General features: G+C 37.6%; 2 long non-coding RNA genes across 2 annotated transcripts; one reads left to right on the forward strand and one right to left on the reverse strand.

The window, feature by feature from the left end:
* Positions 1-17,793: 17,793 nt before the first annotated feature.
* Positions 17,794-44,282, forward strand: LOC129049186 (uncharacterized). The gene is made up of 3 exons (XR_008512037.2): positions 17,794-18,086; positions 30,097-30,186; positions 44,024-44,282. It is a non-coding gene; the product is annotated as an uncharacterized LOC129049186 (long non-coding RNA).
* On the reverse strand, positions 31,268-57,229 carry LOC129049187 (uncharacterized). The gene is made up of 3 exons (XR_008512038.1): positions 57,089-57,229; positions 41,171-41,300; positions 31,268-31,579 (listed from the first exon to the last, which is right to left on the reverse strand). It is a non-coding gene; the product is annotated as an uncharacterized LOC129049187 (long non-coding RNA).
* Positions 57,230-72,089: the final 14,860 nt, after the last annotated feature.

The following is a 72,089-nucleotide window of genomic DNA, read 5'->3' on the forward strand; positions in this document are numbered from 1 at the left end:
TTTCAAGGGGATATTACAAAGACTTTGAAGAGTTTCTAAATATCACAAAAACCTAAATTTGAATCTCTGCCCTATATTAGCTGAGCAAACTTGTAACAAGTTCAAAATGTATCTTTTTGCTTCCTAATTTTTACCATGAAATGAGATAACATATAAGGTTCTTTACACGACTAGCACTCTAATATTAATTTATCCTTCAGTAAATCTAAAAAAAAATTTGAAGAATTTATAAGCTCTATTCAAATGTAAGAGATTGCCATTATTATTTACAGCCTATGCTTAATGCTTAGAAATTAATACCAGCACAAAATGATGTTCTTAACCAAGTGTATTAGTCCACTCTCAAATTGCTATAAATAACTACCAGAGACTAGGTAGCTTATAAAGATAAGAAGTTTAAAGGATTCATGGTTCCACAGGTTTTACAGGAAGCATGACCAGGGAGGCCTCAGGAAATTTCCAATCATGGCAGAAGGCAAAGGGGAAGCAGGCACATCTTTACATGGCGACAGGAGAGAGATAATGAAGAAGGAGGTGCTACAGAATTGTAAACAACCAGATTTCATAAGAACTTACTCACTATCACAAGAGCAGCAAGGAGGAAGTCCACCCCTATGATATATTCATCTCCCACCAGGCTCTTCCACCAACACTAGGGTTTACAATTCGATATCAGACTTGAACAGGGACACAAACCCAAATCAAGTATTACATAATTTTATGGCTAGGAATACAGTTTCAATATCTATCACTAAGCTTAGTTATCTGTTTTTTTAATGAGATGTTCTATGTTAATTACAACAGTCATGAGTAATTCCACATTAGTTTACATATCAGAAAATATAAAAATTTCACACTTTGCAATTCTCAACAAGAAATCAGCCTCAGAAAACATAAATGTCAGAATTATGTGCTCCCTTTGTAACAAGCTTTTTTAAAATTTTACTTTAATAAATGATTATCTTAAAAATAGACATGTGAATATAACTCTAATTGTAAATTGCAACATACCTTCCTATGGACCACGGTTAGTGTTTGATCTTTAGAGATGACTTGCATAAGATCCTTACTGTGCTTTTTGATTGGACCTTATGTAGAGAGAGATATTCTTGATATTCCTAAATACTTTTATTTTAATGTACAGAATATGTAGAATTATGCTGGGTTATAGCCAAATACGTCAATGAGTTAGTAGCATCCAGGAAAACCTCAAGATTCCATTATTTTTATATAATTTTGATTCATCCTAGGGCTTATTGCTCCTAGATGTTCCAGCTCCATTCTTCTCCCCTCTAGCCATTGTATCCCACAAGAGCTCTAAAAAGCTTTCCCTCGCTAGGAGCAAATAGAAACTGCAAGGTGTAAGGACTTAGTAATATTTAATAAATGGTTCTTTTCTCCTAAAAGAATTGAAAGAAAAATCTTGGAGAAGGAAAAACTTTCACAGTAAATGTTGACCACATTCTAAAGCAGTTTGTGACAGCAACTGAAGTACACACCTAACTCTCCACTTGCAGGAGTTCCTGATTATCAACTCTTCAATATATGAGAGAGTACCCTAAGTGCGTCATGTGTTTGCTTCCGATTTTATTAAAAAAAAAATGTCGGGGAGGTTGTTGGATGTGACTCAGTGAGTGGCCAGAATGGAACGCTACTCAAATCTCTGTTGCATACCTATGAGCAAGTTTCTCTGCTAGATGCTATAAACAAAAAAAACCAAACAACAACAAAAAAAACCATAAAAGTGAGTAAGACAAGGACCCTATTCTCAGGGAAAGATAGACCTTATCACAGTTAACTCTTGCACCAAGTACAAAGTGGTACTCCGTAAGTGTTCTTTTAATGAGTGCATTGCTGCCACAGTTCTAATAGGAATATTAACAGCACACCAAGGGAACATAAGAGGAGTGGGACACTCATACTGGAAAATCAGGGAGGATGAAGCATTTGGACTGAGCCTTGGAGAACGAATAAAATCTTAACGGAAAGATATAGTGGAGGGAAGATGTCCATGGCAGGGATGTTGGAGGCACTGTGTCCAAACATGATGGTAGGCTAGTACTGCTGCTTCACTTCACAAGTTCCATGTTTCTTTCATCCACTAAAAAAAATAAAAATCTAAACAAGTTGTTGTTAAAACTAATGATAATTTGTCTGCTGATTTGACCAAGCCTCTCTGAGTTCCACTTTCTCATTTGTAAACTAAGAATCCTACTCACATCATGAAAGGGTGTCTGAGCATTAAATGAGATACTACACTATGACAGAGTCTGGCACCTATGAAGCTCCCGGTTTGCCGTAATAGTAACAATTTCAGAAATAGCAGCTGTAGATTGCTTAAAAAATCCAATTTGCTTCCAAAAAAATAACTGTAGGAATGTCTGAATGTAATCAAAGCAACTATTTTTTTCTGAATACAGCTTAGCTGTACTCCCATGGTACATTTTTTTAGCTCTTCTGGATTTTCTGTCAAGTTGAAGGGAAGCGTAGTGTTTAGTTTTGTGCCCTCAAAGTCTTAAATACATGTTCTGACTTAGATCAGCTGACACACATCTTAAAGATTAAAACATGTCTTCATGAGTCATGTAACATGAAGATGACTTTATGTGCTATTAACCCATATTGGAATGTTTATCCATGGTGTTACATTCCAGAAAACTTTATAACATGTGAATAGCTTTCGGCTACAAATATTTATGTTACATGTTATAGAATGGCTTATTTTTTTAATATATTTTTATATAAACTCATAAAGTATCTAGACTTCAGACTTGGCTGGAGTGTTAAAGTGTAAAATATAAAGCTCCAAAAGGCAAAATTAGATTGCCAAGGCATCCCCTGATTCATTGTTTAGGATAAAATAGCACTTTCGTTATTAAATGCTTGCAAACATAAGCCACATATCAATTGTTTCAAATGCACTAAAGTAAATAGAACAAAATGGATTGTTTTGAAAACTATCACACTTATCTGTCAATCAAAAGAGTGTTTAGATTTCAGCCTAGAAATTGGAAAATATAAATAAAACATACTAGCTAAGACTGGGACATTAAGATTTTAAAAAATATTAGTAGATGACCATAAGAAAAAAAATTTTTTCTTATTAAAAATACTCTGGGTTTTCTGAAAGAAACTGAAATTCAGTTGGGCATTCTCTGATGTGCAAAATAAGAAAAGGGCGCATATTTTCCTATCTTTTGGAATAATTTTTTGTCATTTGGGGATGACATCACAGACACATTTGCATATTTAAGTGTCTGAAATTATTGTTGTCCCCATGAGTGAGAACAATGGTGCTTACCAAGGTAAGCATTGCCCTGGAGGCTTTGGCCAAGGGACAGGAGATTACAAAACAAAATACTGGGTGAGTCATAATAAATGAAAGGAAAAGATTATGTTTTTCTGAAAAATCCTTTTATTATAAAAACAAAAGGAAAAATCTTAAAGTTGGGACTACCTCAGAAAAGAAAAGCATATAAGTTAAAATTTGGCTTTTAAAACAAGATTGGTTTGGATAACCAATCTTGGTGTGTGCTCGTAAAGTCCACGAGCACACACAAATATTTCTGTGCATTAATATAAAAGCAATCCCTCTTTACTTACCATAATGACTAGTAGAATTTCTTTCTTTTTCTGAATTACTTTACAACTAAAGATGAGGAAAGTGTGGCTCCTCTCCATCGCTGTTGCTGTTCATATTGAGTAACTCTGGAAGGATTACAGAATTATGATACTATCAATTAAATTTTAATAGCAAATGTCACCCTTATAGCATTTTACAAAGCGGTTGCCTCTATATTATATCATTTAGTCTCAGATATTCTGTGGAATAGTTTGGGTGGGTTCCTAATTTACAAATGAGAGACTAGCCATTGGAAAGTGATTTATCCAGGGTCACATGTGGTATAGCTGGTAGCTGAATTCAGGACTCTGTCCGCAGATTCATCTTCATCTGAGTTTCCAGTGAGTTTCCATACAAAGTATAAATTCCCTCCCCTCATATATACAACACAACTTTTGAAGGTTTGTAAAAACTATTTAGAATATATGGATTATAATTAAAAATTCCTTTTCCTTTTCAGCAAAAAGTCATTTTCCCTTTTCACATTTATTCAACTTCCAGGGTACCCCGAGAATTGTTGTCCAAGGTGGTTCTCTGTGGGATATTTATGGAGAAGTAGTCTAATCAAACACCTAATTTTATATCTTCAGTCTGTTATCACTGAAATATCAAATAGTAAGACTGATATAAAGCCCCATATTGAAGTCAGGAGAGCAGATGCTCTAAAGCTGTTTTGTAAGCTACAGTAGCCACTAATCATGTGTGATTAAATTCAAATTCATTTTAATACATTAAGTGAAATAAAAATGGCAGTTCCTCAGTCACACTAACCACATTTCAAGGGTTCTATAGCCACAAGGGGCTAGTGACTATTGTCCTCTATGAAGCTGACTTCTGGGGTGATTAACATCAGAGGGGTGTGTGTGTGTGTGTGTGTGTGTCTGTGTGTGCATGTGGGTAATAAACTATGATTTTGTTCTCCCAAACAAAACTAGGAAAATCAGCGAGTCACAAATAAACATGGGCTATTTATGTGGCTTCTGTTGATATGGGAAGAAACACTAATCCCCCTGGGACTATCAGACAACCCTAAGATCATTTCAGTGATACACTGTTTTATTAACAGCTCTGTGTGATGGGGAGAGGGCTGAAGAGTGCATCTGTAGTTTCTGGGGATTTGTGGACAGGGAGATCTAATGAGAGGACTTAGCATTTGGAGATAGGGTAGCTGGGGGAAGGATAAGGAAAAGAGATCTCTCCCATGAGAGAAGCCCATGCAAGAAGTCAGCAGGGCCCAGGAAGCACCCAGGAAGTATGTCCCATCAGCTTCACCTCGGGATTTTCTTTAAGGAACCAGATGGCTGCCTTGGCTGGGAGAGTGGAAATAGAGGAAAAGATGAAAAACCTCAGGAGAAAGAACGGAATATTGTTCTTACCAAGCCATCTACTGCAGATGGCCAGGCATTCCTGAACTGTGAAAGTAGGTTAATCTGAAGAGGCAGTGGTTTAGGGGGCCAGGACACACTCAGCCAGAATCCTCCATCTGCTACTTCCCAAACCTCTCTAGCTTTGGTCGCATTTAACTTTTATGAGCCTCAATGCCAAACTGCACTCATTCTGCTGAAGGCTAACCATGTGACAGCCAGGGTGCTTAGGTTGGGTAACAAAGATGATTACATAAAATAACAAAGAACTCACACAAATACATAATTACATGTAATTCTGTGAATGCAGCGATCGACATACACACAAGGAAAGTATACGCCTGGTCGGGGTTGGGGGCGTGGGGCTTGCAAAGCAGGAAAAAGACTCTGGTGGAGAAAGTGATACCTGGGCTCAATCATTAAGGATGAGGAGCAGTTGAGAAAGGAATAAATAGTTAATGGAGAAAAGAAAGGAAAAATAAAAAAAATGGAGAAAAACATATACATGTCTATATCTATAGATATCTGTATCTATGCCTATAGAAAAAGATATACATATCTATATAGATATCTGTATCTTTACCTATAGAAAAACATATACATATCTATATCTATAGATATCTATATCTATACCTGTAGAAAAAGATATACATATCTATATAGATATCTATATCTTCACCTATAGAAAAACATATAGGTATCTATATCTATACCTACAGAAAAACATATACATATCTGTATCTATAGATATAGATATATACACACAGATTTATTTTTTTTAAAAAAAAAACAGATCCTTTCTCAGTATAAAAGGAGAAAGACATATGTAAATCAGGAAATGCCTAAACAGGTAAAGAGTTAAAAGGGGTAGAGAAAAGTTATTGATTGAAAAGTAAAGAAAAATAAGAAGAAAGGCTAGAGACCACTCCAAATAAATCCTTTTCCATGAAGAATATCCTTTCTTTCTTTATGTGCTGTTGTTGCCTTTGCTGTTTATGTGCATTTGCACACACAATTTAGCAGCAGTGTTCATACAAACTTTCTCTCCTTTGTGGTCAAACAGGTTGCATCAGTGAGTACAGATAACAGACATACTTGGCAAGTAAACTTCCTCAGGGACCAGAGCCTCAGGGATCACAGCAGCAACCAACACTCCACCACATAGGTGCCTTTCAGTGGCTTGCCTATTGGATGACCTTCTGCCAGAGCTGGAAACCCTTCTTCCATTGCTTTGACATTGAAAACTGGACAGAGTTTGGCTTCTGTCTAGCGCGGTTAATCCATATTATTGAGAAAGAAGCTGTTACTGAATTTAAACACTAATCAAAACCTACACACCCATCACCCACCACTTTCTGATTCTAGATGTCTCATGAGGCTCCAGTTGTTGTTGATGTCTAGGCATCTTTTCTTTGGAATCCCAGTGTCCCAGAGTGCTATTTAGAGAAGAGCAACCTACTGCGTAGACCCTAGAGAGGATACCTTGTGAGTCATGAGCCCATTCGCCTTAGGAACTGTCTTTCCAGAAGCATGAACCAGAGAAGGTGCTCTCATGGAGAGCTGCACTTGTTTTTTTAACAACAAAAAAACTGAGATGGGGATGGTTAATGGGTAAAAAAAAAAAAGAAAAAGAAAAAGAATAAATGTCAGCTACTATTTGATAGCACAATAGGGTGACTCTAGTCAATAATAACTTAATTGTAAATTTTAAAATAACTTAAAAGAGTGTAATTGGATTGTTTGTAACTCAAAGGATAAATGCTTGAGGGGATGGATGCCCCATTCTCCATGATGTGCTTATCTCACATTGCATGCCTGTATCAAAGCAGCTCATGTACCCCCATAAATATATACACCTACTAAGTACCCACAAAATTAAAAAAAATTAATACTGAAAAATATTAATTTGTTTTAGTGACACCATTCACTATTGGCATCTTAGATGCTTCAACAACACTTAAGTTAAGGCTCCCTAAGTCTGTTACCAGGTTTGTGGATTAAAAAGAAGATATTCGACCGGGTGTGGTGGCTTACGCCTGTAATCCCAGCACTTTGGGAGGCCAAGGGTAGCGGATCACGAGGTCAGGAGTTTGAGACCAGCCTGGCCAGCATGGTGAAACCCTGTCTCTACTAAAAACACAAAAAATTAGCCGGGCATGGTGGTGCACACCTGTAATCCCAGCTACTCAGGAAGCTGAGGCAGAATTGCTTGAACCCAGGAGGCAGAGGTTGCAGTGAGCTGAGACAGCACGACTGCACTCCAGCCTGGGTGACAGAACGAGACTCCATCTCAAAAAAAAAAAAAAAAAAAAAGGAAGATATTCATATTCTCCATGGGATGGTTGGTGGTTAAAGAGTTGTAGAGAGAGAAGGCCTATATTTGTCATCACAACTGTTTTCTCTCCACTCCACCACCACTGCCACCCAGAAAAAGTTGGGACACATCAACATTATATACACATTTTGGGGGGTAGGGGTGTGGGACATGGACCTGTAGGAGATGTCAGCAAACTTTTACCTTTGGGCCAAATCTAGCCTGTCACCTGTTTTTATAAATAAAGTTTTATTGCAACACAGCCATATTAATTTGTTTACATATGATCTATGGCTGCCATCTTGCTGGCCTTGAACACTTGCAACAGAAACTATGTGTCCCACAAAGCCTAGAATATTTGTTATCTGGCCGTTTACAGAAAAAGTTTGATTTGATCAAAGGTAAAGCAGAGACAGACACAGGAACTGATTTACTCAATATTTATCATCTTTTAAGTCATTTGACAAATATTTGTGAAGTACTTATGGGTGCTAGGCTCTGAGGATACAGAAGGAAATAAATCCAATAGAGTCCTTTGCCTCAAAGAACTAAAAACTTTTTCTAGTTTCACTGCAATTGTTCCTGCTCAACTATTTTCCTCCACGGTTATTATAAGGTACAGACAAATATTGTAACACAGTAATAGCCACAGGATAGGATATAATTCAGGATTTTCAGATAAAATATAAGACATTCAATTAAATTCAGCATATATGAACTAAATGTAAATAGCAACTATGAATGGAGCCAAATACAGTAAAATTATTCTCTCCCCGATTGATGCATCAAGAGAGGGACAAAAAGAAGTGTTCAATGGACTTAGAGTGTTTTTTATTTTGTTGTCACAAAACATAGGATAGGAATGATACAGGCAATGGATGTTAAGTATCAGGACAAGACTATCCCTATTATGAGATATATGTGTCAAGCTATTAAAAATGATCCTGGCTGGTCACAGTGGCTCACACCTGTAATCCCAGCACTTTGGGAGGCTGAGGCAGGTGGATTGCTTGAGCCCAGGAGTTCAAGACCAGCCTGGGCCACATGGTGAAACCCCATCTCTACAAAAAATACAAAAATTAGCTGGGCATGGTGGTGTGCAGCTGTAGTCCCAGCTACTGGGGAGGCTGAAGTGGTAGGATCACTTCAGCCCTGGAGGCAGAGGTTGTAGTGAGCCAAGACTGTGCTACTGCATTCCAGCCTGGGCGACAGAGTGAGCCCCTGTCTCAAAAAACAAACAAACAAACAAACACCTAATAAACATTCAATTCTTTTTTTACTAACAATTTTTAAAGGGAGGTATGAAAAAAAGAGAGGGAAAGCTAGAAGTAGAAGGGATAAAAAGAGAATCTATACCTAGTGCACACAGGAAAAATCCAAGGTGAATAATTCATGGGTGTTGAGAAATGTGAGGAGTATTCCTGTGTACAAATATGCATCTCATGCTAAAAATGCCTGGCTTAACACATCCAGGTGCTTAGTCTTGTGATTATAAGAAAAGAGAATGGGAGAAAGAAAATTCAGTAGCAGCTGAACTTGTCTCTTGTGTGTAAAATCTGCATCCAGAGCATTCACATAAGCAGAATAGAAACCCTTTTAACAAGTCCTGCACAGCCAATCCCCAGAGACAGAGAGGCATGTGAAAGGAGACATGGCATTTGCTGTCTAAATAGATGAAAGCATTAGTCCTGCTCATCAAACTAAATGCTTGTGTTTACAGCATCAATAGATGTTTAACTCACACAGACACTATATAAAACAAAACACAGAGAAAGAGTTTGTTGTCAGAGTTTTCTTTAAAAAAAATCAAGCATGGACTATATTAGCTAAATCTTAAGCAGTCTCTAAATTTCAAACATAAAAAGTGGCTTGTTTCCAGGTCACCCATAAAAAGGTTTTCATCAGATCTTCAGTTTGTCACAGCAGCGACTGCAGATTTCTCTTCCCAAGCATTTCCCAAAAAGAATTTTCTGATTTGTCACACACGTTCCCATTCATTGGTCCAGTGCCCTGGCAGAACCAGAGATTCTAAGCTTGTCAGGAAAAGGGTTTCATAATTCATCATGCATACTACTCTGTTGGCTCCAAGAGCAGTGGCCTGATCCAAGTGCATGCTCTTGGACACTCATGGTTAACTAAAGGACCAGATTTTTGATAAACTAATGTAGGACAAAGGAAAAGAGCCAGATAACACAGGCCCTGTAGCTGAGATGAAAGAGAGAGAAAGAGAGAGAAAGGGAGTGAGGCTACTAAAGGATGAGGCTATAGTGAGTGGAGGATGCTCCCTTTGATGGGTGTCCCATGAAAGAAATGTGTGATTGCACTGGTTGAGAGAGATTGCTCCTTGCAGCTAGGGAAAATTTTGCCAGAAGAGTGATGACAGGCTTGGCACAGGTAGAGAGGGGGAGGACAGGATAAGGGCAAAAGGAGAGCCTGGTGAGAGAGCAAATGTGCTAGAACAGATCATTTTGGAAAACATGGTGCCAGCCAGCCAGCACAGGAAGTTCATGTTGAGGGCCATCCTCAATGTAGGGCATCCATCTACCTTGGTGTTGACAAAGCTGGGGGCAGGTGATAAAGAGTGATGGATATGGGTGCATGGGATCCACATCATTCGAATGTTCTTTGAAAGTGCCAATTTGTCTACAGAGGTAAAATATTCTGAAAAGTTTCCCGTTTCTATTGTGTTCATAATGATTTCAGCAGTAAGCCACCTGAATTCAAAATTAAGATTTACTTTGCTTGAAATGTTTCACCTTAGAAAGATGGAGCAGAATCATAAGAAAGGAATATGTTTAACCATTGTTGTTAAATTTAAGTATTCAGTCAGCCTTCTTCTCCTGCTGAATATTCAAATTGGAGAACAACAGAGGACAAAGAGAAAAATAAATGCATTTTTGATTAGAAAATGCAAATTAATGCCTGCATTCCACCTAAGTCCCTCCAATACATCCTTTTAGTTTTTTTTATTACCATCTGACTAGAAACCTTATGTAATTTTTGTATTGTTGATAGGTAAGTGGGAGTCTCTTTGTAAGTTTACTTATTTTTAAAATTGTACTGCTAATTAAAGCAATGTGAATTAAAGCTACAAAATAAGAATTTTCCTATCAAAATGGTGAAGATCCAAAATACTGATCATTCCTCAGGTTGGAATAATTGTGACAAAACAGAAACTTCATATAGTCTTGCTGCCCTTATAAATTGATATTACAGGTTAGAGGGCAATTTGGAAATGTATCTACACTTTAAATCCTTTTATCCCAAGCATTTCATATCATTAGATCTACTGTATGGAGATACCTGTGCAATTGATCAAATATATAAGAACAAGGATGCTCATTACTGAATATTTCACAGGGGCAAAGAACTGGAAATGATTAAAATATTCACCAGCAGAGAACTGGCTTACTAAGTTATGGTACATATTTTTCAACAAAAATGCTAAACACTCCTTAAAGGTTTGAGCTACATTTACATGGTGTGGCATATATCACATATCGTTTCAATACATTAGATGGGAGAAAAAAAAGAATCATCATTATAATGTGATGATGCTAATCTTATTTTAAATAATATATCAATGGATAGAATCCATGAATATTCGATAGGATTGTTTAAACAAAGGAAACATCTAGAAGAAGTCACAATAAAATATAAGCCCTGCCTACTTCTAAAAAGTGGCAGGTTGAGTTCGGCAAAAATTGAAGCCTTTTGTTTTATTTTGTTTTTCTTCCTACTACACTGTGTTTCTTCCTTTGATTTTATATTCCTGTGTTCTTTCCTAATTCAAAAACTATCATTGTATTTACTGAGAAATTTTAGTTCACATTTTTTTTCCCAGAAATCCTAAGATTTGCACACTTCTCTGGCCAAGTGTCATCATATCTGAAAAGCTTACCATTCAGTACTGGTTTTCCCACTTTGTTTCAGTGATTGTCACTCCAGGCTCCTAAAAGTCTTTGGAATATGTGGCACATTCTCAAATCAGCTCTCCCATTCCTGATCCTTTTCTCCACCATAGGCACCTCTACTTTTGTCCAAAGATAAGCTTTCAGGGGCTCTCACACAGAAAGCAGGGTGAAATTTCAACTCTCACTTCCAAACTCTCACCAGGACAAAACTCTACAAATATCTCAAATAATAAAGGCTGATGATCTATCATCGTATAAGAAAAAAATTTTGAATCTTAAAATAGTAGAGCTAGAAGGCTGACATTATCTAATTGGGTAGTTCTCAACCTTCACAGCACAAATAAATCATCTCAGGAGCTTTGCAAGCAGAGATACTCAGACTGTCCCCAGATTAACTAACACCAAGTTTATTTTGGATGCACAGCAATGACTGAAAACCTTGTCTAAGCCCTTATCAAAAAGATAAGAACACAAGTGTCAGAGTGGGTGAACGACTTGACAAAGGTCATTCATGTGCACGTTGGAATATGTGCTATTCACAAGATCTTAATTGCTGATTTAGGCTGCATGGTAATGAATAACCCAGGCAGTGGAATTAAACATAAACTTGATTTAAACTTGTTATTAAAGCATAGACTTGATATTAACATCAGAAAGTCAGAAGGGATTTTTTATATTCTAAGACAAATTTTGCCTGAAAAGTAATCTTACTGATGACACTTTTCCATGTTAGTCCAATATTAGAAAAATAGAACTCATGCTGCCTTGATGGTAAGTAGTTTCTCAGAACATTGTGTCTAGAAGACTTTAATTGCTTACATCATAACTCATCAGCCCATCAAACACATCAATAAGAAGCTCAATGGCAGATTTAAATGTCTTAAAAGAATATAACAACTATATTATCTCTGGATAGAGCTCAGCATAAATTAGAACAGAAAAGTAATTTTCAAAATCATCTCCTTGTGTTTAAACCTAGGCAACCATTTAAAATGTGTCAAATTCTCATAGGAATTAATATACAAAGCTTAAGTTTTAAATTGTTCTGCAAATAAATCCCAGTGCATGTCTAATTATTATGAACATTTCTAAAAAGCCATTTTTTATCTCAGATATTATATTTGCATCTCAACCTGTTAGTCAATGAAGAATTTGAATTCACTTCAAGTTTTCACGATAAAGGTAAAGTTAACTCTCCCATCCACAGGCACTCGCACACCTTTAAATATGGTTTGGCTCTCTGTCCCCAAATCTCATCTCGAATTGTAATCCCCGCGTGTCAGGAGAGGGCCTGGTAGGACAGGGATTGGATCATGGGGACAGTTTCCCCCCTGCTGTGCTCATGACAGTAGTAAGTTCTCACAGGAGCTGATGGTTTTAAAAGTGTTTGGTCATTCCCCTTTTGCTGTCTCTCTCTCCTGCCATCATGTAAGAGATGCTTTGCTTCCCCTTCATTTTCCGCCATGATTCCAAGTTTCTTGAGGCCCCTTCAGCCATGGGGAACTGGGATTCAGTTAAACCTCTTTTGTTTATAAATTACCCAGTCTCAGATAGTATCTTTATAGAAGTGTGAAAATGGATTAATACAGATAATTTGTACTGGGAGTGAGGCATTGCTATAAAGAATCTGAAAATGTGGAAATGATTTTGGAGCTGGGTAACAGGCAGAGGTTGGAATATTTTGGAGGGCTCAGAAGAAGACAGGGAGAAGCGGAAAAGTTTGAGACTTCCTAGAGACTTGTTGAATAGTTTTGACCAAAATGCTGATAGTGATATGGACAATGAAGTCCAGGCTGTTATGGTCTCAGATGGAGATGAGAAACTTACTGGGAACTGGAGTAAAGGTCACTCACGCTATGCTTTAGCAAAGATACTGGTGGCATTTTGCCCCTGCCCTGGAGATCTGTAAAACTTTGAACTCAAGAGATGATTTAGGGTATCGTATCTGGTGGAAGAAATTTCTAAGCGTCAAAGAATTCAAAAGGTGACCTAGCTTATTCTGAAAGTGTTCAGTTATATGCGTTCACAAAAAGGCAGTTTGAAACTGGAACTTGTTTAAAAGGGAGACAGAGCATAAGGGTTTGGAAAATTTGCAGCCTGACCATGTGGTAGAAATGAAAAACTCATTTTCTGGGGAGAAATTCAAGCTGGCTGCAAAAATTTGCCTAAGTAATGAGGAGCCAAATGTTAATAGCCAAGACAATGGGGAAATGTGGGGCTGGTGCCCCCATACAGAGTCCCCACTGGGGCATTGCCTTGAGAATCTGTGAGAGGAGGGCTGCCATCCTCCAGATCCCAGAGTGGTAGATCCACTGACAGCTTCCACCATGCACTTGGAAAAGCCACAGACATACAATGCCAGCTCGTGAAAGCAGCTGTGGGCTGTACCCTGCAAAGCCACAGAAGTGGAGCTGCCCAAGGCCTTGGGAGCCCACCCCTTGCATCAGCATATCCTGAATGGGAGACATGGAGTCACAGGAAATGTGGGAGTTTTAAGATTAAATGCCTGCCCTGCTCGGTTTGGGACTTGCATTAGACCTGTAGCCCCTTTGTTTTGACCAATCTCTCCCATTTGTAACAGGAACATTTACCCGATGCCTGCACCTTCACTGTATCTTGGAAGTAACTAACTTTTTTATTATTTTATAGGCTCATTGGTGGAAGAAACTTGCCTTGTCTCAGGTGAGACTTTGAACTTGGACTTTTGAGTTAATGCTGGAATGAGTTGACTTGGGGGGATTGTTGGAAAGACAAGATTGGTTTTGAAATGTGAGAAGGATGTGAGATTTGAAAGGGGCCAGGGGTGGAATAATATGGTCTGGCTCTTTGTCCCCACCCAAATCTCATCTCAAATTGTAATCCCCCATGCATCAGGGTTGGGACCTGGTGGGTGGTGATTGGATCATGGGGATGGTTTCCCTCATGCTATTCTCATGATAGTGAGTGAGTTCTCACGAGAACTGATTATTTTAAAAGTGTTTGGCAGTTCCCCCTTTGCGCTGTCTCTCCTGCTGTCATGTAAGACATGCTGCCTTGCTTCCCCTTCGCCTTCCACCATGATTCGAAGTTTCCTGAGGTCTCTCCAGCCATGCAGAACTGTGAGTCAATTAAACCCCTTTTGTTAATAAATTACCCAGTCCCAGGTAGTATCTTTATAGCAGTGTGAAATGAACTAATACAGCACAGAAACCATAGTTGCTCAGCTTTCCCTTTAAGAGAGTTTGGGAGCCAGAGGCTGCTATTGACTCTTTTCAGACAAAATTCTAAAATTTTCCTTGCAGTAGTTCCAGCTTCAATATCTTAGATAACTGCTTCATGAAGCCTGTGTCAAAACATACTCCCAATGGACTACTGAGAGAATTGTGGAATAAAATTGTAGCATTCTAGGGTTAGCACTCTAACTCTTTCTCTTTGAAGCATATTCCATCAAACATATCCTAACACAAACACGTTTCAATGTAAGACAAAGGGCAATAATAAACATACCTTAAGCAATAAGTGCTTATAGTTTCACCCTCTGTGAATGGGAAGACTTTAGTCACTACTCTGTGAGAATCCATTATATGCTGTTGTTTTGTTTTAAAAATGCATTGTTTTTTGTTTATTATTGTTTGTTTCAGTTTATTGTTTTCCCACGAGACAATAGTTAATTTTAAAATGAGCTTTTATTCATGTCTTTGAGGCAGCCTCATTAAATCTTTTAGGACATTTAATTTTCCACCTTTTATTTTCCTTTTAATAATATGACAAATCTGTGGATTTTGCCTGAGCTAGACAATGTGGCATTTATTTATTTATTCAGAAGCATTTTCAGGGACCACTTGAAAAAGTTTGTTTCTAAAATTCTTAATAATGTTATCCTAATCCATCATGTTACTTGCTATTTGCATAGTCATTTCATTGGATAGTTTATGATAAATGGAAGGGAAAGTATTTTCTTACAGTGCCATTTTTCACAAGACTCACTTTCTGATGAGAACATGAGAAGCAGTTTCTTCCTGAGACCCACTTTAGTTTGTCCCAACCTTCTGAAGACACATGGGGCTGCCCTGACAGTTTGCTGATTTTGTACAGTGACCACTATCCCTGTCTGCTCTAGTCTTTTTTCACTTTGACTCTGTGAAGACGGTCTTCTGGAAAGAATGGACATTTCAGTCTGGTCAGCCAAGAAAACAAGCTGCTCAAGTTTCTGTCACACTCAAAGCTTCTATGAGTCATTGAATTTGCACTTCTTTTGTCACCTCTACCCAAGTCCCTTATGATCTTAACAGGACATGTCCAAACTTGCCAGAGCATATTCATCAATTATCTAAAGAATTCCATTGTTATGGTCTGAATAACGTTCCTCAAAATTTGTATGTCAAAGTCCTGATCCCCAGTACCTCAGAATGTGACTGTATTTGGAGATAAGACCTTTAAAGGGATAATTAAGGTAAAATGGGGTCATATGTGCACACCCTAGTTCAATATGACTGGTGTCTTTACAAGAAGAGAAGATGAAGACAAAGACATGCACAGAGGGAAGACCACGTGAAGACACTGGGAAAAGATGCTGTGTTAGTCCATTTCCTATTGCTATGACAGAATACCACAGACTGGGAAATTTATTTAAAAGAGAGAGAGAGAGATTTATTTGGCTCACAATTCTAGAGACTGGGAAGTCCAACAGCATGATGACAATATCTGCTTGGCATCTGGTGAAGGCCTTCTTACTGTGTCATCACATACTGGAAAGGCAAAAGGTGTCACATGATGGGAGAGGGTAAGAGAGAGTGAGACAGAGAGAAAGAGAGAATCATATTCCCACAATAATGGCATTGACTTAATCACCTCTTAAAGGACCCACCTCTCAACACTGTTACAATAGCAATTAAATTTTAGCATGAGTTTTGAAAAGAATATTTAAACCATAGCAGCCAGCCATCTATGAGCCAAAAATAGAGACCTCAGAAAGAATCAACCCTGACAACACCTTAATCTTGGACTTCTAGCCTCCAGAGCTATGAGAAAATTAATTTCTGTTTTTTAACAAAAATTCTGTTGTTTAAACCACCCAGTCTGTGGTAATTGGCTACGGCAGCTCTTGAAAATTAATACAGTTATTTCTCTCTAATTCAACTTTGAACACCTATGAGAGGCTGAGGTAAACTGGCAAAAGGTAAGACTGGCGAGAAAGTCTTGAGTAAGATTATGTATGATCTTCAAGGTATTGGAAGGAATTATAATTTTATTCTAAATGAGATGAAAGAAGGCTATGGAATTCAATAGCAAGGATAAAACCCTTTGAGAAGGTAAGATTTGAGCGGTTTAAATAGAGAAGTAACGATGTAAGTCACACAGTGGATTAAAAACTGGATAGGCTTTAGTAAGAACATGGACTCAGGGAGTAGAGGTGATTAAAGTACCTATGCCTTTTTTCTAACAATAACCCATGTAACTCTGGCTTGTATTTAATATGAAGAATTAAATACAAGTTTAGTGCCTTGATCTAATATTTTTTTCATCTTCAGTGGAAAAAGAACCAGCAGGTTCCTAATGAATTACTTAGACCTATTACTAACTACTCAAAGAAAAAAAAATGTAATTTTTCCATATCTTGTATTTAGGATAATCTAAAAATATGTTTTCCCTGGTGACTGATATTTATGGACTTGCATCATTATACTATATGGAGATAGAAAGTTAGAAAATAAATAGCATTCAGAAGATTTTTTTTACTTTGCCATAACGCATTAGTTATCATTAGCCTTATATCCCTAGTCATTGGTATTTCACAAGTTAACATTAAAAAATACTCTTTGTGCTACCCTGTGAATTTTCTTTCTCACATAAAAATTCTGCAGTGATTATATAAAACCTTAAGTCGGTCATAATCATGTTCAGAGATTATCATTTGCTTGCCAGTGCAATCTTGGAAGATAGCATTATACTTCTTAAATAGGAACTTTTGTTTCAGCTCACCTAGCTAAGAGTAGTCATAATACAATTGGGACTTCACTTGAAAATGTACAGTAATAGCCAGAATTGAGTTGCCAAGTTTTCCTGGGATGTTGTCAGAAACATTAAATGTTTACCATTGTTTTGCTATTTGGTTGGTTGTGATTTAGACTTCTAATTAAAATTTAGTGAGAGAAGGTATGAAAAATAGCACAATTCCTGGTACTTGGTGGACATTCAAAAAATGTATACTGAATGAGTTATTAAATGAGTTAATGAATGTATCCTAGTTAGAGTAGAAAAGTAGCTGGTTATCAAAAGGAAACTGAAACCATGTCCTAGAAAGTTGTCAGGAACTCAAGCCATACCTTTGCTTTACCTTTATTTCTACTTCATTTTTCTCCCTCTCTACTAATTGGCTTTCTTTGCTACTGTGTTCCCATGGATGTCTCATTTCTTCTGAGTTTAAATCTGTGTAATATGCTAATGTGTTATTACTCACCCACCCCTCAGAGACTGCCTTTTGTTCTCAGTTTCAAACCCCTGGAATCATCTGATTGGTTTGCTTAAAGTAAAGGTCCACGCTGGTCCAATTGGTTTTCACAAAGAGGACAGATTTGCACATGACAAATGTGGCTCATGAACAAATTCTCTATGTGTCCCCATGAATGAAAGGCCAGTTGTAGAAAAAGAAAATCGTATATTTGGCAGATACCTAAAAGTTGTCGCCTGATGACTGTGAGGGAGAGGAGAAGCAGTAAACTTTTACTGGAAAATGAATAAATAAAAGGACATCAGGACAAGATACAAAGGAAAGATGAGAAGATGATGACTTTGAATCAGAATTGCAGAGAGATTTGAAGTCAACAATCAGAGAAGAATCATCCATAATGTAGTGGGTAATCTCTCTACTTTTGGTCTCAAGTGGACATTGAGTAAGTATTACCAGATACATATATGTTTCAGATGTGTAGATTTATAGTATATACTTACATCAGGATTAGGCAGTATGAGATTCAATCTATGAATATTTTCCCACTTCTGTTACTTCTTCTACATTTATAAATCAACAGTAGCACAAAAATTCATTTCATAATACATTATTTTGATATTCTTTCATCATTTGAATGAAAAGTAGCTTATATTTAAAAGGGAGAGAACAAAAAAACCAACTAACCTTGAGTTTCTGCTGAAGTAGCTGAGGATCCAAGATGTTCTAGGCTGCAAGCTGAAGTTTGAAAAAAATTCAGCCTGCTGACTTTTATCCTCTCTTTTGGACAAGATGACTGTGGGCAATTTGGGCCTCTGGCTATGAAATATGAACCTGTCTATCCGCGTTATTAATGGATACTTGATGGGATGAGCTAACAATGACTTTGGTTTCTTTGAAAAAAGGAAATTTCTTGAGATAGGAAAAGCCAAATAAACAGAAATATGGTACCAACAACTAACATTTATAGACCGCTTATGACGTGCTAAGCGTTGTATTAAGTACTTTAAATGGTTTATTTAATTTTATACTTACAATCAATCTATGGCATGCATACTATCATTACCCCTATTTTATAGATGAGAAAATCAAGGCTTAAAGAAGCTAAGTAACTACTCAAGCTCATATTAGCTAGAAATAGAGTGGAACTGAAATTTTACCCTATATACTTTAGAACCATCATTTTCCTATAGACCTTAACGTATTATATTTTGCTGCATCCTTCATGTTGAGAATGAAATTCCGGGCCAATCAACAAGTCATGAAAGTAAGCCCTCCTCTCTCGGGGTTAAAATATAATTGAACTCATCTACAGCTATACCATCCTGAAAGCACCTAATCTCACCTGAAATATAACTGAATTCATTAAACATGAGATGAAAATATCTGGGCAGTTGAGACAGGTGAAAAGATTTTACATGTATTTATACCCTAGTTAATTTAATACATAAACTTCTAAATATTACTTGTATGTCAGCTGTTTCAAATTGTTCTGAGCCCAAAAGTTGGACTTTCTTATTCATAGATAGGAAAAGAAGGAATGGGGATAAGTGGATAGAAGGATTATGCCAAGGCTATAATTAATTTTTTGCAGGAAACACCAAGGAGCTACTCCATAAGAGGGAAAGAGTGTTCTACCTTTCAAATTACTTTCTTTTGAAGTACATTGTAAGCCCAGATGGAAGTTTAGTTATAACCCTATGATATGGTTTGGCTGTGTCCCCACCCAAATCTCATTTTGAATTGTAGCACCCATAATTCCCACATGTCATGAGAGGAACCGGTTGAAAGGTAGTTGAATTATGGGGTTGGTTACCCCCATGCTGTTCTCATTATTGTGAGTGAGTTCTCACAAGATCTGATGGTTTTACAAGGGGCTTCCCCCTTTGCTCAGCACTTCTCCTTCCTGCCACCATGTGAACAAGGAAACATTTGCTTCTGCTTTCAATGTGATTGTAAGTTTCCTGATGCCTCCACAGCCATGTGGAACGGTGAGTCAATTAAACCTCTTTTTTTAACAAATTACCCAGTCTCAGGTATGCCTTTATTAGCAGTGTGAGATCAAACCAATACACCCCCAAATATCTATAGCAAAATTGAACTCCAGGCATGACCCCCACCCATGGTGAAATCATATTACCACTTTTCTTTTGCTTCATTTTGGGTAGAAATGGGCACATTTGTCCTTAGTATATTATATAAAAGTGGATATGGATACATAAAAATATGGATATATCGAAAAGATTCTAAACAAGAAAGGAATTTGTGCCTATTATTTTTTCCTAAGTGAGATAGGCAGATGTCCTAGGGTGAGATCTTGGTGACCTTAATTGTCATATCTGGCTTAAAACAACAGTTATAATTTATTATTTTCATCTATTATTATGAGAAGAAAATATTAACATATTGGTGTTTCAGGAATTTCAGGCTTATTTGTTTATTTTTCCAAAGATATTCATAGCACTTTCCCACTACATACTTCTAGATTTGCTCCTAGAATGTGGATGGAAATAAAGGGAAGTTGGAAACCTTCTTTCAGGAACCCACTGAATATAGGACAAGAAAAACAGGCTCAAAGAATTTGTCATGAGAAAGAGAAAATGGTTTTCTTACTTCATACAACATTAGCAGTTAAATCTAAAATCCTGAACTACAAATTATTTCAATTTTACCACAGAAGTCTTCATTAAGAACACTCTATTTTAAATTTACAAGAAAACAACAACAACAACAAAACATTAACAAGTGGACAAAGGGCATGAACAGATACTTTTCAAAAGAAGACATTTAGGCAGCCAACAAACATATGAACAAAAGCTCAACATTACTGATCATTAGAGAAATACAAATCAAAACCACAATGAGATAGCATTTCACATCAGTCAAAATGGCAATTATTAAAAAGTCCAGAAATGACAGATGCTGGCGAGGTTGCAGAGAAAAAGAAACACTTTTACACTGTTGGTAGGAGTGTAAATTAGTTCAACCATTGTGAAAGACAGTGTGGGGAGTCCTCAAAGATCTAGAGGCAGAATACCATTTGACCCAGCAACCCCATTACTTGGTATATACCCAAAGAAATGTAAATCATTCTGTTATAAAGATACATGCATGCATATGTTTATTGCAACTCTTCACAATAACAAAGACATGGAATCAACACAAATGCCCATTAATGATAGACTAGATAAAGAAAATGTGATACATATACACTGTGAAATACTATGCAGCCATAAAAAGGAATGAGATTATGTCCCTTGTAGGGACATGGATAGAGCTGGAAGCTGTTACCCTCAGCAAACTAACACAGGAACGGAAAATCAAACACTGCATGTTTTTACTTATAAATGGGAGTTGAACTATGAGAACACATGGACACATGGTGAGAAATAACACACATTGGGGCCTGTCCAAGGAAAAGGGTGGGAGGAGGGAGAGCATCAGGAAGAATAGCTAATGGATGCTGGGCTTGATACCAGGATGATGGGTTGATATGTGCAGCAAACCACCATGGCACACATTTACCTATGTAACAAACCTACATGTCCTGAACATGTACCCCTGAACTTAAAATAAAAGTTGAAGGATAAAAAGACCATAAACCAGTCCTTGGAGCATAAAGAAAAAAAAAGAATATTCTGTTGTGTCTTAAAATTCAATAAACAGCACACATCATAACCTTGTTCAAATGCATATTTTTTTCTTGGTTAATGTATAGGTTCAGAATTGGAAAACATAATTAAATTGTACCATATCAAGTACTTTCAAGTATTTTCAAATACAAATTTGAAGAGAATTTGAATCAATCTATTAGTTTTTTAGCCCTGATTCTTTGCATTATTTTTAGTGATTGCTTTTGAATGACAACATACATCTTTATCTTCTCACAGTCTTCTTAGAATTAACATTAAGCCACTTCACATAAAATAAATTTTCCATTATATAAGTCCCCTCACCTTTATCTTCTGTCCTTTATGCTGTAATTGTCATATGCATTCATTACATTTTCATACAGCAAAAATCTTATATACAATATTATAACTTTTCCTTTAAGCAGTCATATATATATATAATATATATCTTGAAGAAATTAGGAATAAAATGTAATTTTGTGTTTATCCAGTTTTCTGTACTGTTCTTTATTCTTTCCTCAGGATCAGAAAGTTTCCATCACTATCATTTCCCCTAATACTGAATGATTTATTTTAGCATTTTTTGTGGCACAGGTCTGCTGGTAATTAATTCTCATTTTTTAATCAGAAAATGTTGTTATTTTGCTCTGTTTCTTGAAGGATATTTAGATTTTATTCTGGGTCTAGAATTCTAGGTTGAAGTTTTGTTCTTTCAGTAAGTTCCTGCACTGTCTTCTGGCCTTCATTGTTTTTGCAGATAGGAGTTTGATTGCTGTTTTACTGTTTGTGTTATTTTTTCTTAGCTGCTTTTAAGATTTTCCTTTCAATTTTGATTTCTAGCAGATTGACTATGATGAGCATAGGTGTGGTTTTCTTTCCATATGTCCTTTTTGAATGCACTGAACTTGTTATTTTAGTTTATTTATTTATTTCATATAAAATGGGTAGCTTCTCTCCTCAAACATGAGGCAAGTTCACTAAGAAAACTGAGGTGTCTGGAGATACCCTAATCAAAGAAAAGACAACTTTATGACAGAATAGAATAAAAGATTATTCCAAAAACATTGATGACACATCAGATGATACAAGTGATGTATTTAGGGAAAGGAAACCAAAAAAAATATTTTACCGGAACTCAAACCAGGTTTGAATTACTCCATTTTTCTATGCTGTTGATCACCCATGCTATATTGTGGAAGAATATTAAAACTAAAGACACAAAACAGCGCTGAACATGGAAGAGAGAGGGGGAAGCCAGTGCAGAACTTTTGCAACAAACAAGAAAAAAATCAGCAAAAAGGGTTATTTTAGAAAATGATACTGTTTGTGTTGCCTGATAACATAAGCTAATTTTAAAAAGGGTTCTGACATCTAAAATTAAAATGGCAGGCCCTTTATACAGAATTGGGCAAGTATCTTGAATATTATCAAACATATTTAAAGAAGCATTCTTTATTTGGGGTGCCATCTTTATTGCCCCCAGCATAATTAGCTATGGTGGAAAATAAGGTAAAGCATTTTAACAATCTACAAGAGTTTCATGAATGCAACTTCTTTAGTAATACCTACTAGTTTATCAATAGAAAAGCACTTTCTGATCGCCTGTTTACACACAATTCCTGCTGCTGAGTCATTTACACATTAAAGAGTGCATTGATGTAGGTTGACAGAAACAACTAACTGATCAACCTGAACAAGTGTTTGCATTCAATAATAATTTATATTATGCATAAGAAAAGGTAGGTGCACTCACGATGGGGTGGCAGATAGAAAGACTAGCAATTTCTTGTTTAGACAGAAAGACCTGACAAGGAAGAGCTCATTAGGGTCTCTGGAGAGTGGCTGACAACTGAGGAGCTGTCGGCTCTGTCAAAAGACCTTTGAAAATAGTTCTTGTTTTTGAATCAGTATCTTCTGAATCACCAGCAGGGTGCCAGAATCACATTGTTTGCCTCCTTGCCTAGTTCCTTACCCTTCAGTGCTATTAGAATTTGCCCAAAGCCTTAGCTGCCTTCAAAACTTTTTTCTTTAGTGTGCATGCTCACAAACAAACTGGAATCTATTTTCTCAGAAATCCCTTTATTTTTCCTTGCTTCTATTTCAGCTAATTACTGTCAGACTTTGCTTTGATATATGCAGCTACTGAGAATATGTGATTGTGTGTGTAAGACACACACACACACAGGGACTAACCTTGACTTTGTGTCTATGAACAAAAGGAAGATGGTAGGAATAGAGAACTGGACTTGGAAAAGGACTGATTCAAATAACTGCTATTGAAAAACAAAAACAAAACTCAATCCAAACCAAAAGTCCCTGCATACAGGTCCGGGCTAGGTAACACATTTTGATGAACTGCCTCTCAGACTTTTTCTGCTTAGGCATAGCAGATTCTAATTTTCCATCCTGGAATAAGGATGTAATTCAAGATAAAAACATGCTAGCCCTCAGCACCACCATTCCCAGATCTTCCTGTGCACTCCTCTCCCTGCCCCCAACACACACACCGGTAACATCCTCACAGTAGTATTACCCTCAACTCCACCCTCTATTTCCAGCATTGTATTTCCTGATAGTTTATACCAGCACTTATCAGAGGTAGGAAGGAACATGTTCATAAATATATGTTTATGTACCTTTTTATGTGTGGGGAAAATCCATTAATAACAGCTAGTATAAACGGCATAAGAATGATTATCCCCACTTTACAGTAGACAGGCTGAGAAATGTTTATCACTGGTTCAAGAGTGTATGGTCAATAACAGACAGTCTAGATTCCTCCTACTCAGATCTGACTCCCAAGCCTTTGTTTCATCTTAACCAACATGCTAGCCTGCCACCCCTGAAGCCAGCCTCTCTATCTTTGGTTGACGTTTGCAGTCTCTTTGGAAATTACAAGATGTATGGAACCTCAACTCCCAAGGCTCAGAGTAGTTCAATAATCCCTCTTGGTAACTCTACCACTGCTGCATTAATTCCTTTAATGAAATCACAAAACCTCTGGTGTGTGTAGTTATCTTGATTTTCTTCATGATCTGACTGCTTTGGAAGTGTGACGGTGGTTGGGTCACTGATTAACCTGAAACAGGTATTATCATCATCTCCATTTTATAGTGAGGAAATTGAGACTTACTGGAGTTGAGTACAGTCAAGATCAAACTCAAGGTCTATTTGTCAACAAATCTCCTTGAGAATGGGAAACTTACCTTTGTATTATCTAGAGTTCTAGTCACACCCAATACATTTTTTCACTAAATAACTAAATAACTCCTTTCAGTATAACTTCTTTCCTGTGCCAGCTCTCTCACACTGAGCAGGACCTTCTAGTGTGCTCCAACATTCTGATCTCAACATGATCTCAAAATCCCCTTTATTTTCTTCTGTAACAAGTCATAATCCCTAAAAGAAGAAAGAAGCATATTATAAAGCTTTGGATTTTTTTTTTATTTTTTAATAGAATAACCACTTTCCCAGGGATGTGGGTAGGGTTAAAAGCATCATGCTAGAAAGAGAAGACTCAAGTGCCCAGGAATTAGCAACAATTGGGAATCTATAATAGCCTGCTGGACCTAAAGAGGCAAGAAAAGGATGGTGTTAACAGAACCATTAATGGAGAGCTGGAGCCTTGGAAGCAGGGCCGTCCGACAGGAGCAGTGGTTGAAGGAAAATGGAGTCACTCTCAAGGGTGGTGAAGCAGGAAGAGAAGAGAGGGAATAAATACTGTAATCTCTCTCTTCCCTTTCTTCAGTCAACTGCTGGGCCTTCCATTAGCTGAATCCAACTAGGAGCCCAAGTACAAGGGAACTAGGGTGATTTAGGGTGCAAAGCAAGGCAGAAAGAAAATGTACCTAGAGGGAAAAACAGAGAGCCACCATCTACCTCCCATCAATGCAACTCCTTAATACATATCAAAGAGAAATGAGTGTGTATAACTACCAAACCACATGCACAAGAATGTTAATAACAGCTTTGTTTAAAATAGTCTAAAAGTGGAAATAACCCACATGTACCTCAACAGTAGAATGAATACATTGTGGTATATTCATAGACTAGAAGAGCACAGAGCAATGAAAAAGAATAAGCTACTCATAAGTGCAACAAGATGAATGAATCTCACTGATACTACATGATGTTTAAAAGCCAAACACAAGACTACTACTGAATGATTGCATTTATAAAAAGTTCTAAAATAGGTAAAAACCAACTTGTGGTGATAGAAGTCAGAATAGTGTTTACCTCTTGGTGTATGTGGGAAGGGAGATAGTGCTGTGTATTGACTGGGAAGGGGCAGGAAAAAGCCTGTGGGTGGTGGTCACTTGGGTTTAGAAACATGTAAAAATTCATTGAACTAAACAGTTAACACAGGTTTACTTCAGGCAAGTTGTATCTCAATCCTAGCAACAATAACAACGACCATTACTGTTATTCTTACCCTGCATGGAGCAAAGTCATCCAGAATTGAGTTGTCTGCTGGGTGATAATAGCGAGTAATAAACTTAATCAAAATAAACTCTTTGGGTTTGTAATCTGTGTATTTCTCATCGATGACAAAAATGAAAACGTGACTAAGATGCAAATGACAAAGGCAAAAACAATTTCCTCTTCAGAAAACAATTGAACAAGGAATTCAAAGAAGCTCTTTTGGAAACACAAGAAGACTGTCGGTAGCATTAATATTTTGGGTAGGGCAGGACTTTGAGGCCTTCAAGATCATGCCACGCTGGCTGGTGCCTGTGTAAGTCTGGTTCACAGCACTGTCCTAAAATGTTGCTATGTCACACGGGGTTAAAGCCTTAAAGAACTATGACAGATAATCCATTTTTATGAAAAGTGGCCAGAAATATTGCGTGGCTGATTTTCAAACATAATTTATTTTTTCTTGGTAAATTGAGTAGAGCATAGAATTGAGTGAAATCACACAAACCCTCCTGGTTTGCTGTTTTCTCATTTACTACTAGGTCGGCTTTCAATGCACTAGTTATTAATATTTCTAAATAGGAGCTCCAATTACATAGCATTTTAATATCCTGACCCATAGATAAGAATTTAACAGATCTTTTTGCTATGCCGCTATCTCAATGGGCCTGATCCTATGGTGAAAAAGCCCTACCCTGGGAATAAACTGTTCCCCATATAAGTGGAATTAACATTTCTAAGCACCATGGCTCCATTGTGTAAATTGTTTCTCCATGGTATTCCACTGGGCTGTCAAAGATCAGCGTATAGAATTGAAACACAAGAGAAAGGATGACTAGATTTCAGGATAACTGGATCTAGAATGAAGATCCAGGACAACTAGATTCAGAAGCAAAAATTCCAAAGATGGTCTCAAGACTGAAAGGGAATTTAGGGCTACTATTTGTGTGGAATGTGCATACTTCATGTCTCCAGGGCCACAATACCTTATAGATCCATCATATACAGTACTTCTCTAGTATTTCAACCATATATGAAAACTCCAGCCCAAATTTCTGTCAAATTCACATGGGAGTCCCCAGAAGTCATCTTGTATGTATTCTGTGAACAAACCCGCAAGGTTACGACATGTTGTTCACCACTTTCCTCCTTTCCCACCCAGCTCAAGCTGGGTGTGTCTCTTGTTAGGCCAGCATTGCTCTCCAGACCTCTACATCTGTGTTGAGGCCCTGTCTTCAGCCAGTGGCTGGATTGTCACCAAATATTGTTGCTGATGCCTTAGTGCTGTCTCAATGTCAGAGAGATTTCAGTGAAACTGCTGTCAGTTTAGGGATTTTTTAGTTTCTCATAAAATATATGATCCATTAAAAAGAGTAATAATATCTTTAATAAATAAAATAAACAACTTGTACCTACCATTCAGCTTAGGAAATAAATCATCACCATAGCTTTGTAGATTCCTCTATATCCCTGAACTCCTTCCTCTGTTCCCAGCGTTTATAACTAAACCTCATCTAGGTCATACTATTTGAGGTTTTGTTGATTTTTGAAATTAAGCAAGATCTTTATTTTTTTTCCAAAAAAAGGTCAGCTGGGGCAAAACTGGAGAGGGGTTTAGACTGGAGCAACAGCAAAGTGGGTGGGGCAGCTTTTCCCAAGCGGGGATCCCAATAGTGCTACTACAATTCCCAATAGCCTAGGGCCAGCGCACAGGCAGAGAAGCCAAGTCTGGTACTCTGGTGCTGAGCCTAAAACCTTAAAGTAGGCATAAATGCTCCCAAGTCAGTGGTATCTCCTGACTACTTATAAAAGCAGAAGCAGAAGTAGAAGCAAACCATCTCTGGAGAAAAGATATTTTAATTGAGGTACATGGAGATTATATGTATTAAAATCAGGCAGTAAATTCAGATGCAAAGAACAGCAAGTACAGTCAAAGAATACACAAGCAACCATGGGTGAACATCAACAAAAATGATAAATAATAGCTAGAGATAGTGCACTTGTGAAGGACTGTAGATACTGAAATAATTAGGTACAGAATATAAAACAGATATATATGAAATATTTGAAGAAATTAAGGACATAAAAAAAGTAATTAAGCACAGGGATTTTCAATTTTCTGAAAGAGCCTAAACCTGGAGTTTTTAATCCTTTTTTTGAGTGGGAATTTTTTAACTACTTTTTTAATTCCATTAATCCTTTAGAACACTCAATTTCTATATATTTATAGAATTATACATACATAGAAATAGAAATATATAAAAATATATATCTATATTAAAATATATCATATAAATATATGGAGATATATCATATATTGAATATATATTTATATTTTTATTAATATATAGAAATTGAATGTTCTAAAGGATTAATTAAATAATCCCTAAGATTACAGCTATAATAATTGTATTGCTCTCCAATATGCCTGTGTTATCTGTTTCCAAATGTGTTAACATAAAGTTGTTCATATTTTTGTTAAATTTAACCTTGCAGCATTTTTAGTTACCTTTTTTTTTCAGTCATAACATTGTGGCTTTTTTCCTCCTTTTTTTTACTCAAACTTGTAATAATTTTATTTTGTTTTTCCAATGAATCAAAATTTTGTTTTGTTGGTCCTGTCTGTCAAATGTTTATGTCTTATTTTATTTCTGCCCTTCCCTTTGTTATTTCCATCCTATACTTGCTTTTGGCTAATTCTGTTGCTACTTTCCAAACTGTGCAATGAATGATTCACCCGGTATTAGGTTCCAAATCTACTTTCCTAGCCTCTGCTTTGTGATGATGGTTCTGAAGACAACATGTCTCCTTTGTCAGAAGGCTTACTATTAATTTCCATCAATAGGAAGAACTAGGGGAAGATTAAATGGCAGGAAAAGGGGAGAAGGAACTTGTTCATTTCTGCTTGTTTATTTTTTCCCATCAGATCACCCCACTTTGGCCTTTTACCCTGGCAGCAGCTGTTAATTACAGCTTTCAGACCTTCAGGCCATTCCCACTAACAGAATCATTGTGCCCCCTCACGAGCACCAGCTGCAGAGCCCACTCATTATGTGTCTGCATCTCAACATCACAGGACCTCTTCCCAACTTCTGAGGTACCAGCACTAGCTGGTAGCATCCTCACTTCAGAGGTTAGGCCCCCATTGTGTGAGTCCCTCCCTCCAAGCCCCTGAGATTTCAGTAGCAGCCAGGTAGGTAACACCCTCCTTGGAAGTCTGAGTCCTAAATCTTTGGGCCCCTCTATGAACCTCGTAAGTTTTGGTCAGCTTCCCGATGAGCTTCCTGATCTCAGCTTCCTTTTATTCCTCCAGCCTGAGTGGAGGTAGCAGCCTTTTGTAATGATCTCTTCTAATGTTCTCATTTTCCTTTTCAGTTCCCCATCATCTGATTAACAAATTCCCTACATGAAATTATCTCTGTTGAAATACCTAGTGGGGTTTGTTTCCCTGAATGGACCCCAAGTGATACAGGTTGAACATCTGTTATCCAAAATGCTTGGGATACTCAGCCTGTTTTAGTGTTAGATTTTGGAAATGCTTAGGATTTTGGATTTTTTGGGCGCAGGGAGGTTGAAATATTTGCATACATATATTGAGATATTATGGGGATAGGATCCAAGACTAAACCAAAAATTCACTAATGTTTTATGTATACCTTACATATTAATATATAGCCAAAGGTAATTTTATACAATATTTTAAGTAATATTGGGCATGAAACAAAATTTTGACTGCATTTTGACCGTGACCTATCACATGAGGTCAGATGTGGACCTTTCTACTTGTGGAGCCATTTTGACACTCAAAGCTTCAGAACTCAATCAGTTTTTCAGCAGTTTGGATTTTGGATTTTCAGATTAGGTCAGCTCAACCTGTGTAAATGCTAAAGTTTATTTCTTTCCATTCTTTTTTCTATTACAAACATCTAAGGATTATGTTAGAGTCTTTGTTCTTGCTCCTTTTTTGTCACACCTGTATAGCAGAGGAGAATCTGGGACTGTGTCTCTCAGAATAATCTTCGCCATATGTCCTATGTTTGGATTTGGATTAGAGCTTCTCTCTTTCTTTAAGAACTAAGGCTATGACTAGAAGAGTGGACATAGGCCCGATAGAGAATTCACAGCTTCTTTTGGGAGAGCTCCTTTTATTCAGCACTTCAGGCAGTCAAATTATTCAATGGGAGCTTCCTGGATGTTTTTGAGATTTTTATAGACTTCTGTGAAAGCCCCTGAGAATAAACTAAAATTTCTTGTTATTTGGTTTTTAAAATTGTCTTTTGGTACATTTGTTTAACTAATTCTTGAGCCACACTTAACCAGTTCTTTGGGGTCACCTTATGTTTCCCACTAAAGTTTAATTACAGTAAGATAAACTGATTGACATATGTTTTGCTTTTTCTTTGTTAGATGACTCAAAACTGAGGCTAATTATCAGAATAACCACAGGAGATTTTAAATACACAGATGTCTGAGCCTCATTCCTGAAGCTGGATTCAGGTAAATACATATATTTAAAGTTCTTCAGATGAATTTGAATGATCAACCTTGTTTTGGAACCTCTGCTCTGGTTTCTACCCTTTAATCCATCTGTTATCTTGTGATCTTAAGATCCAGCCTATGTTTTTCTCCCTTACTTGTTTTTCTCCTTCTTGGGACCCAGAATCAGAATACACTTCACAAAGTCATTTGTAAGCTAGTGCTTCAGAAAGCAGGATTTAAAAACTCCTCCTGCCAGACATAATTCCCAAAAACAAGGATCACTTATTTTGAACATGATGTCCCTAACCATGTTTATTTCAGAATGACTGATAATGGTAGGCGCTGTGAGAACATGATGGACTATGTATTTCGATTTTATAAATGCAGAGTAAGTCAAGAATGCCAAATGGCAATGTCATAATCCTTCTGTTCTCTGCCAACCTATTACCTTATGGACTCAAATATGTCACTCTCGAAGCAGATGGCTCTTACTGCTCTCCAGGTTATTACATAAGGAGATGAGGTGCAGTGGATTGAGTTTGCCTGATTTCCAGGAAGACTAGCACAATGCATGTAATAAGCTCCTGGGTGTAGGGAGACAACTGAATTCAGAACCAGGCATGTCTGGATTTAAATCTTAGCTCTGCCTCTTTCTGATGATGAGAACTTCAGCAATATGTGAAGTTTACTTCATATACGTGGAACAGTGCAATATTTGTCCTTTGGTGTCTGGCTTCTTTCACTTAGAATAATGTCTTGAAGGTTTATTTATATTAGCAAGTGTTAGCATTTTCTTTTTAATTGAATAATATTCCACTATATATATAAACCACATTCGGTCTTCACATTCATCTGGCAATGGACCTTTAGGTATTCATCACAACTCTTAACTTTATTTTACTGTACTTTTTTAGGTTATCTGTCTGTCAATTTACTCTTGTATTTGCACATCAATATCACCTTCTTTAATCTTAAATATACATGAATATCTAACAACAGAAGCAATCATTTTTGGCCAATGATAGGGCCATACATTGAAAAAGAGATAAAGAAATATTTACTTCCTTTCCTTTTTTAAAATTTTGGAGACTCAAATTCAGGAATTTCTTGCATCCTGAAAGCTTTTGACACTGAGTGTAATATTCTCAAAGCCAATATTTCTCACATGTCTATGTCGGAAGCCCTTGGTCTCTCAGCATCCCATAGAGAGGCATGTGTAGACAAAGTCTGGCTGTATGGACTGAGGGCTTTTCTTAAAGAGAAGAGCCTGTTCCTTTCCATTCTCTTTTCTTTCACACCTCTTATGAGAGGAGCCTTCCAAAAAGGATGTCATCTGACCTTGGGCACCATCTTGATTCTTAACGTTAAATGAGTTGCTCAGGGAAACTCCATTTGGCCTTCATTCTCTTGTCTGTAAAAATAGAGACGATAATATCACGTTTGTATGTTTATTGTAAATTTGAGTATTATGTATATAAAGCCACTGGCAAAGAGAAGGTACACAATGAAAGACTTACTTTTTTGAGATTTTTTTATTTTAAAAAATTCCTCCGAAGTTTATTTCTGAATGTCATTTTCTCTGAATTAAGGAGGCCACCTGATATGATTTAATGTAAGCACAGGTTAGAAATCCTTTTTCAGAAACCCATAAAAGTGATTATTATAACACAAAGCATACACAGACTGAAATCCCAGTCTGTAAAGGGATAATGCTTATCTGATTTTGCTTTCTCAAGGCACTGGAATCTTGACTGGCAGCCCAGCTGAGTTCAACACATTTAGGTATCTAAAAATATAAATATATAAATATGTGCATGTTGTGGAGTTGGAGGGAGCCATAGGACTTTAAAAGAATGCAAAATAATTTGATAAAAATTACTGAACCCACTCACTGAAATGCGAACTATATGAGAATATTTAAACAACAATTTTAAATATACTTACATAAAACAAATGACAAATAATAATAGGGAATTGAGAGTCATTTCCATTTTCACTCCTGAACACGACTTAGTAAAAATGACAGCAATAACCAAGGGAATAATTCAAGTACAATATACCATCTTTTACAACCTGCTGAGTACTTTGTGTGTCCCGCATCCCTGTCCCAGCCAGACAGGTGGTGTTTTCCTGAATTAGAACCCTTACATTGTTTCAGTTTTTGAACTGTTCACGTTTGCCTAAGCAGTTTTCAGCATATTGTTATCAAACACTTCTTGAGTCATGCCTCAAGGCTTATACTCACTCAATGGTAGCCACAAATCAACTTCAGGCTGCTAAACTTGTCAGCACCCTGTCCCCACTACACCCAGGTCGCTTACTTTCTGCATTCAGACTTCTCTGACATGGGATGCCTATGAAAACCTGATTGGTACCAATGCATGCATAAATCTGGAAGACTGCCATCCTGTGAGGCAACCCTTGGTCAATGCAGAGCTGGAGACAGTGGATAAATACCTTCTCTTCTTCCTCTCATACTGACAATTCAGAGGCACAGCCTATATGGCTCTTCCGAGAGTTACAGTGGGACCAAACCCCAGTTGCCCACAGCTATGACTGGATAGATAATGCATTCTTATTTTAGCAGCCTCTCCTCCCCAATTTTACCCTCCCTAGTCTCCAATTTGTGGCCCTGAGATCACATCCCCAAGCAAACTACCTGGATAAAAGATGTGTTTCAGACTCTGCTGTCTGCCAGTAAGCCAGGCTAAGATAGTAGTATCAGTAAGGCCAACCAATCAGCTAAGCAAAACTGCTGAGTGCCTGAGCTCATCAACAAGGGTGACATGACTTTGCAACAGCTGTGTACTGTGTCTCTCTAAGCATTCTGTGTTCCTCCCTGTGCTTCTGTTTCTCCACAATGGCAGAGAAACTGATATATCACTTGGTCTGGTGGGCCAGGACTGATGTTCCACTTCTACTGGGGTCAGATCACAAAATAGATTCTCCTTGGGCCAAATCACAGAAGTCATGACCCTTCCTGTGTAATACTCTTAAACCTCCACCTCCACTCTAGAGTAGTTAGCTGTGGAGACTTTCTGTTTAACCACTTTACCCATTAAGTCATATTGCTTAAACAAGTTCCCCCAAAATTCAAGGTCCTCAAATCTGTTTCCTATAACACCCTTTCTCACCACCCTGGTAAAACAAGAATACATCCTCCTTTAAATTTTACTTAGTGTGGCTTTTATTTTAGCTGAACAATGTCACCGAAGATGTAGAAATAGAAAATTATGGTATCACGTGGCATATGCTTGGCAAAATTCTCCTTGACCTCCTTTCACTTTCCTACTAGAGGATTTTCCAAGACCTGGTCTCCCAGCCATCTGCTCTGAGCCAGAGAGTGTTGTCTTGGGGGTGTTCATATTTCCCTGTTACTATAGGTGCTGTGTTTTCCTCTTGTGTATCCATTTCGGGTGGGTGAGGAGCATCAATCTGCAAACGAGTAGAGCCATCCATATTCTGCATATTTCGATCTGGCCTTGAAGAGATGACTACAGATGGGGCTTCTTTCACTCTAACCTCTATTATCGCCCAAATGCCTTCTGTTCTCTAGTGAGGCCAGCTTTGCTTTCTCTTTTTAATCAGCCATGTGTTTTTGCTAGGTTTTGTTTTGTTTTCACCACAGGCGGTTTCCCCCATCCTTCCAAAAGCCTGAAGGATTTTTCCCCTGACAGTTTCGTTTATCTCACTTCATCTCCCATCTCCCAATACAATCTCCCTTGTTGAATTTCCCTTTTTTTTTTTTTTTAAGCACACAGAAGCACAGAAACTTTGGAGTTGGACTGGCTTGGGGTCTAATCCAAGTTCTATCATCTACTATCTGTGCGACTTTGAGTAGCTATGCCTGCTTCTGATCCAAAAATCATGTATTTCACATAACCACAGAATTTTTGCAAACGATAAAGATATACAAGACAAGCACTTGACAAATGACTATTTCTTCATCTGTCTTTGCTGGTAGCTATAGTTTTACTGAACACATAGTTGTGTCTTACTCTGTTGTTCATTACAGGCATGTGAACTTTTCCCAGCCAACACTGGTTCTTTTCTCCAAGGTTCCATGCTCACTCTGTTCAAGACTATTCCTTAGTCAGTTTTCAGTGAATGTCCTTGGCCTTTTAAAAAATGTCTTGCATGTTATTGCACGAGTTATTTGCTGAGTAACAACAAACATTTATTATCTCATACAATTTCTGGGAGCCAGGCAGGAAGGAGTAACTTAGCTCAGCTCAGGGTCTCTCACAAGGTTGCAGTCAAGCAGTTGGCTACAGCTGCAGTCTTCTCAAGGCTCTGTGGGGGCTGAAGAACACAAAACATAGGATCTGCCATAGACCCTATCTCAGCAATCAAGCAAACTGTCTGATTCCAGATTGTAGATCTCATGATGCTTATTGATTTATTTACTGGAGGCTTAGCCTGGCACTTTCCGCCTAGGCAAGACATCCCTAAGTTAGGATCAAAGCCATCTTCTAAATTTGGAACTTAATGGTTTGAAGGTCACGAAACATAATAGGATTTTTACCCTGTGAAAATTTGCCCTGTCTCCACATGGAAATGACCAGGAAAATGCAGTCAAGCCAGTATTTTTCTTATGGAGCCACTTTGTATGCATTCCAAGGGCTGAAATTTGCCTAGTGGATCCAGAGTGCTGCACTATCTAATTGAGCAAAGATGGTCTGGGATTGCAACATTATTTTGAGTAGATTTTAACCGTTCCCATATCAACTATGGGCAAACGGCATTAACTATGATACTGGCTGCTTTCTGCTTGTTCCTCCAAACCCATGCTCCAGTGTTTGGCCCTCTAGAAAATGAGCTGCATGGAAGTAATCAGCAGGCTCCATTTGTGTCCGGAATTGGTGGATTCTTGGTCTCACTGACTTTAAGAATGAAGCCGTGGACCCTCGCGTTGAGTGTTACAGTTCTTAAAGGCGGCATGTCCGGAGTTTGCTCCTTCTGATGTTCGGATGTGTTCGGAGTCTCTTCCTTCCGGTGGGGTTCGTGGTCTCGCTGGCTCAGGAGTGAAGCCGCAGACCTTCCCGGTGAGTGTTACAACTCTTAAGGCGACGCGTCTGGAGTTGTTCCTCCTGATGGCTTCGTGGTCTCCCTGGCTTCAGGAGTGAAGCTGCAGACCTTCACGGTGAGTGTTACAGCTCATAAAGGCAGCGTGGACCCAAAGAGTGAGCAGTAGCAAGATTTATTGCAAAGAATGAAAGAACAAAGCTTCCACAGTGTGGAAGGGGACCTGAGCCGGTTGCCACTGCTGGCTCGGGCAGCCTGCTTTTATTCTCTTATTTGGCCCTACCCACATCCTGCTGATTGGTCCATTTTACAGAGAGCCGAGTGGTCTGTTTTGACAGGGTGCTGATTGGTGCGTTTACAATCCCTGAGCTAGATACAAAGGTTCTCCACATCCCCACCGGATTAGCTAGATATAGAGTGTGGACACAAAGGTTCTCCAAGCCCCCACCAGAGTAGCTAGATACAGAGTGTCCATTGGTGCATTCACAAACCCTGAGCTAGACACAGGGTGCTGATTGGTGTGTTTACAAACCTTGTGCTAGATACAGAGTGCCGATTGGTGTATTTACAATCCCTTAGCTAGACATAAAGGTTCTCCAAGTCCCCACAAGACTCAGGAGTCCAGCTGGCTTCACCCAGTGGATCCCGCACCAGGGCCGCAGGTGGAGCTGCCTACCAGTCCCCTGCCCTGCGCCCACACTCCTCAGCCCTTGGGTGGTTGATGGGACTTGGTGCCATGGAGCAGGGGGCGGCGCTCGTCGGGGAGGCTGGGGCCACACAGAAGCCCACGGACGGTGGGGAGGCTCAGGCATGGCGGGCTGCAGGTCCCAAGCCCTGCCCCGCAGGGAGGCAGCTAAGGCCTGGCGAGAAATCAAGCGCAGTAGGGTGGGCCAGCACTGCTAGAGGACCCAGTACACCCTCTGCAGCCGCTGGCCCAGGTGCTAAGCCCCTCATTGCTGGGGCCGCTCCGAGTGTGGGGCGCCAAGCCCACGCCCACCCGGAACTCCAGCTGGCCCACAAGCGCCGGGCACAGCCCTGGTTCCCGCTCGCGTCTCTCTCTCCACACCTCCCTGCAAGCTAAGAGAGCCAGCTCTGGCCTTGGCCAGCCAAGGAAGGGGCTCCCACAGTGCAGCAGTGGGCTGAAGGGCTCCTCAAGCGCAGCCAGAGTGGGCTCCAAGGCCGAGGAGGAGCCGAGAGTGAGCGAGGGCTGTGAGGGCTGCCAGCACGCTGTCACCTCTCACCTTGACCTCATCTTCTAGTAGGGTATAGCCAATTGGAAGCTCTAGAAGGGGATTTGAAAGCAGGAAGAGAGTAAGTTGGGGTAGTTGTCTCCTAGCCTCTTTATAGCCAGATGGCAACTTTAACTGTGTCTCTCTACTAAAAGTCACAGCCCCTGTTAAGAGGGCCTAATGGCCGGGCGCAATGGCTCATGCCTGTAATCCCAGCACTTTGGGAGGCTGAGGTGGGTGGATCATGAGGTCAGGAGATCAAGACCATCCTGGCCAACATGGTCAAACCCCGTCTATACTAAAAACACAAAAATTAGCCGGTCATGGTGGTATGTGCCTATAATCTCAGCTACTCAGGAGGCTGAGGCAGGAGAATCGTTTGAACCCGAGAGGTGGAGGTTGCAGTGAGCCAAGATCATGCCATTGCACTCCACCCTGGGTGACAGAGACTCTGTCTAAAAAAAAAAAAAGGACCTATCTTCCCAGCGATCCACTTCAGGGCCCTATAACCATACTCCCCTTGCCCATTCAGACTTCGAAGTAGTAACTACTCCCCAACATTATCTAACTTCAGGGTGTTTCATCATCACTTTTTCTTCCTAAGCCCTGCCAACAACTTTGTAAATAGTTCTCTATTAAACTCTTCTCCATTACCTAGTTTGAATGTGTCTCTGTTCCCTGCCAGGACCCTAACTGTAAAGTGGCTGATTTTAAACATCATAGCCTCCCAGGATACCTACAGTTACACACTGTGAGATAGAGTCACAAGTAATTAAAACAATTGGCTATTGAATTACTCAGTTGTGATTTGATTGAAGCTTAGTGACTGGCAGCAATTTTCATTTCTAGCAAGTCTGTATGAATAATCATTTATTGCCAAAAGCTACAAGGGCTGAATATTAACTAATTGAGGATCATCAATACTAAACCTGGCAAAATACCTCATGATTTAAAATAACAGTAACTTGTATTGAGTGTCGAGTGACAAGCATTGTGTCAAATGATACACATTTTTAAGATTATTTTAATCATCACAATCATTCTGTGTGGTATAATAATTTTGCTATTCAATGGCAATCATTAAAAAGTCAGGAGACAACAAGTGCTAGAGAGGATGTGGAGAAATAGGAACACTTTTACACTGTTGGTGGGACTGCAAACTAGTTCAAGCATTGTGGAAGACAGTGCGGCAATTCGTCAAAGATCTGTAACTAGAAATACCATTTGACCCAGCCATCCCATTACTGGGTATATACCCAAAAGATTATAAGTCATGCTGCTATAAAGACACATGCACACGTATGTTTGTTGTGGCACTATTCACAATAGCAAAGACTTGGAACCAACCCAAATGTCTATCAATGATAGACTGGATTGAGAAAATGTGGCACATATACACCATGGAATACTTTGCAGCTGTAAAGGATGAGTCTATGTCCTTTGTAGGGCCATGGATGAAGCTGGAAACCATCATTCTGAGCAAACTATCGCAAGGACAGAAAACCAAACACCGCATGTTCTCACTTATAGGTGGGAATTGAACAATGAGAACACTTGGACACAGGGTGGGGAACATCACACACTGGGGCCTGTCGTGGGGTGGGGGAGGGGGAGGGATAGCATTAGGAGTTATACCTAATGTAAATGACAAGTTAACAGGTGCAGCACACCAACATGGCACATGTGTACATATGTAACAAGCCTGCATGTTGTGCGCATGCACCCTAGAACTTAAAGTGTAAAAAAAATAAAAAAATAATAATTTTGCCATTCATAAGATGTGGAAACCTGCCAGGCATGGTGGCTTACATCTGTAATCCAGCACTTTGGGAGGCTAAGGTGGGCGGATCACTTGAGGTCAGGAATTTGAGACCAGCTTGGCCAATATGGTGAAACTCTGTCTCTACTAAAAATACAAAAATTAGCTGAGTGGTAGCGGGTGCCTATAATCCCAGCTACTCGGGAGACTGAGGGAGAAGAATCCCTTGAACCCAGGAGGCAAAGGTTGCAGTGAGCCAAGATCCCACCACTGCACTCCAGCCTGGGTGACAGAGTGAGACTCTGTCTCAAAAAGAAAAAAAAAAAAAGGATGTGGAAACCAAGGCTCAGGGAGAAGAAGTGCCTTACTCAATGCCATATAATAAACCAGAGATGAAACTGGTATTCAATCTCAGGCAAAATTCAGAATCTAGATGTCACTCAATTTTCCTTGATGAGAAAATAATTATGAATAATTGACAATGGTATGGCTTTGTTTATGTAAAAATATTTGCTAATTTCTGTATGGTATAAGTAGACTATTTAGAATTAGAAATTATGCTACCACTTGTAATGCTTCTATTTATTCCAGGCTTGATAGTTGATTTTGCAAAATAAGAAGAACTGGATTTTTAAGTGTGGCCCACAAATATAAACAATTCTGAATTCACCAAATACACATACACACACACAGACACACCTGAGTCTAACTCTAGCACTTAGCAATTCCTCAACTAGGAAGTAGTTAATACCAGGCCTTCTTATAAATCTCTTTATAAATAATGGTTGTGTTTACACAACCTGGAAATACTGAATTTTTCCCTGAATGAGTCATTGTTTTAGAATAGTGTAAACAGAGCCTGTGTTAAGGAAGAGGTTGTCTTTGTCTAGCGAAGCTCTGAGCATTTAAACAGCTGCTTCGTTTCCCTACATAGGTGTTTGCATTTCATTGACAGATGGAGTAATTTCCAAATGGCTTTCAATCAACATATAGTAGACAAGTGGTTGAGAATGATCTCTTAAGGGGGAATAAAAAAACAGAAAAAATGCAATTCAACCATTGCATCTTATTTATTTAATTTTTAGCATCTGTTATTAAGTAATCACCACAAAAACCATAGCAGGAATGTGACATTTTGTGTAATGGTCCATATTTACAGCTGTTTATTTTCATAGAATTGGTAGTATTTGTTTGTGTATTCTTGTTTATTTTCTGTTTCTTGGTTTTTGTGTTTTTCTTAGAGAAGGCACTGTATGTGTCTGCACCATGATTTATACCCAAATTTATACCCATGTAACTCTGTACTCCAGCTTTTCTAGGAAGTATCAAATTTTAAGTATACAAAATATACTTAAATATACTATATATAATTCAGATATTAGCAATATGTTAGGAGATTTTAAAATAAAACCTACATGACATTATTATTGCTATTTTATACAGTCAATAGTCACTTAAATTTACACACATATTAACTATATTATTTGTTCTTCATTTTTTCTTGCACCCATTTCAGACCATTTTCATTCTTCCTGAAATATGTCCTTTAAAATTAATTGCTTTAGTGAGATGTTGCTGAGGGCAAATTCTCTTATCTTTTTTCCTTTTCTTCCTGAAAAATTTTTTATTTTACACTAATTCATGAAGGATACTGGATGAATACAGAATATTAGTTTGGCAATTATTTTTTCAGCACATTTCTAATATTATTCCACTGTCTCTGGCATCCTTTGTTGCTACTGATAAGTTAGCTGTCAGTCTAACTGCCACTGATTTGAAGCTATAGTGGACTCTGTTATGTGCTGCTGTTATCCCTTTTAGGGACTGAAATTACCCTCAAATACTGAGAATGCTAGAAATTGGTCTCAATGGAAGAGAGCCACTTCAACCAAATTATGTCCCATTCCTGGAGGCAGGAATCTGAATACTTTTCTGATTCATAAACCAGGTGATATGAAAGGCCACCAGCTTTGAGTGGGAGCCAGGGCAAGAAATGACTCTCTCAGCAGCAAGTCTAGGCTGTGATGTAGATGGTTTTGCCATTTGGGCCACTGGACTCAGCAGAACCTAAATTAGAAGTTCAAATCCCAGTAGGAGAATCTCTTTTAGAGTTCTGAAAAAAGGTCATGCCGTCTGTAGCAGAGAATTATACCCTTTTTCAAAAACTGCTTAAGTGTGATAATTGGTACTGGAAAGGCTAAGTGCCTGACCATGATGCACAAAGTGATCTCAAATCCAAAACTTCTCAATAGGAGCTGGGTTCTACCAGACACACCAAATTGGACAGTTCCAGAAGTTATCCAACATGTGCTGGAAGAGAAATATCTGGGATCAAAGCCAGGGCAGGGCCAGAGGTACAAAAGTAAGGCACAAGAGGTGAACCCATGTCACTCATGGTGATTCCATTCATGATTCTTCCTACCCCAAGCTGATGAAGGGGGAGGAAAGTCAAGCTTGATTCATGGATGGGCTGTCTCATGACCATGAATGTGGGTCAGTATGTGGGTATAAGCCAAAAATGGACTTTGGCTACACTACATTCCCATTAAGCGATGACCTTGAAGGTGAGGTCTGTGAGGTGAAATTCTCCCAACGGGCAGATCTTCAGGCAATATACCTCATTTTCTTTATGTGGAAAGGGAAGTATCCTGATACAAGATATACATGGGCTCAACCAGTAGCTTATCTGGTTAGTTGGAGACTTGGAAGAAGAAATATTAGAAGATCAAGATGTGGAATAGAAGCATGTGGATAGAACTTTGGGCCTGAAAAGAGATCTTTATATTTGCATTATGTTACCACCACTATAGAGTATCTTCCAAGGAGGAGACACCAAGCAACCAAGTACAGAGAATAACTTGGACAGTTGACATCAGTCAGCCTCTGTCACCTGCTATCCTAGAGCTGGCACAATGTGTTTGCAAATGTAGAACAATGGCAGCAGAGAAAAAGGCCCTGCACTGACCCACAATTATGGATTTCCACTTACCAAGGCTGCTGCCGAATGTCCAGCCTGTCAGCAACATTGATTAATGTTGATCCCCTTATACAGCCTCATCCATCGAAGAATCAACAATCCACTTAGTGGTATAAGTTGACTTCATTGAAGCCCTTCTACTCTGGAAGAAACAAAGATTCATTTTGAATTGCCAGTGCGTATTCTGGATGTGAATTGAATTTCCTACCTACAAGACTTCAGCCAGAACTACTGTTTAGGGCTTATAGTTCCAGCCATTTAATTGGATTCCCATATAACATTGCATCAAACCAATGAACCTACTTTATGACTAAGGAAATAGGGTGATGGGCAAATGCTATGAGATCCACTGGACTTATCACATATCACCCACAGGGTGAAAGACTGAGAGAGTGGCATAAATGCTGAGTGGTCCAGGGGATTCGAGGAAACCTGGGATCCAAGTTCAGGGGAGCCACATTTTATTTTCATAGGGTATGGGCAACGCTATGGACATTGCTAGAAAATTCTGGTACATTCCTAAAGGCCTGGCTGGTACAGTTAACACAAATATATCAAGGACAAGGTTAACACCAAAAGACCAAGCAGAGGTAGTGGAGACCTGACAAGGATGTGTGGACCAAACACACCTCCAATGCCATGATGATCGTACATTTCTAGGATGGAGGGAGGCAGTGGGGAGGGCCAAGGCCAGGAGAACAGAGAACAGCCCTTGTAGGTAGTTTGACCTTTGAGTTAATGACTAAATTCTGGGTGGAATTAACAATTCCACTGAGTTTCAAATGTTTAAACCAGAAGAGACCATATTGGCTTTCAGTGACAAGATTAAGAGGTTTTTAACAGCAGCAAAAATGGTGGTGCCAGGGCTAAATAGAGCTCAGTAATAGAAAAGGTAAAGTTATGTTAATATTTCTTCACATCTGAGCTGTGACTATTTCAAAACACTACATAGGCAAACTTTTTACATATGGGTGCCCTAGCAAGTAGCTTTCAGAATTTCCTGGGACCTGACTCAAAATTAGCCATCATAGTCCATTCTCATCCCTTGGTGGAGGGAGGAGGAGGGAAAGAAGAATTCAATTGAGGAGGAGAAGATAAATTCACCTTACTTTAAAAACACAAATCAGTTTTCTTTTACTTACCATTAAAATATTATTTAATGATTCACTTATGGGTACGGGCACCTTCATAAAATACTCAAAAATGCTTCAAAATTGACTCTCATACATGATTGACAAGAATGTAAGACTGCTCCATCACTGTAGAAAGCAGTTTGGCAGTGCCTCAATAAAGTTAAACACAGAATTAGCATATAACCTGGCAAGTCTACTCCTAGATATATGTCAAAAATAATTGAAAACAGGTGTGCAAACAAAACTGTTTACAATAATATTCATGGTAGCACCATTGATAATAGCGTAAAGGTAGAAACAACCCAAATGTTCATCAACAGATAAACGGATAAACAAGAAGTAGTACATTCATATAACAGAATATTATTCAGCCATAAAAAGGAATGTAGTTCTGTTAAATGCTAAAACACCAGTGAAGCTTGAAAACATGCTAAAAGTAAAAGAAGCAGACACAAAAGGCTGCATAGAGTATGGTTTTATTTATTTGAAATATCCAGAATAGGCAAATTCATAGAGATAGATAGCAGATTTGTGATTTCCAGGGGTTAATTGGGGGAGTAGTTAGAAATAATAGCTTAACAGGGTACAAGGTTTCTTTTTCATGTAATGAAATAGTTCTGGAACTAAATAATAGTGATAGTTGCATAATATTATGAATGTTCTTAATGCTACTGAATTGTATGCTTTAAAATAATGGAAATTGTAAGTTTCGTGTTATGTGTAGTTTTTCTACAATAAAAAATTATACAAAATTCAATTAATAGGCACTTTCCTTGTTCCCCAAGATCATTTTTTGTCTCTGAGAAAGTTTTCTGTAGTGTTAACTGAAATGGGTCACCAGTTCTTCCTTGTGGGAGGCAACCCAAGACTCTGATTGCATTGTGTAAAGTTGGTCAGCTGTTTTACAAGGAAAACACCTGGCACCAAACCCTGGGCTCTTTAAAGAACTGCTAGCTAAGCCTCTTCCCCAGGGTAAATTCAAGGAGAAGTGCTATGAGTCTGAGCTTGCCAGATTCGTGTGGGCCACACCCAGAAGTTAATAAGTTGTTCCAAACTCTACATGCCCCATCTTAATCACTAGTTCTGCTCCCAGTTTGTAGGTTCCCATAATCATGTGGCTGCTCGAATGAGAACAGCAAAAACCACTTACAATTTGGAGATGAGACAGAGTCCAGAAAGGGAAGAAAAGTCATGAAAATATAAATTTAGCTTGAGGTGTTCCATGAACACAAGGCAGAGACCTAGAATTAGGACTTGTTCTAAATTTCAAAATTGTCAATATAGTGGTGTCTCTGAAACAGTCATTTGGGTGAAGAAAACTCTCAAGTAGGGGCTAGACTCCATTTCCATCAGCACAGGGAATTGATCAAAGAATTCAACATTTTAGGAATTTAAAAGAGCAGATTCTTTGGTCTAGCTGATGACAACTGGTCAGAGCAGCTTGCCATAACTTAAAGCTGAGAAAACCAACCTGTGAGTAGCAAAGAGTAAAAACTACAGTTTCCTCTACCCAAAAATAACAGTTAAAAGTACTAGCCTTTAAGTTAGAAGCAGGTCAACAGTCAGCAGTAGAATAGTACAAGTACTGAGAGGTAGGCTGGAGCCAGATAATGTAAAACCTTCAAGTCTGAATTTTCTTCTAAGTACAATTAAGAGATACTGCAGTGTTTTAAGCAGGAAATTTGATGTCATCAAATTTATGTTAATAAAAGATCACTCTCTCTGGTTGCAGTGTAGATGATGGAAGATTGTAGGAATCTGAGAACTGAAGCAAGAATAGCTGCCAGGACAAAAGCTGGATGATGGTGGCGTGGACCAAAGGTAAAACAATAGATGAAGATCTAGAGAAGTGGATGGATTCTAAATGTATTTAGGAGCAAAGTCTATGGAACATCCTGGTGGAATACCTGTTCTTTAAACTTCCCTCCTTCCTTGAAAGCCATCTTTGACAGCACAACATTTACAAATAAGAAAAAATCTAACACTTTAACATTGATGGCCCTCTAATATTATCTCTCACTGTTTCCTGTTCTATATCCAACTCTCTGTAGATACATACTTGCATATTTGGCTTTCCTTCTCTTTTTTAATCTTAAAACTTTACTTAATATATCTTTTTAATTAAGGTATAATGTTTATATACATTAAAATGAAGAGAGCTTAAGTGTACAGTACAATGAGTTTTGACAAATGACAAATGTGTACACTCATGAAACCCAAACCATACCAAAGAGAATATTTTCAGTAACTAAAAAGTTCCCTGTCCTCCTTTCTGATCAACCCCAATGCCAACCACAAATGCTATTCCGATTTCTTTCAATGTATATAGTTTTGGATACATAATGCATCCTTTTAGTTTGGCTTCTTTAGCTAAACATAATGTTTGTAGAATTCATCCATGTTTTTCACGTGTCAGTGGCATGTTCCTTTTTTATTGCTGTGTAGTATCCCATCAAGTGAACATATCACAATTTGTTTATTTAGTCTCCTGTTTATGAATACTTGAACTGTGTCCAGTTTGAGGCTACTATAAATAAAGTTGCTATAAATTTTTATGTACAAGTCTTTTTGTAGACACATGTTTTTATTTTTTTTGGATAAATATTTAGTGACAAAACTTGGGGGTCCTGCAGTATGTGTATGCTTAACTGTATAAGAGATTATCATAGCTTTCCAAAGTGGCTTTTTCATCCTACACTCCAACTATCAATGTATGAGGGTTCCTATGTTTGCCATTTTCTTTTTAATTCCAGCCATTCTAATTGGTGTGAAGTGGTACCGCATTGTGGTTTAATGTGACAACCAGTGATGTTGACCACATTTCATATACTTTTTGTCCATTTATATATCTTACTTTGTGACTTTCAGGATGTTTTCCTATTTTTATTAGATTTTGTCCTTTTATTATTGATGTGTAATGACTATGTATTCTAGATACAAATTCCTTATCAGATATATGTTTTGCAGAGATTTTCTCTGTTTGCATTTTACCTTTTTCATTTTTAATGTCTTATGGTGAGCAGAGATTTTTAATCTGAACAAAGTTGAATTTATCATATTTTTTCTTTAATGTTAGTGCTTTGTGGAGTCTAAAAAGTCTTTGCTTATCCAAGTAGGCAAACTGTTGATTCTTTCTTATAGAAATTAACAGGCTGATTCTAAGGTTATATGAAAATTCAAAAGATTTAAAATATCCAAAAGTGATCTTAAAAATGAAAAGAAAATGTGGAGACAAAAGCTACTTATTTTAAGACTTACTACCAAACAACAGTAATCAACACAGGATAAGTGCAAGGACAGACTGATAGATCAATGGAAAAAAGAGTCCAGAAATAAACTCATACATATAAAGTCAACTGATTTTTGACAAGAGAGTCAAGACAATTCAACAGATAAAGTCTAATCAACAAGTTGTTTTAGAATGACTGAATAAATACATGAAAAGAATGAATGCTAACATTTATCTCACACCACTCAGAAAAATTTATTCGAGATGAATCATGCAACCACAGATGAAAACTAAAAATATACAACTTTTAATTTAAAAAATTATTTATCTTCACCTACATTTTTCTCCTCCCTATCATTTTCTTTGACAGATTACCCATACTTCAAAGCTGAGCTCAGATGTAGCCTTCTTCATGAAGCTTTTATGACCATGCCTGTCAGAAATAAGTGCTCCCTCTTCTAACTCTTACAACACTCTCTTTGTGCCGTTGTAAACATTGTACTATGGTCAAGTGTGTGCATGTGTTTACATGTATACATATCACAACTGTCCTTCTAAATGCTGTGTTCCTTGACAAGGTGCTATTCTTCACTAAATCCCCTGAACCATGCAAGAGGATATATATCCAACAGACTGTGCAACGGAGTATGGTAAAACATCATCCTGCAGAGTACAGCAGTACCTGCAACAGGGTCTAGGAAGCTATCAATAAACAACTGATTGCAAAATTGTAATTCCATACAGAAGTATTGAGGAAAAAAGAAGGAAAGGGAGGAAGATAAAGATTTGCAGCTTGCTTATCGGATAGAGAGGGGAACACTAGGATAGAGATAGAGGCAGATCAAATCCAAATGAATTTTAGTAAGTATGTCAATATACATTTACACTCTTGCTAGTAAATTTCTAGCAAGAACATGTTGTCAAAATTGGACAGGACCTTTGTGTAAACAACTATAAAACCTTCATCAAAACGTAATGTGATCTCTGTTTTTCTTTTGATGCAAACAAAGAGCATTCATAAATAACACTCTCTAGAGAAATCAATTGGTAGTAAATTTGACCTTCCCCTAAATGATTTCTACATATGTCTATTTACAGCAAACATCTATGAGATCAATATTGTGAATAATTTTGTTATCATTGTCACTATTGAATATTTTGCTCTGAAAGACTCTCTTTCTCTCTCTCTCTCTCTATATATACATATATGAATACACTTACATTTTATAAAATGAATAATTTATATTTATTTAAAAATATATTATTACTTTGGTACTTCTTGCATTGTCTCAAGCAAGAATACAGTCAAGAAAATACTCAGGTTCATGTCTCACCCTGATTCAAAAAAGATTTTGGCATGACAAAGAAACAGCTCTAATGAGCAAGATGAAATGGGAAGACAATAATGATAAGTGATTTTTTAAAATTGCTCAAATTTTTAATTTTAGTTGAACGATATAATGAAGCCCATTAAAATCACAGCTTATTTGTGAGACTCCATTTATATCTTTCTCAATAGAGCCCTATTTATTCTCTGAAATCATACCTTTGTTTCAAAGACTGAATCATCCTGGTTATATCGGTATCCTAGGATTGTCTTTTTTTCTTATGAAAATATATTTGCGTTCATAGGTAAGATATTTTTAAATGAACAAATAAAAATAATCTAAGAATGGCTGCTGCTTTATTGTCAAGGTACATTTATTTTACATGCAGGCTCTAAAGTACTTAGAAGAATAAAGCTATTACTGTCTTGTTATTGTTACCATCGCTACTGTTAAAAAGATTCTGCAGAAACACTAGAATAAAGGGCAAGGCCATCATTAAAACTCTTGATGTGATTTCACACACTCAGCCACCTTCCTGGTAACTCCCTCTTCCTCCCCCAGACTTGGTTTCTCCTTAATTTGCAGCACACCCCAAGGTTAACAGGAAGAGGTAGGCTGAGGAATTGCAGCATTCAGAAGCCAGTCTGCATAATACAAAACAGGCCTATTTCTACTTCTCCAGGGAGATCTTTAAATATTAAAAACTTTTGTCTCTTTCTTTAGTTCTCTCTCTCTCAGGACAAAATTCTCAATTCCTTTAACTAATCTTCATCTGACATGATTTCTAAAAATGGCAACCTTGGCTTCACTTTTGTAAATAATATAACAACTTTTAAAGCAAAATTTATCTTACCTTTTATTTACTTCCCACTTCATAAATTAATATATATTCTTTCTCTAAAACGTAGTGCATATATGTATAGCCTGATTCTGAAATCTGAGGTACTTCTACAATTTGTAGTTATATTATAAAAAGCAAACTCTCTTCTGTGCTCCTGTTAATGAACATAATAATGTATATTCTGAAACCAAGATAATTATGACTTTTGGGGAGAATGTCTTTACAGACATCCTTCTGTGCCTTTAAATAATTATTTGTTATATATATATATATATATATATATATATATATATTCCTTCAATGGAAACAAATCTATTTTCTACATTGTTTATTGTCTGCTATGGTAACTGACTGGAGAAATTTGGAGATCAGGTGGGGGAGGGGCAAGGAAGTGCACATAAAAATTGTTTAAGAATTTCTTCATAATGTGAATTTGAGAAAACTTTAGAATTTTCATCAGGTAAAATTTATATGATTATAAAGCACAAACCTGGCTCTTATGCCAGTTTTCAATGCTCATTTAAATATCTTACAGGTTTCACATTGTAAGTTACAACAAAGTATGTTTTTAAAAAGGCATTCAGAGCAAGAAGTCACATGACTTAAATAGCTAATGATTATTAGTCTCTTTGTTCATATATATAACCTTCCAGTATTATTTTATATTAATGACAAAAGGGGAAAATCTCCTAGAAGCTGAATGAATCAGGCCAAGACTAGAGACATGATGATTTACTTTCTTATCCCTAACTCAACAGTGAGTTCATTATTTCAGTTAAGCTGTAATGAGAATCTTAGTTCAGTCTGAATACTTCATAGGACCAGATACTAGAAATGCACTCAATCATAAAACACTATGTTTTAGTCTATTTAATATATTTCTACCCCAATTTAATGTTACAGTTCCCAAGACCTCGTGTCCTATTTCTGAATGCTGAAAATATCTTCAACTTGATCTTGTATTTTTGCCTGAGTAAAATAATTTATTCCTAAATATGACATGCTTCCCTCCAGTTATAAAGGACAACATTATTGTAAAAAATGGGTGTAGCAAAAAGGAAAAAAATTCTCACATGTCTACAAGTTAAGTCAAGGCTATGAATTTCCCTGATGATAAAATAACTACCTGCTTGGGCATGCTGTGATCTAATTTTTGAAACTCATCATATAATTAGCCACGTTGAGTGGCTTTCAGCACTGTGTCAGACTGAATGTCATGACAAAAATGCTTTATAATTTGTGGACTTTTACTTCTAGAAGACAGTATACCTTTAAGTAAAAGAAAATGGTTTTATACAATAATAATATAAAGAAAGCCAGAAATGGAAAAGGCATATTTACTCTTCCTAAGGGGGATCTTTGGTAGGCCCAGAGTAACCAAAACATGGCCTTTTTTTCCAAGGAGGTCACACTCCAGTGGAGGAATGGGAATTAATATAAATCATTATGATACAAAGCATGGTTTACGTGGCAGAAGCAATGTCGAAAGAGTGATTCATTTTGACAGGGGTAGAAGTTGAGAAAAGCTTCTCAGAAGGAGGTAACAATGAATTTGACCTCAGAGGATCAATTAAGCAGAGAGAAAGGGAAAGACTCTGAAGGCTGGGATTGGTAGTTTCAGCAAAGATGCAAATTCAGGGAAAAAAAAATGTAAGGCGTCATTTAAGGAGCAAACTTGTTTATTAGAGGTAAAACACATGGTGACTTAGAGAACGTAAGGCCAGAAATTAGAAGAGAAAAGAGATTGAGGTGAGATGTGGAAAGGCCTTGAGTGACAGACATTGAAAACTCTATTTTACCATCAATGCTCTAGGCAGGAAAATAGCAGTTTTGTGTTCGGCAAGGAGTTCCAGAGGCAGTGTGTGAAAGGAATTAGAATGAAGATAGATCAGAAGCTGGTAAACCAGTGAGAAGTTAGTTGCAATAGTCGAGGGAAGAGCAAAGAAGGTAAAGTAGGCTTGAACTCAGGATATGGCAGTACGAGTAGAAGAGAGTGGATGATTCAAGAGACTTTGTAAAAGTGTTACCAATAGGATTTGGTGACAGATGTCACAAGAATGAGGGAGAGGAGGAATCAAAGATAATCCCCAAAAGTTTTCACCCTATTGACTAGATGGACGAAGATTAGTCACATTTACACCTTTGTAACTTTGTAAAGTTCTTTCTGCCCAAACTATCCATTCCTCATTCACTTTCTATAGATATCCCAGCCCTCCTTCAAACATTGGGTCACATTCCACTTCCTGTATAGCAACTTCCCAGATCCCCTTCCCCATACTCCTCCTATTCCTAGAATTGATCACTTCTATACTTGCACAAAATATTACTTTTACTTCTGTATTCTATCATAGGTGATTACTTACATGCCTGTTTCCCCAAAAGTGTGTAAGTGCCTTGAGAAACCATCTTCCTCTCATCTTTGTATTTTTCATAATATCCAGTATGGTGATGTTCAGCAACTAACCTATACAGCTGCTTCTATTTGTTACATTCCTGGATATTATTCATGGTTAAGGTGGTCCAAAGAGAGGCAGTATTGAGCAATGATTCCCAAAGTGTGCTACATGCGTTAATGAACAAATATGGAAAACAATTTACAGTGTGATTTTTTTATTGGTCACGTTTTTGTTTTAGCATGTGCTTGAACAAAGCTAGATCACTACCTAATCAACTCATCACCCAATGGGAGTTAAGAGTGAGATATGTGAACTCAGAGTAAAACTATCTTTCCCTTAACCACCTGTGTCCACCACCAAGTATGAAATGGGGCTCTTTGATACCCAGAATTCCCTGCACTCTAAAATCCACAACCATGCCACCATTTTCTGCCTGGAAACCACATTCATTATTGTTATGTCTGTTACCTCAAGAAGCTTTAGAATCACAGGTAACCCTCACCCTCCATGTTTAACAGTCGCATAGCTCCATAATCTCTTATTTTGTCCCCATCTCCCTTCCCTCTCTAATTCCTGAAGCTCTTTACCCATAGTCCATCATCGGCAAGATCTTATATGTCCTCAGTCTCTTATCTGAATAGTTCCCTCACCTTTTTATATAGCAGAAAGTAGATTTGCTAGTTATTTTACCTGCAGCCTTCTTAGAAGGTGGTTATTTTTCTGCACTATATTCATTGGACCTAAAGGGGGGATGGGTATCCTGCCTGTTTCTTCATTAAAATTTCCAGATCGTTCTCCCTTCCATATTCTCATAACATCAGACTATCCCATCCGCTACTCCTTCTTTGATATCCTGTATTAATCTCTAGACTACTGTCCATGAGATTGTTTTAAAATAATTCAACAAATACAAAAGGAGAAAATTAAAGCAAATGTGTCAAATATGGATGCGTGTAGAATCTGGGCTTATGGGGATGCATTTTGTTACTCTATTTTTATATTTAAACTTTAAAAACAAAAATAAATTTTAAAACAACTACTTAATAAAAATATAAATTACCACATGGACAGTATCAAATCCCGTACTCAATCTACTTGCAAATTCTGTTGCCTCTTACTTTAAAATACATCCAGAATACATTAATACTTACTGCCTCCACTGCTACCCCCTTAAATTAAGCTGCCTTTATCTCCTAATTAAACTCTTACAGTAGCCTTCTGGCCACTCTCCCTATGTCCACAATTTCCCCATGGCATGTATATTCTACACTAAATTAAGAATTATTTTTTCAATAGACAAGTCAGATTACATTATCCCACATTTCAAAATCTTGCTTTCCCATCTCTCACAAAGTAAAATTAAAATTCTTTACTTTGGCTATTGGGGTCCTACATGAATTTGTTTTCTTCTTTCTGTCTGTACTCAACTATTACATTTTCCTCTTTTACTCATTCTGTTCCAGCCACACTGGCCTCCCTACATCCTACATCTCCCCTCCCCCCCCCAAAAAAAAAAAAAAGTTTTAGCTTGCCTCAAGGTTTTTTGAACTTGCTCTTAGAAAATTCTTTTTGGTAGAGTGACTTATTTTCCTTTGGGTATATACCCAGTAATGGAGTTGCTGGATCAAATGGTAGTTCAACTCTTAGTTCTTTGGCTCTTTGAGAAATCTGCAAACTGCTTTTCACATGACTGAACTAATTTACATTCCCCCCAGCAGTGTATAAGTATTCCCCTTTCTTGACAGCCTTGCCAGTGTCTGTTGTCTTTAGACATTTATTTATTTATTTCCAACTTTTATTATAGGTTCAAGGTGTACATGTGCAGGTTTGTTACAAAGATATATTGCACGATGCTGAGGTTTGGAATATGAATGTCTCTATTTCCCAGGCAATAAGCATAGTACACAATAGGTAGTTTTTCAGCCCTTGCCTCTCTCCCTCACTCCCCCACCTTGTGTTTCTCAGTGTCTATGATTCTCATCTTCATGTCCATGTATACTCGATGTTTAACTCCAACCAAATACATATATAGTGTTTGGTTTTCTGTTTCCTGCATTAGTTAGCTTAGGATAATGGCCTTTAGCTGCATCCATGTTGCTACAAAAGGCATGTATCTATTGCCTCTAACTGTAAGTTAATGCTTACCACCTCCACTGCTACCTTCCTAAATTAAGATGCCTCTTTGTTCTTTTTTATGACTGCATAGTATTCCATGGTGTGTATGTGCCACATTTTCTTTATCAAATCCAAAGTTGATGGCCACTTGGGTTGACTGTGTTTTTGCTATTGTAAAAAAAAGAAAAAATTTGTACCCCCCAGGTAGCCACAGGACTCACTTCCTCACTCTCCGCTCAAATTTTAAACAGTCAGAGAGGCTTTCCTTGACCACTCCATGGAAAATAGCACCACTCCACCCAACTATGCACTCTCTATTCCCCTTTAACTACTTTATTTTTCTTCCCAACTCTTTTTATTATCTGATATGTTTTATATATTTTTGTCTGTCTGTCTGTCTTCCCTGACTAGAATGTACCATCCTTGGAGGCAGAGTCACAGCTAGTTTTGTTCATTGTGGAATCTCCAACACCAGAACAGTATATGAACATGGTTGGTGTTCAATAAATATTGAAAGAGGAGTCAAAGAGTCATAGTCCCACCTTTAACCCTGGATTTGGAAATTCAGCTTACACCCCTAGAAAAAAGGAGTTCTACATTCCTCATGCCCTGAAATAATGTTACCTATCCAGGAGCAGGATGAAGAAGCCATGACTAAGTAATTCACTTACTGTTTGGAAATAAGATTGAGATACAGTATAGAAAAGATCTCAAGCTAGACAAGGGCAGGTCTCATGGGGATCTCCACCAGGTCCAGCCATCCCCCAGGCATATGATTCACTGCTGCCCCAGCAAGGAGGAACAAAGTTGGGTGTAGGCAGTGGTGGAGGGGAATACCCATGTTATCTTCCTAATAAATTTTAAAAGGCCGAGTTTCTATTTATGGGACAAGGGAGATATACTGGGAAAGGGATAGAACATTTTCTACCAAATTGAAAATAATGATGATCACCACTATAAAGAAGATGGTGTGGGTCTTTTTTCATTCCCAATTCCCTTCTAAGCCCATCAAAAACAAATTATTACAAGATAATGAGCAGAAAGAACTAATTCTTTTAGCTTCTCCACCCACCAGGGTTTTCATTATTTGTATTCCATGCTCAAGAACACTGCCCACTCACCCACAGAATTGCACACAAGGAGAACTGGGTGTATTGTATTGAAGGAGATGATGTTTCTTTCTAAGAAGGGCATAGCTCTTTGTTAGGTAGAATAGTGATAGTTAGAATTTGTGGCAACATGAGTATATACTTGAGAATTTTCTAGAACTGAGCCTGATGACCCTTGAACTTACTGATTACATAACCTTGGACAGGTTACTTAACCTCTCTCTGTTTCAATGTCTCATTCGTAAAACATATAAATAAATAATACTTCCTTCATAGAGTTATTCTGACTAATAAATAATACATAAAAACATCTCAAAATGTTCCTGGCACATAGGCATAATCAATTAATTACTAATATTTAGTTTTCTGCAATCAACATTAAAATTATGCTTGATGTAACTCCAGAAGACATAACTATATATTTCTTCAATGCAAATAATGTACTTTTTTTCCCTTGGAGTAATGGTAAATAGAAAGTGTATTTTGCACTTGTTAATACAGGGGTGCTGATATAACCAATGGAAAATGGCCAAGTTGTTATATTCCTCATTAAAAAATAAAATTGCTTTAACCCATATAATCCTTTCTCCTGATAACTCTTTGCTAGTTATCCAATGTTGAAAGACTGAGACTGTTGCTATAACACAAGTTTTCATTAAAGGTTTCCTTCACATTCTCTTGTAATGAAGACATTAGATAATACATTTGTGCAGGGAAAAGATGTAAGACAGTAGCTGAAATCAATGCAGAAGCCCAATCTGCAACTGAGCTATTTGGCAAAGACGGCTTTATTTTGGCAATTTGTGAAAAAAGAGCAACAAGACATTAGATGCTAGGATACCACTTACCAGTTCCAGAATTCTACTATAGGATCAGTCCTATTCAACATTTTCTCTAAATGATTTGAATAAAAACCAAGAGGGCACGCATATCTAATCTGCCAGTACTGGAAAGAATGGCAAGATGATGAATAGCACGGATGGTCAAGTGGAAAATTAAAAAGAGAAGAACAGCCTGGAATGCTGGACTAAAACTAGCTATAAGAAAAGATAAACATAAAATGGTGTTTATAAAAATATAGAGCAATGTAAATAGCAAAATTCCATACAGTGGCTGATCATTTATTCAGGTCCTTTGCTGAGAGATGCAGATATTAAAAAAATGAAAAATATTTTATCCCAGTTTCTCATAATACTCAGTCCACTTGAGGAGGGAGATCTATAAAAAGAAAAGTGCAAGGATGGGCCATTTATACAGTACAGAGAAGCAAGCAGCATTTAACTCATCCAACGAAGAGTGACGAGGGGAAGAAGATGTACCAGTGAAGTAGACATCTGAGCTGAAAGGGTTTTATTCTGGCTAAAGGGCACAACATGAGAAATACACACAGGTGAAAACTAGTAGAGTATACACAGAAATCTCTGAGTGCTAAAAGACAGAGCAGGAAATGGTGACAGACAATATTAGAGAAGCCATGAAAACACAAAGTCATATTAAGGAGCAGGACCTCAAATAATTCCATGTTACTTTGGGTGCTCCAGGGTTTAAAAGCCAAAAGAAAAGGAAAAGAAGTTTATGGAGAAAAAGGAAAAAATGAAGGAAAGAATGGTTAGAGGGACATGGGATGAACTCTGAGAGTTCTGGGTCTTGGAAGCCATGGAAACAGAGTTTCAAAAAAGATGTAATTTACAGTATTAAATGTAACTCAGAGGTCCATTAAGATGAGAATTTTAAAATGGCCTGCAAATTTCACAGTCAAACCAATTGTTAGACTCAATAGGTGCAGTTTCAGTAGAGTGGTTCAGATGGAAGCCAAATTAAAGTGTATTTTAAAAACTAAATCAGAAAAGAGAAGAAAGCATGCATTTCTTCAAGAACTTGGTAATGAAAGGACAGAGATAAGGTAGTAGCTGCCAGAGAGAACCTGTTTCATTTGTAATGGAAGAGATTTGAGACAGTTCAGAGGCACAGAGGGCAGAGTCAGTAAGAGAGGAGAGCAAAAGAAGAATAAGACAAGCTTCCAAGAAGAAAAGAATGGATTCCATGGGTAGAAAAGTGAGTTTTGATATAAAAGAGGGTCATCTCAACCTAAAAAAAAAATGGAGAGAAAATGAGGATGACTGTGGCTAAGTCATTGGTTAAAGGTGTGTGGAAAGTTAAAGGTGACCAATTTTCTCAATGATATCTTATTGTCATGGTGGGAATCCTACATTTTTTTCTTGCTTAAAACCATACTAATAGGAGATTCTGGATTCTTGACTTGACAATATAACATGTGAAAAAGATCCTAGGAGACAACAAGCTGATAGAAGTATTAGGAAAATAAATGTGGTCCCAATCTACTTCCATAGAGATAGACCTCCAGATCACATGCCAATGATATGTTCAATTTTGAAGGGCCACATTAAAAAAAGACTCTGTGAAATAAGATATTCTTCAGAAAAAAGGACATCAAATGACCATAACCCTTTAAAACCACTTAGTGGAAAACAGTTGAAGGAGGTTGGTATTGTTTACCTTAAGAAAGGAAAATTTAGAAAGCAATCTATCATAAGTATCGGGAGAATATTCACTCTAAGGTGCTTTATGTAGCAAAATTTGGATATGACAAAGAGGTAGGTCTTATTTTAAGAGAATAAAATACTCATTTAGAAGACTGTGCAACTCTCCATCGCTGAAAGTGTTTAAGAGGTTCAATAACTTAAATGCAGGAGGGTTGCAGCAAGGACTCCTGCATTTGGAAAATGTTGGTTATCTTCCAACTTTAAGTTTCCATAAGCCTTTTTTTGAACATTGTTTACCCATTTTTTAGAGGTTATGGGATAAGATATGGAACACATTAGTGGTAGTATCTAATGGGATGTTGAACACATTGAAACAGGAGAGCATTTAAAATCACAGTGTTTAAAGTTTGCACTACAGGGATTTGGCACTGAATTTTACAACTTGGCTTAACTGCATAAGTCACTAAAAAGATAATTCACTGTTTCAGAGCAGTGAATTATAATTCATAGTAATGAAGTTTGAAGAGGATAACTGGCAGCTTGCAGGATCTGGAACTTGACAAAATTATAAAGTGGCCATTGGCAAGATCCACATAACATGTGGGGAGCAGGGAGAGTAGAGGTGTGTACATGTGTGTAGAGATAAACCAAGACGGGTGAAAGAATAAACAAATATATCATCAAGCATCCAAGCAACCAAGTTTACTAGAAAGGAAAGGATAAGGAGATGGAGTTGGTAGGACACTAAAGGACCCCCACCAGGCAGCCAGGAAATAATGGTCCATGAGTATCAAAATCTTATGTGAGAGTTGCTGAGTTGTCAGCAGGTGTTTTCCATCAATCAATTAGACGGTCAATTGTTTCTGAGCCTAACTTAAGTGAAAAAGGGGGAGTTCATCTAGAGATATGCGGGTATCCTAAAAAAATTGGTCTTTAAAAGGGAACTGAAACCAAGAACTGAAATACAATTGAGACAATGTCTCTCCTTTGAACGTCGACTTTTTTCTCAATCCCTCTGGCCTCTGTCTGTTAGTCTACATGGGACCCAAACGCTATAATTTAGTCCCAGGTTCAAATCTTCCTCCAAGAACTATACTTATCAGCCTAATCTCTGTCGGTAACTTATTCTTGATCCAATAGACTAGGACCAGAAAGGGAAGGCCCCATGGAATTAAACAGCTGCCAGGAATACTTTGCTGGTACATCATGGATGGGGTTATGGGGAGGCTATTTATAGAGAGCTGGAACTGAACAAAGAACAAAATATATACTCACCAAATATATACCAACCAACTTCTGATATACCAACATAACTTCCATAAATCCTTAGATTCCTCCAAACAACAGAAGGCAACAAGAACCATGAGAGTGGCCAAATAAGACGTGTTTCTCCAGATTAGACAGATGATATTCGTAAATGCTGAAAGTCAATAACGTAGAGCAATTACTTGTGTGGACTTTGCAGTTAGAACCTGTCTTCAAATTGTGCCTCTGCTAAGCACCAGTTGTGTGACTTGGCCAATTAGTTAATTTTTCTGTGCCATTTTTCTTCATCAGTGAACAAGACCCATGTTAGCACATACCTCTTGAGTGTGTAAATAAAAGTAAATGGGATAACACACTTGAAGTATTTAGCACTGTGTGTGACACAGAGTTAGTGTTTCCAAAATGTTGCCCTGAGTCTCCTGCAAACATTTTAGATGACATCCCAAGGAAAGCAAGATGAAAATCTGTTTTATTGCCTCACCTTTAGTCTCAACAACGGTGGAAGATCTAGTCCCTTTTAATCTTACCACACTCATAAACCAGTCAACTCTAAACCATCCTCATGTTTTAGCTTTGAGGGAGGCTTTTAATAGCAGGTAAATTTCAAGTGTGGCAGCGTCCTTTCTTTTTGGTGGCTGTTCCCTAGACCTCCTGTGGTCTTGCTGAAGGAGTGGCCACCTAAGAGTCCTCAAGTCTGATTTCAGAGACAATGGGTGGTAGTGGGAAACGTTTCATCCCAGCTGACATACTGTTGATTAATCAGGTAATTCAGGGGCAATTAATACTGGAGGATTTTTTTGGAGGAGGAAAAGGGGGATATCGTTTTTTGATGCACTCCTGTTCATTACTTATGCAAATTGAAGGCAGAGGATAGGCCAGTGAGGAAGAGATATTTTAGGGCTGATGGGTATCTTGGGTCCTTGAATATCATAGAATAGCAATGCCTGACATTTGTATAACACTTTAGGATAGTGGTTCTTAATCTTTGGCAAGCACAGGAATCACCTGAAGGGATAGTTAAAACGCAGATTGCTGAGCCCCATCCCTAGAGTTTCTGATTTAGCAGGTCTGGGAGTGGGGCCCAAGAATTTGCTTTCCCAGCAGGTTCCCAGGCAGTGCCCATGCTGCTGGCCTAGGAACCACATCTTGGAACTCATAGATTTAGCGTTTGCAGAGCATTTTCCCAGGTGTTATCCCATTTAATCCTGACCATAATTTTACAGGGAGGCTTTATTATCTTCATTTTCAGGGGAGGAAGCAAAAGAATACAGCTCCACGCTTTTCCTCTCCCCGCTAGCTATCTGAAGCAGTGCTAACAACCTATATTTGTCATGACTTGATGAAAATAGTTAATGGCACATAACTAATTCAATTTGTAATAATGACAGCTGATGAAAATGTTACATTCTTGAAGAACAAGGGCTGTTATGTTTTTATACTGCAAAGAGTGGGTACTCAAAATTTTTTTGCTGATTTTTTTTTTTTTACTTTTATCATGTCTAAAGTCTCTAAATACCTAAGTCTCGAAGTGGAAGGATGTCTTGGTGCTGAACATAAGTATCGAAAACTCAAGTATCCACGATGCAAATGCTACAAACTTGAAGAGAACCTTGGAAAAGCTGCATTAATAGATTAATTAAGTTTCCTATCATTATGCTGGCTTTTTTTCCCAAGTACTTTTCACCTATACTGTGTACCAGGAGCAATGATTCTGATGAAACATTATTAAGGTTGTCTGAATGCGAGTAAGTTTCTGTGTGTATTTCCTTTTGCAAAACCAACTTCTTTTTCTGCTCCTTTATAAGTCTCAGCGAACCATTATTAAATAATGGTCAAGATGCGCAGGCTATTTTACAGACTATTTTCTGATTTAATATTAGACCTGATTTTTAGCAATTTTATATAAAACACTAAGCTTCATTGTTGAATTGTATAAACACATAGTTTAAAATGGTAGACATCATGATTCTGAAAACTGAAAAATTATTTTTGAAGAAATGGGAGTAAGGAAAAGAGCTTCAGGGGGTCTTTGAACTTATGTTTTTATGGTTTCAGATTTTCAGATTCAATTATTCCTAATTTAATAATAATTTAACAAAGTGTACAACTGTATTATCAAGAAGCTTTCATATAAACAAATACAACTTTTTAAGAATACATGGCATGTAAATAATTATAAAAAACAACCAAAGACTATGTTCTAAGGGGTTTATGGCCCATTAAAGTTTCTATGTGTTGATGAAGGTTGAGTCTGTAAACCTTCATTCAACAAACATTGATTTTGCACCTGTGATGTGCTAGGCACTATACTAGCACCAACTCAGTACACCATACCAAGAGGCTGACTATAGCTGAACAACCATACTGAAACCTGATATGAATCAGCATGGTTTAGTGTAACCGTATTCTTGGTCCTGCTGTGACTAAGGCCATTCTGATTGACCGAGCTGTGGAAAGCCCATTTTTCTAAGTACTTACGTAATAAAACAGGGCTGTTGAGGGGCTGGGGGAAAGTAGGGATGAAAAGGAAACATCTAGTGTACAATTACTATGAATCAAACACTTACATTTCCTCATTTACTTTTCATAATGACCTTGAAGTAGGCTTCAGTAACTCCCTATTACACATGAAAACACTGAGAATCGAAGACTTCAAGCAGTGTACTTCAGACACACCACTAGGAAATGAAAGAGCCAGGTTTTAACCCCATTTCACCCTCAAATCATGGACCTGGCCTTTGGACTGCTACCCAGAGCAAGTGGTTACATGTAAATGTTTTAATATACTCCATAGGACCATCGTCTACATCTATCTACCCCATCCATGGACCTGCCCTTTTCTGCCACACACCCCTGTCACCTTATACTCTCCTAGGTTGGCCTGTCACACTCTTGAAATTTAAGGAAAGCAAGCATGCAATCTATGAAGCTACAGAAGCCATCAATGATTGATAAAGTATTAATGGCTGATCACTCTGGTTTACTTCACCAGTAAAGCAATTGACAACTGTCTATTAAATCTAAAGAAATGAATGTCTAATACTGGAATTTCAGAAATCCTTAACAAGCCAATGGCGTAAAGGTTTTAGTGAAGAAGGCCTTTTAGAACCCTTAACATCACACCTCATTAAAAGATTTTACTATAGTTATAAGCAACAAAAGTAGATTTTTTAAAAGTATTTTTAGTATTATCTCAATTATGAAAAGGGCAAAAATAGAGGCCAAAAGGCCTGTAGAATATATATCAGAATATTACTGCAATAAGAGTATAAGTGACTTTTCTCCCTACTTCTTCGTGTTTTTCTATATTTTCCCTTTTTTTTTTGTTTCCTTTTAACATAAGCATGTATTACCTTGGCCATCAGGGAAAGAAAATTAAAAGCAAGGAAAAAATATTCCCACAAGACAAGTGTCCATTCTAGCACCAGGAAAGGCAGCCTGGAGGGAAGTGCCGTGGATGTGCTGTGCCCACAGAGATAAAGCCTTACACAGCCAGGAATATTTTGGAGCAAGCACTGCTGGCAGAAACATTGAGGTTTTCAACTGCATGCGGCCTTCCTGGGGACAGATGATAACATCCTGTTCTGAGTTATGGGTACATGTTGCTGAATACAAGGTCGCAGTATTCTAATCTCTTCCTCTTTTTTTCTCCCATAGTAAACAAGACTGAGGCCCATTTGAAGCCATGAATAAAAAACAGATTTAGTGGCTAAACCCTGCAGCCTTGAACCTGTACCCATTATGGGACCTGAATTCCTATATGGACACAAAGAGTATGAAAATTCCAAGCCCAGAACTTGAGCAAACACTGAAATGAGGCTCTTGCCTTTCCCAGGGCTCCATAGAGGTACTCAAGATTTCTATTTGGCCCTTTAATATCTGCTTAGCCTTTCTTTTTAAGATAATTTATTGTTTGTACATTATTTTGTATTTTTTCTTAATTTCCCTGAATATTTAAACACACTCATTTTAAGATTACATTCTCTTTATACTAATCTGAAGTTCCTTGGGTGTAGACAGAAAGTCTACACCACTCAGAACACACATAGTAACATTATCCATTCCAAAATGTGCTCACAAAAAGAATCTATGATGCCAAAAGGAAACCAAATGAGAGAAAATCAGAAGAAAAGAAAAGGGAACAAATTGGCTGTGCGCAGTGGCTCATGCCTGTAATCCCAGCACTTTGGGAGGCCAAGGCGCATGGATCACGAGGTCAGGAGATCGAGACCATCCTGACTAACATAGTGAAACCCCGTCTCTACTAAAAATACAAAAAATTAGCTGGGCCTGGTGGCGGGCGCCTGTAGTCCCAGCTACTCAGGAGGCTGAGGCAGGAGAATGGTGTGAACCTGGGAGGCAGAGCTTGCAGTGAGCCAAGATCTCGTCACCGCACTCCAGCCTGGATGACACGAGACTTCATCTCAAAAAAAGAAAAGAAAAGGGAACAAATTACATCCAAGGAAACTCAGATTACTACAAAGAGAATGCAATTTTAAAATGAGTATGTTTAAACAGTCAAGAAGATAAAGTAGAAGATAAAGAAAAAGTAGAAGATAATCAAAAACAATAAATTATTTTATAAAAGAAGAATAAGCAGATTTTAAAGAGCAAAATAGAAATTCTAAAAATAAAAATTAGAGCAAGTACAGATAAAGAAAGTATATGTAAAAATAGATCAGACAAAGTCACCCAAAATGCAGGTTAAATATTTTACTAAAAAAATTAAGTGATGGGAAAATATTCTTGAGATGTTAAGAGATATGAAATATAGAATGAGAAGTTCTAAAAATATATTTAACAGAAGTTCCAGAGGAAAATAATAGAGGAGATAGTGGAAAAATAACATTTTAAGCAGTATTAACTTTGATAAATATGTAAATGTACAATTCAATGCGATTGCCTAGCAGGGTGCCCTGGCTCACACCTGTAATCCCAGCACTTTGGGAGACCAATGCGGGTGGAACACTTGAGGTCAGGAGTTTGAGATCAGCCTGGCTAACATGGTGAAATCTCCGTCTCTACTAAAAATACAAATATTAGCCGGACATGGTGGTGGGCACCTGTAAATCCTAATACTCAGGAGGCTGAGGTGGAAGGATCACTTGAACCCAGGAACTGGAGGTTGCAGTGAGCCAAGAGCACACCACTGCACTGCAGCATAGGTGAAAGAAAAAAAAAAAGATTGCCTAATATCAAACAAAATAAATAAAGGTAAGTCCCCACATTGATGCATCATATAATAATGAAAGCATAAAGTAGCAAGGATAACAAGAGGATCCTAAAAGCTACTAGAGAAAAAAGACAGATGACCAATCAGATGCACATAAGATTCTGGCCACAACCACAGTCTCCTCTCTGCAAAATCACCATTTAGGAATGAAAGCAGAAATAGGGGACGTCTCAGATGCACAAAGTATAAGCATCTTTATGACTCACAGGCCCTCATGAAAGAACTACTAGAGGATACACACTGGCAAGAAACAAAATGAATCCCATGAACAAAGGGAACAAAAAGCAATTATGAGCAAATAAATGAATCTAAAGGAAACATGTTTACCTTTCACATTATACAGATATTATAGAAGTATTCAATAATATATGGTATTATAGAAGTCTCTATGCTTTTCTATAATGGATTTATCTTTCTCAGTTTTTTAAAAAAGCAATAAAAATAGCAACAGTTAACATTTATAGATGTTTACCATGTTTCAGGCACTGTACTAAGATTTTATGATGGTTTATCTCATTTATTTCCCATAACAATCTTGCAAAACAGATCTACTTGTTATTCTCATTTTATAGATGTCACAACTGAGGTACAGAGCAGTCATTTTTTTTCAAGATCATATAGATAGCAAACAATAAAAATGAATCTGTGTGACCTAGGGAAAGTCAAAATCCAATTTCCTTACCTGTGAAACAAATATATGGATAGTTGCTCTGACCATATTTTAAGGTTATGTGAAGTTGAAATAATATTAATACATGTTAACATGCTTTAGAAATTGCACTGTACAACTTGAAGTAATAATAAAAATAGAATATGTGTGCCAAATTTTAAAAAGGACATTTTGCCACTAGTTAATAGATGATGACATATTTTTATTCATCCATTCAAAATATTCTTTTAATATGGCTTCAGTAGCTAAATATAATTTTGAGGTTATAAAGTAGTAGTGCATTTTTCAGTTTGCTTGCTTGCTTATTTCTGGCTCATTTTGCTCCAGAAAAAAATTTCAGGCAGCTAACAAAGGGTATACAATAATAATTAATAATAATAATAATATAAAAGGTCTTGTCTTGTTTTTTATTTTTAAAATACACCTTAGATTTTATTTCTGAATATACACACTTTTCAAAAGCAACTTGTTATTAATTTAAAACATAACTTTGCTCCATATGTCCTCTGTCACCACCCGTACTTGACACACACACATAAAACAAATTTAAGCAGCAGGAAAAGTTCATATTGTCTCTTTTAAAACATGAAACTTGCTAATTTTCATACTGCTGTGGCATGGTTCAAGCTAATAATGTCTTAATATGATATTAAAGTACTAACTACTGGCTGGGCACGGTGGCTCACGCCTGTAATCCCAGCACTTTGGGAGGCCGAGGTGGGCAGATTACCTGAAGTCAGGAGTTCAAGACCAGCCTGGCCAACGTTGTGAAGCCCTGACTCTACTAAAAATACAAAAATTAGCCGGGCGTGATGGCGCGTGTCTGTAATCCCAGCTACTCAGGAGGCTGAGGCAGGAGAATCACTTGAGCCCAGGAGGTGGAGGCTGTAGTGAGCCAAGATTGCACCACTGCACTCCAGCCTGGGCAACTGAGCAAGACTCTGTCTCAAAGTAAATAAATAAATCAATAAAATAAAGTAGTAGCTCCTGCAGTTATAACAGCCTAATTGGGCAGCTGACATCACAATAGTATTGCTAAAATGTTGGATTTTACTCAATTTCCATAAGAAAATGGAATCTGACACTCATTGCATGCTAATCATTGCAGTTTAGTATGTCCCTTATTTATTTTGGATAAGCATTTCATTCTCAAATAAAGAATTAAGCGAGAAAAATGAGCTAAAATTCGATAGAGACACTGGTTGGCAGCCATTTCTTTTGGCTCCCATAATACAGAATTTTTAAGCCTATATAAAATGAGAACAGATGTAGATAATGACACAATTTATTATTTATGAATGCAGGTTTTCTCTGAAGATTTAGGAATTATCATGAGAACTATTCACTGAACCTCAAAAAAATAAATAAATATTAATATCAGAATGGAAATGTTTTTACTATAATTTAAAACATGAAGAATATTTATCCATTTTGCTTTTGAAAAATCCGGGCCAGCCTGAATACTTATTAACTGTGTGTCATCAGATGATTCAGAGAGCTTCTCTGAACTACTTGAAATTCTCAAGCAAGGCAATAAGAACACATCCTCAATAAAGAAAAGCTTGTGCATTGTTCTGTCTGAATTTCCACTGGCTCTCATAGCTTAGCAAAAAAAAGGACTGAAGATGTCATCAAGAAACCTGGGCTCTGGCTAAGTGCAGTGTAATTCCTGTAATGCCTGTAATTCCGGCACTTCGGGAGGTTGAGGCGGGCGGATCACTTGATGTCGGGAGTTCAAGACCAGCCTGGCATGAACATGGTGAAAACCCGTCTCTACTAAACATACAAATATTACCCAAGTGTGGTAGCAGCCACCTATAATCCCAGCTACTTGAGAGGCCGGGGTGGGAGAAGTGCTTGAGCCTGGGAGGCAGAGGTTGCAGTGAGCTGAGATTGTGCCACTGCTCTCCAGCCTGGGTGGCCAAGCGAGACTCTGTCTTAAAGAAAAGAAAAAAAAAAGGAGAATCTGTCTTTAACAAAAAAGGAACCTGGGATAAAATATTGGCCTTGCCATTTAATAGCCCTTTGTGATTTCAGGTAAGTTCCTAAAACATGAGTTACATTTTCCACATCTACAAAATGACAATAATGATACCTCCTGCAAAGGGTTATTTGAAGATAAAATGAGAACAGAACCTAGTATACAGTTAATTAAATCTAATTTAGAAGTAAGAATATTCAACAAAATTATTAATTAACCTTTGGGAATTCTATTTTGACTAATATGAAGCTGATGACACCTATCTGATGGAAATTAAATGACAAGTAAAGACATATGTACATATTGTCCTCAAGTTACCAGTTATGATAGTTTGTATGGGAACTTCCTTTCACTTAAACACTTAGAGGACATTGTAGGTTTATTAATTGGCCTAATTTCCATATTGTTGTGTCTCAGGCAATAGAGAGGCCCAACACAGTTGTATGGGACCTGATTAGAAGCATATACATATATATACACACACACACACACACACACACACACAGACATATATATGTGTATATATATGCAAATCTGTTATGACAAATTGATTCAATCTTTAATATCATGAGTTCAGAGCAATGAATTGCATCACTAAATTTATTTAATCATTAAAATTCTGTTGCTTTTGTTGTAAGACTACTGTTTGGGACCATTCTAAGAGAAATGCAATAAAGAATTTACTTAATGAAAAATCATCTAGCTAACACACTATGCAAACATCAAAGAGCAGACAGACTTGTTCCAAAACTTCTTGACAATCATTTATTCCTATCCTCTGCTGAATCCAAGGTGTCCTGTGTGGTGCCTCAGGCAGCTCCAGGCAATAGGGAGAGGGAAAGTTTAGCTCCTGCTCCACTTCTTTAGCTTGATTCCACCAGCACTGCCTTTACAACTTTCAAACACTGACCTTTTGTCTAAGATTACATTTGCACAAAGGGTTTGGTTACTTATAAAAATGTTTAACTAGCTGATATTCTAACTTCCTCATTTTAGAGAGGAGGAAATTGAAGGCCAGAGAGGTAGCACAAGTCACTTAAGATTCCTTCAGAATCAGGAGCAGAAAAAAAAATGTCCAGTCTTTAAATCCAGGTTATTTCCACCACATTGCTTTCTCGATGATAAGATTAATCCCTATCATGTACTAAATGTTGAGCATCTTACTTGGTGTTCTACCTGTATTTACCAATGAATAATTGATAAATACATTCCTTTACTTGGTGTTCTACCTGTGTTTACCAATGAATCCAGCAAAATCTCTAAATATTTGCCTCATTTGAAGATAAAGTTCAAGAATGTTAAGCAACTTACACAAGCCTACATTCAAATCCAATCTAACTGCAAATCCTGTACATGTATTTGCCAAGTTTAGATGAACTTAAATGTTTCCTGTTGGCCATCAAAACAACAGATCATCCTAAGGTGACCCGGGGGATAAATAGAGAATGCATAGTTTATTGCCAAATTTTGGCTCTACTTTTTATGTGTGCTTTATTAAAATTGAGGAACAATGAATATAGAGATAGAAAGACCAAATGAAAACCTTATTCGAGAATTGCTTTCATCTCTTTCTGCCCTAAGATTATCAATAATCACTTCTTATTTTATGTTGATACTATATTTTATTAGAATAAGCATGTGGCTTTTCCAGTCTTTGATGTATCATAGATCGTGTGTTTGTACATATTAATTTCTTTCCTTGTTCAAAAGGTTTGCTGCTTATATTGCAAATCAAATTTGTACATGTGCTCACAGGAGGGGAATATTGCAAAGATGTTTTCCACTGGCATTATCATTTTTCAAGTTGCATGTTTAAACCAGTTTTCTTTATCTCTTGTATCCTTTAACTCAGATACGTAATGTAGTTTTTAGCACAATTGCGATACAACTCTGTTTTTGTCCTGCTTTGCTTTTTTTCAAATGTAAATCTGCATTTCATTAGTACAGAATGTCAAGGTAAAAATATGTATGTAGTTCTTAAAAATCTCTATAATATGAAACTATTGCAGATAGATCTAAAAAGAGGCTATAAACAGAAAAGTAATATGTAAATGCAACCAAATTTCAAAAGAGAATCACAATAACATTATACTGAATAGAGTGGGGTAACCAGAAAGAGAACACAAGCATACCTCGTTTTATTCACCTTGCTCTATTGTGCTTCACGGATACAGCATTTTTTTACTAATTGAAGCTTTGCGGCAATCCTTCGCCCAACAAGTCAATTGGCACCATTTTTCAAACAGCATGTGCTCACTTCATATCTCTGTGTCACATTTTCATAATTCTCAAAATATTTAAACCTTTTCCCTTATTGTCATATCTGTTACAGGTAATCTGTGATTAGTGATATTTGGTGTTGCTATTGTAATTGTTTTGGGGCACTGTAAACCTCACCAATCTGACAGCAAATGCAGTGGGTAAATATTGTATGTGTTCTGATTGCTGCACCAACTGGCTGTTCTCCCATCTCTCTCCCTTGCCTTGGGCCTCCCTATTGCCTGAGACACAACAATATGGAAATTAGGCCAATTAATAAACCTACAGTGTCCTCTAAATATTTAAGTGAAAGGAAGAGTCACACAGCTCTCACTATAAATCAAAAGCTAGAAATGATTAGCCTTACTGAGAAAAGCATGTGGAAAGCTGCAGCAGGCCAAAAGCGAAGTCTCTTGTGCCAAACAATCAAGTTGTAAAGGCAAAGGAAAAGTTCTTGAAGAAAATTCCAAGTGCTATTCCAGTGAACATGTGAATGATAAGAAAGAAAAACAGCTTTATTGCTGATAGGGAGAGTTTTAGTGGTCTGGATACAAGATCAAACCAGTCACACCATTCCCTTAAACTAAAGCCTAATCTAGAGCAAAGCTCTAACTCTCTGCAATTTTATGAAGCCTGAAAGAGATGAGGAAGCTGCAGAAGAAAATTTGTAAGCTAGTAGAAGTTGCTTCATGAGATTTAAGGAAAGAATCCACCTCCATGACATAAAAGCACAAGGTGAAGTAGTAAGTGCTTGATGGAGAATTTGCAGCAAGTAATCCAGAAGATCTAGCTAAGATCATTGATGAAGGCGGCTACACTAAACAACAGATTTTCAATGCAGATGAAACAGCCTTATATTAGAAGAAATGCCTTTTAGGACTTTCATAGCTAGAGAGGAAAAGTCAATGCCTGACTTCAAAGCTCCAAAGGATAGGCTTACTCTATTGTTAGGGGTTAACACAGCTAGTAACTTTTTGAGTTGAAACCAGTGATCATTTACCATTTCAAAAATTCTTGTGCCTGTAAAAATCATGCTAAATTGACTCTCTCTGTGTTCTATACATAAAACAACAAAGTCTGGATGACAGCACATCTGTTTGCAGCATGACTTACTGAAATATTTTAAGCCATCTGTTGAGACCTATTGCTCAGGAAAAAAAAAAGACTCCTTTCAAAATATTGCTGTTCATTGACAATGCACCTGGTCACCCAAGAGCTCTGATGGAGATGTACATGGAAATTAATGTTATTTTCATGCCTGCTAATACAACATCCATTCTACAATCCATGAGTCAAAGAGTAATTTTGACTTTTAAGTATTATTACTTAAGAAATACATTTCAAGGCCACATGTGGTGGCTCATGCCACCTCTCTTTTGAGGGCAGAGGTGGGAGGATTGCTTGAGGCCAGGAGTTTGAAACCAGCCTGGGCAACATCTATACAGAAAAATTAAAAAAGAAAATTATCCAGGCACAGTGGCACATGCCTATAGTCCCAGCTAATTGGTAGGCTGAAGCAGAAGGATTGCTTGAGCCCAGTAGTTCAAGACTGCAGTGAGCTATAATTATGCCACTGTATTTCAGGCTGGGTGATAGAGGGGAGATCTCATCTCTTGAAAAAGACAAAAAAAAAGAAATACGTTTCATAAGGTTATCGTTGACATAGATTGTGACTCCTTTAATGAATCTGGGCTAAGTAGATTGAAAATCTTTTGGAAATGATTCACCATTCTAGATGCCATTAAGAAAGTCCATAATTCGTGGGAGAAAGTCAAATATCAATATGAATAGGTGTTTGAAAAAGCTGATTCCAGCTCTCATGGATAACTTTGAGGGATTCGTGACTTGAGTAGAAGAAGTAACTGCAGATATGGAGGAAAGAATAAGAGAATTAGAATTAGAAGTGGAGTCTGAAGATGCAACTGAATTGCTTCAATTTCATGGTAAAACTGGAATGGATGAGGAGTTGCTACTCATATATGAGTGAAAAAAGTGATTTCTTGAGAAGGAAACTACTTCTGGGGAAGATGTTGTGAACATGGTTGAAATGACAACATAGGATTTACAGTGTTACATAAACTAAGATTGACTTCAATTTTGAAAGAAGTTCTACTATGAGTAAAATTCTATTAAACACCACCACAGGCTACAGAGAAATCTTTCATAAAAGCAAGAGTGAATCAATGCAGCAAACTTTACTGTTGTCTTATTTTAAGAAATGTCACAGTCACCCCAACCTTCAGCAACCACCATCCTGATCATTTAGCAGCCATCGACATTGAGGTAAAACCCTCCACCAACATAGACTATGATTTGCTGAAAGCTCAAATAATCATTAGCATTTTTTAGCCAGAAAGTATTTTTTAAATTAAGGGATGTACACTGCCTTTTAAGAAAAAATGCTATTGCATGCTTAATAGACTCGAGTGTTGTGTAAACATAACTTTTAAATGCACTGGGAAGCCAAAATATTTTGTGACTCACTTTATTGTGATATTCTTTTTGTTGTTGCTTTTTGCCGTGATCTGGAACTGAACCAAGAATATCTTCCTGTAGGAAAGATATGAGGGAAGGATCAGGACCAAGCGTCATGTGTTTTCCACATTGGTTGCTGTGCTCCACCCACTGCCAGCTTGATATCAAAGAGAAAGTGTTTTTAAGCTCCTGCCCTGTTCTCCATCTTTCTCAAGGGTGCACCATGTAGTCTATGGAGAAGAACATGTGCACAAACACAAACTCCTCTTGCATCTGCAGCTCCCGTGGGTTCTATACACCCAGGAAGCCACCCTTGTCTTTTAATAATTCAATCAAAAATGTATCTGAATTTTTTATTCACTTTTGTGACAACTCAGTCTTCCTCCCTCACTATGCCCCAGGTAAACCAGTGGCCAGGTAAGTCAGTGCCCAGGTAAACCAGTACTCACATCCCCACTTCTCCTTGGAGGTGCCTGTCTTTCTTCAGATTTTTGGCTAATTAGTTTCCTTGTGTTATCAATTCTCTGATGAGGTCAAGAAAAATTATGATTTTGAAGATTATCTGGCTTTTTGTTATTGTTAAGGTGGAAGCAACATTCTAGCTTTCTACACTCTGACTAGAGCCAGGAAGTGTTTCTGATCTAACTAAATATGCAATATTGTTATTTATTTTCCTATCTATGCCTACTTATTATTTTTTAAAGTATGAGAGAGTTCTTAGTAGGCCCATGTGATGGTTAATTTTAGATGTCAACTTGACTGAGTTAAGAGATACCCAGATAGCTGATGAAACATTAATTTTGAGTGTGTTGATGACAGCATTTCTGGAGATCGGCATTTCAATCAGTGGACTTAGTGAGCAACACCCACACTCATCCAGTGTGGGCAGGAACCATGCAATCAGCTGAGGCCCTAGAAAGAACTAAAAGGTAGAGGAAAAGCAAATTCTCATTCACTCTCTCTTGTGAACCTGTGACACCATTCTTCTCTTGCTCTTGAACATCAGAACTCTAAATTCTCGGGCCTTTGGTCTCCAGAACTTGCATTAGTGGCCCCCAGTTTCTCAGGCCTTTACCTTGGACATAGTGTTACACCATTGGCTTTCCTGGTCCTGAGTCTATTTAAAGTAGATGGGGAGAGGAAATGCAACACCTTGGCCTAAGAATCTAGACAAACTTTACGACAATCCCTCTACCGTCACACAATAGATTATGAAAATGGAAAACCAAATTTGAGAAAACTGATAATTACCTGAGCAAAATCATGCAGTCAGGGGAATTAAAATGCACTTGGAGAATAGTAAGTAGGCCGCAAATAGGTACGTCTCCGCATCCAGGAACGTTAGAAACAAGGCCAGAGAAACAGACAAATTAGACCATGTTGTGCAGTTGCCAATCAGATGTGAAAGTCTCCTATCAGCTAAAGGACTCAAATTGAGAGGCAATAAGAAAACAATAAAAATTCTGTGAAGGAGAGTGACATAGAGAAAGTGATCCTTTAAGAAAATGTGTCCGGTGGTCAGTTGGCAACGGATGGAAGGTAAGAGAATCCAGAAATAGGGAAATGGAATAATAAATTAGTATGATAATCTGGGAGTAAAAGGGTCAAGGCCTGCATTGCAATGCTAGCAATGCAACTAGGAGGAAATGGGGACAACTTGGGAGACATTGTAGACAATTCCTAAGACTGGTTGACTGATTTGATAAGAGTAGTGGAGGGAAAGGAGAAATCAAATGCACAAGGCTTCGTGCTGGTATCATAGGGGCCCAATTTTCTCGCTAGTATCTTCAATTCTTCGTTTTCCAAGACTTTTCTCCTTTCTGCTTTTAAACTTGCCCATGCTTGAATTAGCATAAAGGTTTGGAAAAGATAAAAAAACATTTATCCTAAAAATGTTTTTGAGGTGAACCATCTCTGAAATAAGAACTTGTTTTCCAGCCAAAACTCAATTTGTATTCAAACTGTTGTTTAAACACCCTGTCCAAACATGACAGATGTTGGGATCAATTGGTTTGCAAGTCTTATTTTCTTCCCTCAGCTTCAATAAACAAAATCTTAAGTTATTTTCTATCAAATACATTTACTAAATCTTCAAAATGCATATAGACCTCTATAAAGTTAATTGAAAATCAAATTCTTGGCCTTGAAAAACTAAAAAGAAAGGTAACGTGGACATAACTTTTTCAACATGCTTTAAAAGATGCAAGAGTATATTTTTTAAAAGCCTAAAGACACAACAATAAAAGAATTTTCTTTTGTAGTCACCTCTCTAAACTTTTTACTAACTTTTTTCCTAAGGTTCCAAAGAAATTTTAGAATAATTTTCGTAATAAGATTTTGTATTTGCTATAGGTAATACTGTATACGTCAAATGAGTCTGAGGCTGTTTCTA

The sequence above is a fragment of the Pongo abelii genome, chromosome 10 (assembly GCF_028885655.2).
Source record: "Pongo abelii isolate AG06213 chromosome 10, NHGRI_mPonAbe1-v2.0_pri, whole genome shotgun sequence".
In the NCBI taxonomy this organism is placed as follows: Eukaryota; Metazoa; Chordata; class Mammalia; order Primates; family Hominidae; genus Pongo; species Pongo abelii.